Source organism: Brassica rapa, chromosome A09 (genome assembly GCF_000309985.2).
Source record: "Brassica rapa cultivar Chiifu-401-42 chromosome A09, CAAS_Brap_v3.01, whole genome shotgun sequence".
Taxonomy (NCBI): Eukaryota; Viridiplantae; Streptophyta; class Magnoliopsida; order Brassicales; family Brassicaceae; genus Brassica; species Brassica rapa.
The window spans coordinates 14,377,321-14,428,184 of record NC_024803.2 but is presented as its reverse complement, the minus strand read 5'-3'; the positions used below and the strand labels follow the sequence as shown (position 1 = coordinate 14,428,184).

The 50,864-nt window shown below is 34.5% G+C and overlaps 2 protein-coding genes and 2 long non-coding RNA genes across 7 annotated transcripts; 1 reads left to right on the top strand and 3 right to left on the bottom strand.

Moving 5' to 3' along the window:
• Window positions 1-22,935: 22,935 nt before the first annotated feature.
• LOC103839599 (cysteine-rich receptor-like protein kinase 40) lies at window positions 22,936-28,856 on the bottom strand. 2 transcript variants are annotated; one of them, XM_033280938.1, is made up of 7 exons: window positions 27,895-28,856; window positions 27,686-27,808; window positions 27,478-27,611; window positions 27,191-27,398; window positions 23,647-23,884; window positions 23,428-23,566; window positions 22,936-23,361 (listed from the first exon to the last, which is right to left on the bottom strand). In XM_033280938.1, the coding sequence occupies exons 1-7, from the start codon at window positions 28,718-28,720 to the stop codon at window positions 23,080-23,082; spliced, it is 1,950 nt and encodes a 649-aa protein (XP_033136829.1). In that variant the 5' UTR covers window positions 28,721-28,856; the 3' UTR covers window positions 22,936-23,079. The 2 variants fall into 2 exon arrangements, with proteins under 2 accessions (XP_033136829.1, XP_018510072.1); XM_018654556.2 differs by having other exon boundaries at window positions 27,478-27,566; window positions 27,895-28,841.
• A 7,541-nt stretch (window positions 28,857-36,397) lies between these two features.
• On the top strand, window positions 36,398-38,084 carry LOC103839598. The gene is made up of 4 exons (XR_004451794.1): window positions 36,398-36,850; window positions 36,960-37,094; window positions 37,199-37,281; window positions 37,741-38,084. It is a non-coding gene; the product is annotated as an uncharacterized LOC103839598 (long non-coding RNA).
• Window positions 38,085-39,489: 1,405 nt separating this feature from the next.
• LOC117128498 lies at window positions 39,490-40,147 on the bottom strand. The gene is made up of 2 exons (XR_004451807.1): window positions 40,110-40,147; window positions 39,490-39,810 (listed from the first exon to the last, which is right to left on the bottom strand). It is a non-coding gene; the product is annotated as an uncharacterized LOC117128498 (long non-coding RNA).
• A 5,327-nt stretch (window positions 40,148-45,474) lies between these two features.
• LOC103839596 (putative cysteine-rich receptor-like protein kinase 39) lies at window positions 45,475-48,882 on the bottom strand. 3 transcript variants are annotated; one of them, XM_009116100.3, is made up of 7 exons: window positions 47,321-48,882; window positions 47,188-47,224; window positions 46,975-47,097; window positions 46,762-46,895; window positions 46,468-46,675; window positions 46,145-46,382; window positions 45,475-46,058 (listed from the first exon to the last, which is right to left on the bottom strand). In XM_009116100.3, exons 1-7 carry the CDS (start codon window positions 48,008-48,010, stop codon window positions 45,587-45,589), a joined length of 1,902 nt encoding a protein of 633 aa, XP_009114348.2. In that variant the 5' UTR covers window positions 48,011-48,882; the 3' UTR covers window positions 45,475-45,586. The 3 variants fall into 3 exon arrangements, with proteins under 3 accessions (XP_009114348.2, XP_009114347.2, XP_009114346.2); XM_009116099.3 differs by having other exon boundaries at window positions 45,475-45,838; window positions 45,920-46,058; window positions 47,188-48,010; XM_009116098.3 differs by having other exon boundaries at window positions 47,188-48,880.
• Between the last annotated feature and the right edge of the window lie 1,982 nt (window positions 48,883-50,864).

Sequence of the window (50,864 nt, the reverse complement as noted above, 5' to 3'; positions counted from 1 at the left end):
ACTGAGAGACTTGAGAGGTTTTTGGTCCAGTCATCCATTTCTTTTGGGAAACCAATGGTGTCTGTGATCCAAGAGAGACCCTCATTTGTCATTAGATCGAAGGAGACCCCTTTGAGATGGGCCCAGATTTGAATTGATTCCAGCGAAGAGGTATCAGCTACATCACCGTCAGACCATTGAACAACATGGAACATTGCGGTATCAACATACCAAATACGCTTCTTCAAGACCTTTTCCCGAATAAAATCACTTGGGATACGCACTAACATCGACCTCGTGGCTTGAATCAGATGAATTTCCAGCCTGTTACCTTTGCCCCACAAATAATTTAGGACATTTTGGATGGTTTTGAAGGATGGGACTCTACCAAAGAATCGGCCAACTATGAAGCCCTTATGCAGGAGAGCTCCACGCTGGAAGACTTCATCTGGAATCGACACACGAGGAATTCCCTCAGGTGAAAGAGATGTTGAGGTAGTAGACATTCTCTTTAGAGATTTGTCAGTAGATTGTTTTGCTTTATCTGCCCAAGTTTGAGGAACAGAGTCACTGGAGGGTGAGGAGTAAGGGGCGGAAGAGGTGTGGGGTGGAGGGGCGGGAGAGGAGCTAGGTATGGAATCCAATAGGCTACACAGAGGGGAGGAGGTCGGGTTCACAAAGATAGGACACCGAGCAGACACAACTGGTACAGAGACCAAGTTAGGGTTTTGAGGAAGCGATTTGGGGGAAACAAGGTAGGAGGCTAGGAGCTCAGCAGCTGAGACACCAGAAGAACAGGAAGGGGACGGGGAGAGGTTTGGGACTCCCAAAACCCGCAAGTCAGACGGGATGGGTAGAACAGTAGGGGGTGGAGAAGACGATGGGAGGGGAATGGATCGAAGGAGCGGGGAAGGGAGGGAAGAGTTGGGAGGGTCCGGAGGGTGGGGAGGGGGGAGGTGGAGGATCCTGGCGGAGGCCGGAGGGCGCGTACCGGAAGCAAGCATGGAGAACCAGAGATTCGCCGAGAGAATCGCTAGAGGAGAGAGAAAAAAAGAAAAAAGAAAAGTTTTCCAATCACCTGTTTATATTATCTTCCAATAAAAGTTAAGTTAACCTTCACCCTTTAAAATCGCTGCATAAAGAGAATTTCTCAGATATTCAAAAGAGGGTTTGTGAGGTTAATGTTTGTTTAAAAAATGTGCTGGTGCAGGCAATGGTGTTTCCTTCTACTACTTTGTTCCAGGAAGAAAGAGACCTTCAGGAGAAATACAACTTCCTGCGTGGGATTGAAGAGTCTTTTTTCCACCAAAAGTCCTGAGTAAATTGGCTGCGCTTAGGCGATCACAACACTCCCTTCTACCAGCAAGTAGCAGTAGCCAGAGCTTCTCAAAATGCCATTAGATCAATTACTTTGCTAGATGGGACTGTTATCTCCGACCCTGATCTTATCAGCACAGTAGCTATCTCTCATTTCCAACAAATCCTGGCGCCTCAAGTCTTACCCCCTATCAACGTCTCGTACCTTTGGCTGCAAGAATTACACTCCCTCTCCTGCTCAGCACATGATCAATTCCTAATGTCTTCCCCTCCCTCTGCTGCGGAAATCACAAATGTTCTGAAAAAGCTAAATCAAAATAAATCTCCGGGGCCAGATGGTTTCTCTTCGGCGTTCTTCAAAGCTGCTTGGCCGATTCTAGGAGAGGAAGTTCTCTTGGCCATCTCTCATTTTTTCGTCTCCGGGTTCCTGCCAACATCAACTAATGCTATTATTCTTACATTGGTCCCAAAGAATCCTGGTGCGACGTACATAGCTGATTACAGGCCGATCTCGTGTTGTAATACCACTTACAAAACCATATCTAGGCTTCTAGTCAAAAGGATCAAACCTATCCTCCGGAGGCTCATCTTGCCAAATCAGACTGCGTTCGTTGAAGGGCGATTACTAATGGAGAATACTCTGCTTGCGGCTGAGGTCGTCCAAGGTTATCATAGGAAGGGTGGGGAGAAGAGAATAACCATCAAAGTGGATATAGCAAAGGCGTTTGATACTGTGCGGTGGGAGTTTCTTTTCGCATGTTTGCGAAGTTACCACGTTCCGGAACTATACATCTGTTGGCTTGAAGCCTGTGTGTGTACTCCATCCTTCTCGATTGCTTTCAATGGCTCCACTTATGGATATTTTAAGGGTAAAAGAGGACTGCGACAGGGAGATCCCCTATCCCCTTACCTCTTTGTATTGGTAATGAATTGTCTCTCTATTGCCTTGGACAAAGCGGCTGTGGAGGGAAAATTCAAGTACCATACTCGCTGTGGTAGATCAAAACTTACTCACCTCTCATTTGCAGATGATCTCCTCATATTTTCAGATGGCTCTCTTTCATCCGTCCAAGCCATCCTCGGTGTGCTTAAAGATTTTGAGGAACGATCAGGACTTGCAATAAGCGTTCAAAAATCATGTTTCTTTGCAGCGGGAATAAGCGAAGAGGAGATAGAAGCAATCAGCCAACAGACGGGTCTCTCAACAGGTGTTTTCCCTATTCGCTACTTGGGAGTCCCACTGCACACAAAAAAGATCTCTCGCATCCAGTGCGCTCCTCTCATCCAATCCATCAAAAACAAACTACGCTCCTGGACAGTAAGACGCCTTTCCTACGCTGGGAGGCTACTCCTAATCTCATCGGTTATAAATGGCATAACTAATTTCTGGACTAGCTCATTCATTATTCCAAAAAGTGTCATTAAGGAGATAGATTCTTTGTGTGCAAAATTCTTGTGGAAAGGCGACATCACTGCTCAAGCTTCCGCTAAGGTATCATGGGACTCTTGCTGTCAGGCTAAGGAACAAGGTGGTTTGGGTTTGAGGAACTTAGAGGCTTGGAATGCAGCATGTGCTATAAAAATGATTTGGCTAATATTCTTCGCCGAGGGCTCTATCTGGGCATCATGGTTTATTCAAGAGATGTTACAGGGGAATCTTCAACTCTTTGGGGTCATTAATACTAGGCAGAAGCACTCATGGCTGGTAAAAAATCTCCTCGAGCTTCGCCCTGTAGTCTTTTCGTGGTTCAGACAGCGGGTAGGCAATGGCGAAACCTGCTACTTCTGGTCAGGGAACTGGTCTCCGTTTGGGAAACTTTCAGATTTTCTTGAGACCTCGGGCTCTTTGAGATTTCCGATTCCCAAGGAGGCGACGCTAGCTGAATTCTGGGAGAATGGCGCATGGATACTCCCAAATGCCCGCTCAGACAAACAGGTTGAGGTCATTTCCTATCTCTCTACCTTGGTACTAAATGATAGCGTTGACACTCTTGAATGGTGGCCTGGAAATCGCCCTCATATTCGCTTCTCTACGGGAGATATTTATGACCTACTAAAGCCTAACTTACCAAGGGTCCCTTGGTATAAAGAAGTCTGGTTCTCAGGGGGGATCCCGAAGCACAAGTTCTTGACTTGGTTGATGATTAGAAACAGATGTCCTACAAGAGATAGACTGCTCACTTGGGGGCTACAAACTGATCCTCAATGCCTTTTCTGTAATTCCGCAGAGGAATCTATTGCCCACTGTTTTTTTGAGTGTAGTTTTACTTGGTCAATCTGGAAATTTATCGCAGAGAAATGCAGGTTCAGAACTACCAGACATTGGAATTCCATACTGGCTCAACTACAAACTACGACCCTAAACAAGCATCAAAGATCTCTTCTTCTTTTGGGTTGGCAGGCAACTCTCTATATCTTATGGTCGGAGCGAAACAACCGTCTCCACATAGCTCAGTTCTCTTCCTCAGATGGGATCCAAAAAAAGATCACTCTCACGGTGAAAAACAGAATCTCTAGCTTGAGATCTGATAGGCCAGCCTTCTCCTCTGCCTTAATGCAACTATGGTTCTCCTCTTAACTATGATCTGTTCCATGTGTCATGATTCAAGTTTGTTATCTTAAATATGTAATATCTAAGACCACTTGGTCTACTGAGTGAAACTCTGTAAACTTTTCTTTCTCATGCATTTTAATAGAAAATCTTTTGTCAAAAAAAAAAGTTAACTTAATAATAAGTGTTTAATAATTTAGGAGATAAATATAAAAAGTAAATCTAAATTAGAATATGAAATTTACTATTTAGATTAGTTTGAGTTTTCATATTGCACGTAGAAAAGATAATTGTTTTCATATAAATAGAGATCTAATGAAAAGTTGTTCCATAATATATAAAAAAGATGTTGAAAACTTTAGTTTAAAAAGTTTATAAAACAATAAAAAAAATGTTCTTATAATTCTTGAGTTTCTAGAGATTTGAACTAGTTGATCCCAATCCCATTCGGATCTACTTGTTTATCTCAACGCCATTGGAAATTTCCAAGTTGGCTGCTTGACTTGTTATTATCTACTTGTCTATATTGTTTGGAAGTGGAAGCGACGTTGACTGAAAGTGTTGAAATGTGGATGACACTGCATGCCACTTGAGAAATACAGACAACAACGAAATCTAAAAACAAAGGTTTTAGTGAGCAGACGTTAATTTATTTATCGATGAACAAATATGTGCTCATATTCACTTTATTATCAAATATTTATCCTTTTTCTTTAGGTGGTTTATCTCTGTTTCTCATATACGTATATATATTTAGAACTAGGGTCGGTCCGCCCTACGGGCGGGATATACTTTATTTGTGATATAGATTTTTATTTTTTGTATGATTTTGTGGTTTGTTTTTTAGATTTACATTTGCTAGTAATGTGTACAATAATAATTTTTTTCTTTTCAAAAATTTTAAATGATGAGGGATATTACGTTTATTTTACTTAACGTTGGATGTTTGTTTATTTTTCTAACTTGTTTATGTTTTTTTATTTGTTTTCAAATACATTCTCTAACAATATATTATTTTATTATTATCTTTCTTTTTTGTTATGTTTTTATAATGAGCACACATTTTTATATCATCTTCACATATGTCTAACTAAACTTTTTTATTTTTTTTATTGTTATTAGTCTTGTTAGAGATTATAAGTTTATATTAGCATGACATGATTGAAATGATATACATTTTCTTAAATGTTTGCTCAAGTTTTCTTATATATAGTAAGTATATTTGAGTTTTTATTGTTGTGGTTAGGTTTAATACTCAAAATATAAATTATTTTATATTGTTTTTCAACATTGTACGTGGGTTTTGTATTTTTTATTCTTATTAAAATATTTGTATATTTACGTATTAATATATTAACGTGATTATTTTTTGATAAAAAAAAATTAACGTGATCATTTATTTTAAACGAATAAACAAAACAATATAAACATAACTTAAATTTTGATGAAATTATAATAAATTACTTACAAATTTTTAGTTTGTTTTAAACTAAATATATCACTATATTTCACTTATTTCTGTCAGAAACTCTTATTACTTATTTTATTAATATTTTTAGAATTTATTATTTTGGAAACAAAAATGTTAAAAAAAGGCATATACCTTCTAACTGTTTTGAGTAATTGTCTAGATAATTTTTGATCAATTACAGTTTTCATAATCTTTTTATTTCCAAAAAAAATCTAGATTCATTTATTTGTGTTAAATTAAGTTAGAAGCTTCATAATTGTATTTGGATAGTTTCTTCCCTATATGTGTTACTTTTAGAAGATATATTTAGCTGCAGCCTTTATCTTTGGAAATTGATATAACAAAAAAAAACTATTTTGTGAACAACAGCTTTGAAAATCTGATAGCCAAGTAAATAATAGAAATCTCTTAAACTCAAAAACACAATCACCGCACACATTGTGGCAACCGAAAGCTTGTATTGGAATTGGATCAGAGAAGCCTTAAATGGGATACTCTTTAGAGAAAAGTGAAACATAAGAAAGCAATTCGCTAGGGCTTACAGAGCCACATGAAGTATCATTCTCCCATAGCAGAAGGACAAATCCGTTTTTGTCTAGACGCACCGGTGAATTATATGAATCATACAAAAGAGAGTGCACATGGCATAAAATTGTGACTACTCAATGTATATCTGCCAGTAATTGTTAATATCTAAATTTACCAACTCTCATAAGATAATATGGCTAGCAGATATAAAAAACTGCAATGATAGAACACATAGTTCCCACCATTAATCACTAAATCATACAGAAAAAGAAGAAGAAAATAACAGTATGAGAATGTAATATAGCTCATGATATACTGAGAAGTTTCCGGATATTATAAGTATTGTCGATGTCACCAAAATAAATGCAAGAGACATAAAGCATCTTCCCAGAACACATGATTCAAACTGCATTCCAACAGCTGGGGTATAAACATCTTCTCTCTAACGGTTTAACTAATTCGTTCATTAAACTCTCTTCTTTCTTGTCCTTCTTCTTCTTGTTAGCTTTTTCTTTGATCATTTTCACTAAATCCAACATTGATCTCATAGTCACTACCACAAGCCGGAGCTTCTCTAGTCCTACTTCGTTGAGTGGATCCCAAACAACGTCAAGTCTAGCGTGTGACATTCCACCAACAGGAATCAAAATGGCTTCTATATATTCCGTCTAGACAAATGAACAAATAAGAGTATCATTACCCGGAATCTGAGTGTTTGTGTTGGCAAGGCCAAGCATCTCGCTGTGATTTCGGAACCGGAAAGATTAAACTCCTATCAGAACAGATGGTTGGGGAAATCATCAAAAGCGGTTTAGTTACTGAAACGGATCAACATAGAGGAGTCCGACAGACCGTAATTCTGATTACACCGGTCACATCAAAACCGATTAGGGAATATATTGAACCTGCCTTCAGATTCAGCAGCAAGCCGGTTGACATTCACGGTGACCGGCATCATGGTGGCCTGAAAACATTTGATTTAGATAAAACAATCAATAAACAAATTAATAATCTGGAAAATTTGGTTAAATGATACAATGAACAAACAAATAAATGATCTGGATAACTTGGTAAAATGATTCAACACGACGGAAATGTCCAATAACGTAATCAAGAAAAAAAACAAAATTACAGAAAAATCAACAAACTGTTATAAATAGTCTTACTCAAAATATATCAGACAAAGATCTTAACAGGAAAATTGTTATTAAGGATTCGTAGAATCAGATTTAAAAAAAAAAAAATATGAACTGAATCAGAGTTTTAAAAGTAACCTGTGGTTAATCCCACTTCTCAAGAGAGAATCTTTTTTTCTTACCTTAGACTAAGCTCTATTGACTATATCGAAGGCAATGATTTGGATGAAATAAACCCCTTTTTAGTATCAAAGTCAGACATCAAGTTCTACAATGCTATGAAATTAAACTGGGTGGGCTAGTAACAGTAAATTACCTGAGCTAAGAACAGTGTTATTCAACTCCTGTCTTCATCCAGTTCATTGCCTCTGATCTGAATCCCAGAAACCCATAAAGCGAAAGGTTTGAAAACGAAGTATCAGCAAACAATCTGAGAGAAACCAAAAAAAAAAGGTCAAGCAAATACCTTTGATTCGGATCTTAGACTCGAGGAAACCCATCCAGAAATATCGCTGTATTACAACTGTTGCATCTCCCAAGAAGAGAAGAGAGAGAGAGGGAAAAACAGAACGCTTGATCGAAGATGTGGATAGAAAGACATCAAAATTCCAGGGATCTATCAGAGATCGAAGAAGAAAATTATTGTTGAAGAAGAACATGAAACCCTAAAATTCTAGCGGCGGGTGTCGCTGTATCTGAGCTGAATACTGGTTGTAAACAAAAGGCCCAATAAACCATACGCAATGTATAATTGAAACGTAGCAGCCCACATTAACCTTTAATGAAACTGTGCGTTTTGGTTAAAGATGACACGTGTCGCGTCTAGGATGCACGACTTTCCACGTGGCATCACAGGAGGGTTACCAACATCTTTATATATATATAGATAGATAGATTATGCCCAAATCGAATACAACAATAATTTAAATATTTCTTTTTTACTTTATATTTACTGATATTTAATTTACCAATTTGTTTTGCTTCATAAAAATAAGGATATCCAGTTTTTTCGGATATCCAAAATATTTATAGACATATGCAAATATTTACAGATATTTACAGAAATCTCATCTACTTTATTCAATACAAATAAATCTAAAAAAAACTATACAATTTTTTTTCAAAATAATATTTTTACATAATATAAAATAAAAAGTAAAAATTAGTGAAGCTATATTTTAAAAAACATTTGAAAAATTAATTTTAATTTTTATAAAAGATAACAATTTAGAAAATTGTAGCATTTATAAATATTTTATATTCATTTCTTAAATTAATACTTTTATAAGTAATTTTTAAACAATATTAATAAAATAATATGTTAAAATAATAATTATGTAAAATTATACATTTAAAATTCAATATTTAATTGTAAATATGCAGTAGAGCCTCTATAAATTAATTTTCGATAAAGAAATAATTTCTATAAATTAATAAATTTTTCCGGTTCCAGTTTGGACATGTTCAAAATTTGACATAAATCGATAAAATAATAAGATAATAATTTTTTAGAAGGGCAATTCTCATAAATAGACCATTTTCAAGTTTTGGTCACAAAAGTAGACCAAAAAGAGGAAAGTGACTAAAATGTTTCATTTAATAGGTAAAAAGACCCTAATACCCTAGATATATAAATAATAAAATAAAAATAAAAAATTAAAAGAAAAAAAAATTAAAAAAAAATAAATTTTCTTTTATAGTTTTAGATTATATGTTTTCGAATTCGAACTTTTTTATAATTTTTTTTTGAAATTTGTTTTTAATTTTTTTTTTCAAATTTTCTTTTTGTAATTCAAAAAAGCTTTTTGAAACTATTTTTCAAAATTTTTATTTTCAAAATTTAATATTTATTTTCTATTTTTCAAAATTTTAAACCTCAAACTCAAATCTCCACCCCTTAACTCTAAACCCTAAGGTTTGGATTAGTTAACCCTAGAGGTATAAGTGTATATTTACCTTTTTAATGAAATATTTTTGTCATTTTGATTCTTAGAGTCTATATTTGTGATAAAAAACGTTTTTAGTGCTATCCTAGGGTATTTCCCTTTCGTTTATGATTTTAAAATTAAAAAAAGTAATAATAAATAAAAAATACTATTAGTTGCAAAAAAAGAAAGAATTTTTAAAAAAATATTGTTAACGCCGTCAGCAAAACAATAAACCCTAAACCTTAAATCATAAACCTTAAACCCTTGGGTAAATCATAAACCCTTAGCTAAACCACAAACCCTTGGATAAATCTTAACTCTAAATCAAAAACAATAAATACTAAATGTTAAAACAATAAACCCTTAATCCTAACCCTTAAACCCTTGGATTTAGTATTTTTAAGATTTAGTGTTTAGTGTTTTTGATTTAGGATTTAGAATTTATCCAAGAGTTTATGGTTTATCCAAGGGTTTAGGGTTTATGATTTAGAGTTTAGTGTTTTGGTGAAGGTGTTAAAAATATTTTTTTAAAATTTTTTTTCTACAACTAGTAATAGTTTTTTTATTTATTCTTACTTTTAAAAAAATCATGATATAAATTGACAATATTGTTTTTTTTTAAAACATACTGGATATAAAAATAACTAATTCATATTGGTTGGTGAACCCTATGGGGTGAACCAAAGAATAATTCTTTTCGGAATGAAACAAATAACAAAGTGAATAAAAATTAACAGATAAAATACCTAACCCTATACATAAGGGGGCCTAGGATTCATTTTAACCGGAGGCAGACAACTAATTGAAAAATAAAGAAAATATCATGGGGTCACCGTCTTGTGACATTCACTGAGTTCGAAACTACGCTAGACACTAGTCAGACAAATATTTCAGATTTAGCAAATTACCAAAAAATTGGAAAGTAATTAGGATATACGCGGAGCCTGATTTTTAATACAACTAGAGTCTTGTCTGCGCTACGCGCGGATTGCATATCACAATATCATAAGTTGGATATTAAAAGAAATTTTGTTAAAATTTGAAATAGCTTTATATAATATTCGACCATAATCGTTGAATATTTGACTAAAAAAAGTAGATGATGATAAATTGAGGTGTCAGCTTTGTCATTTTTGATTTGATGATCTTTTCATTTTTCTTTTTTGGATCTTCTCTTGTCGTAAGTCGATGTTTTGAAGAATTTCTTTACCTGGAAATCTTGGTTTGTTTTTCTTTTAAAAGCTTCTGATTATACTGTTGTTGTGGAAGCACCGTAGTCTATTGGTTAAGGTTTAAAGGCTTCTACATCCAGGTCTGGGGTTCGAATCTCAGACTATGTAATTTATTGCAGATTACAGGAAATCTAGGTTTCAAGTTCCAGAGAGAGCGGTTTATTAAACAATTATACAGACTACAGAGGAAAGGCTTGCAAGGGATTCTCAACATGGTGCAAGTAAATCTGGCTAGGCGTGGATCTTCATAGGACGGTTCAGGTGATGCAGTTAGGCGTAGGTCTTCATAAGGCAGGTAGTATTGTCGGTTATCGAATCGTCTATGTAATCTTTCGTATATCATAATTGTAAGATCGTAATAAATCAGCGTTAAAAAAAAGATTATATTGTTGTTGAAGTAAAATATCGTTTATATTGTTGAATCGAGCAATAAATACAAAATGTCGTACATGGTAATTCAAATGTTGCTTTTGAGGTGTATTTATATTTGGGTTAATACTCTTAGGAAGACAACTTGGTTTTCTAATCATTGACACTTCGTAATTGTATAAAATTAGTCGCATGTTTTTCACATATAGAAAAGCGTACATATGTCGCAATACAGTAATGTTTTAGATGATCATGGAGATTGTGTTAACTTTTTCATGTTTTTCCGGGTGTAATTGTTCGGAAGCAAACTTATCACATTTACGGTAAATAAAATTTTGACATGTTAATTTTTTTATTAACCAATTCTCTTGTCAAATCGAGAACGCTATGTGTAATGTTAGGGCTGGGCAAAAAACCCGGATCCGAAGAACCGAACCGAACCCGATCCGAAAAAGTAGTACTAAACCTGAATAGAAATTGATTAAATATCCAAACGTGCTCAAAATTTTGGTATTTAAAGAACCGAAACCGAACCCGACCCGAACCAAAATATCTCGGGTACCAGAATGTAACCGAAATAGATTTATATACCAAAATATATTACTTATTTTTGGATTTAATATATATTAAAAACATCCAAAATATATAAAATACTTTTAAGTTGTCTAAATACTTGAAAATATGCATAAATAATCAGAAGTAAATGTCTAAAATAGCTAAAATATATTCAAAATACCAAAATGCTTGAAATATCTATTGATTTTCTATCCAAATATTCAAATAAAACTAATTTATATGTTAGTTTTAGGTATTTTAACATATATTATACAAACTTATATGTAATATATTATTCTGTTTTATAGATTTTGAGAAATTTTAAGCATATCATGAATATTAAAATTTTAAAAATAATTTAAATGGGTTATTCGAACCCGAACCGAACCCGCAAAGATCCAAACTGAACCCGAACCGAAATTTAGAAATACCCGAATGAGACTGAAATCTTTAAATTCGAAAATCCAAAATCCGATTAGATCCGAACCAAACCCGAATGAGTATCCGAACGCCCACCCCTATGTAATGTAATTAACAGGTTTTAAAAAACGTTTTATGTAAACAAAATTGTAGCCAGATCATAGCTTTTTTTTTTTGAACATATAGTCAGCTCATAGTTGCATCGGATTCCCGTAAAATGATCATGTCTAAGGGAGAGCTGAGGGTTCTTTGGCTTTAACAACTCGTCGTTTGCCATATTAACAACAAAAGAAGCTCGTCTGATTTCACTGAAGCTTCTGTTTGTCAATTCTCGAAGGCATCAAAATGATTACACGTACGTATGAACATAATTTATATAGACTATAAGCCCTAAGAAGTATTAAAAATAAATAAGCATGACTCAGCCAAAGGGATCATGAGAAGCATAAAGTCAGAAACTTTAATAGTTTGAGGAACAGAGAACCCTATAAACCAGCAAAAGAGATTTTACTTAAAACAGTTGCGGGATCATGGAAAAAATGTTACTAAAAGGGTAATCAGTGAAACCCAGCCATAAAACAGAAGCAGAAGAAAATGAAGCTTAATAAACCTGTTCTTAAAAAAAATAAAGGTAACACGTTTTACATAAATTATCCAGTCCTAAATCTTGACGATTCTTTGTTGGTGCAAAAGGAACTCCTTTCTCTTCTGCCAACCAATTTTTTTCCTTCTGAATTTGAACTACAACAGCATGAAGAACACACAACTTTGTCCTGACTTCTGAGTCTTTCAATATGCAATAGAAACAGCCAACTCGAGTGATATACAAAGAACTTGTTGTTGCACAAAAATCAGATTGCTGTTTCCGATGGAGTGACTGCATTGTGAACACTTGATGAAGACGATCAGATGCTTGTGTGGCATTATTGACAGCAGTGAGCGGATCGTTCATCGACAGTGTTTCTGGTACATCACCATAACTGATATGAGTGAACCTGAATCCTTCATCGAAAATGTTTCTGAGGGTTGGATAGAAAAAAATACAGAGAAACCTGAATTGTCCATAGGTTTACCAGCGGGAAATGCTGATTCATGCTCCTTGATCTCGACAACAACACAATCAGACATAAAAAAATGTCTTAGCCACGGCTGAAGCATACTCTAAGCAACATCTTACAACCTTCAAAAACATTCGTTTAGAACATAAAAAACATGATATTTCAATATGCAATAAAATAAGGATCTTTACTCACTTTGGTTGGATCAATGATTACTGCTAAAAATAGATCTTTGTATGTGTCAGCTGCATTGTTGTGGCAGTTTTTCTGGTTGCAGCTAGAGAGTACCTGTGAACCGGAGGAAAATAATATTAGCTTAGTTTCTATATTAAAACTCCAACTTGCAATATATATAATATGCTTTTACATTGTTTACCTTTTCGATGACAACACTACCATAAACACCAGCATTCTTAGCAGTTAAATTCAACAGGCAGCTCAATGCTTTCTTATCAACGCCAGCACCTGACGGATAAAATTATTGCAAAAACACTATTATAACCATGTGTTTTTCCTGCTGTAATTAGTAGTATAGACTAACCTTTTCTTTATCTTCTGCTAGAGTCCCTTTAATGGCATCCACTTTCGATGCAAATCTTAGCAGAATGCATCCACCTCCAACAACAATACCTTCTTCCGCAGTCCCTAATATATTAAAAGGTTCTATGAATTAGTGTCACCATACAAAATATATCAATATTATTTTCTTAGAGATTATGTTACTACCTTCGTATCACTAAGAGCATAGAAAGTGTTATGCAGCTGATCTTGTTTTAAACGCTACAATAAAAATATTGTACTGTTAAAACTTGATTACTCAGTTACTATCAAGGGCTCAAAGCACATTCAGTCAACTGTAAGAAAAAGATGTTTCATCGCCATTCTGTAACAGAAGAAGGGTAAAAATTAGATTAGATCAACAAAGTTTTAAATTATAAGGATTTCCAAAAACAAAAAAAAATCATAATAAAATAAATAATTTACGGAAAGTTTCTGTATCTCTTTGTCTAACATTAGCATCGTCGAAGAAATAAACAGACGGGTCTGGTTTATTCCGCTGTGTTCTTTTCCATATGGATGTGAATGAATTTTAGCAAATTTTGTGGAGTAGGAGGGATGCGAGAGAACCAGCTGACATATATCTATATACAGTGTTGTGAAGGTAGGGATGTTGAAGAGGTTGATTGCTTTCTATAGTTACTTTCATGAAGAAGTCCTCAATGAATCATAATGGTAGGCGTTACATTGGAGATCTTGAAGAGTATATCAGGTTAGGTTTTGGTTGGTCACAATGAGGGAGATGAAGAGAGTTAACGACGTAAGTGGAGTAGAAGTTAATATACACTTTTTGGCCACATAATGAGTTTAGGGAAGACCAACCCACAAAATTAATTGGGCTCGGATATATGTCGCAATAGTTTACTTTTGGGCTGGAGAATATGCTAGATGACATGTCACATTGATTGGTCCTGAATATTTTAGCTGAAGTCGACACTTTTAGAAGCCACAAAATTAGTTCCTTTTATATAGTGGGATTTGATGTATATATAATATGTTAAGCCAATAAATAAATATAAACAAACATACTTATATAACATTCATAGATAAATATAGTTTTCCAATACACAACTAATTTAAAACCACAAAAAACTTGCAATTCCTGGGATAAGCAAAAAAAAAAGATTGTCAAGATCTTAAGAACATACAAAAATAATAAAAGGATTACAAGTCTTCACCCTTTCTGTCATCCAAAATGAATTAATCAGCGTGGCGGGAAGATGTGTTAGATATAAAGCCTTCACCCTTTCTGTCATCCAAGGACTTAGTTCTTGTAGCATACACCTGCAATGACACATAAAAAGCAAATCAATTTGTCACATACCAAGACATACAACAACTAAGACCTAAAAAGACATCAAATTAGATATAAAGAGAAGAGAGAAGACGTAGAGTGTGATTGGTGGAGAAAGGTTGAACTGAGAGTAAATGAGAGGAACAAAATAAAGGGTACAGAAAAGTTATAAATTTGTGTTGCGCTGAGTTTTCTACATTTATTTAGAGTAAAACCTATCTCATATATAGTCAGAGGCGTGCTTACCATTATTTGAAAAAGGCTTCTGCATTAGGCCCTCAAAAAATGTATAATTTTTAGGGTCCCTAATTTCATAAAATTATTCTGTAGAGCTAAATATATAGATTTAGGTAGATTTTCACCATTTGACCAAAAAAAAAAGAAGGTAGATTTTCACCTGATTCTGAACTTGACTTTTGTTTTTGATGAATTCTTTTATTCTAATCAATTTCAATATGTGTTAAAATGCAAAAAAATAATAATTGAAGAACTGACAGGATCTAACTCACAGTTCTCATTTTCATTTTTTTTGTTATTTACTATAATCCAATTTTTTTCTTATCAAAAATTAGTTTTTTGTATTTTTATTTATACAGTATGATAGTTTGATGAAAGAGTTCATAGAAAAAAATAAATGATACGTTTTAACATATATATTTTTATCTATCATCATTTTTTAAACGACAAAATGTTGTATACTTTATTTACCATTATTTTATTCAATATCTTGTTAGTGTCACTTTTATTTTTATTATTTTATCATTTGTATTTAAATGATTATTTTTTCTCTTTCTAAAATACCAAATTATTATTTTAACTTTCTCTAAAAATAGCAGTTTTCTACTTATAATTTTAACCTATACTTTTAAATTACAAATTTAAAATTGTTTCTATCACAACTAAAATTTATATTTTCTAATACATATTGTAAAAAAAATATTTTTAAAATTTGGCTTGAGTTTCCAAAATTCCTCACACGGCACTGTATATAGTGTAACTTTATTATTTTAAATGTTTTTCTTTTTCTACTTGATTGGTGTGAAATGAACGTAAGGCGTTAATTTTTGTTACTCTACTTTTCTTGCGCTAAATATGTTATACAGTCAGACGCGTATACAAGGATACCCCTTGGCTTGGTTCCCTAGAACTCTAGAAGGCCAAGCACATGATAAACCGTAAACCTAGGAGAAGAAGAACCACTCTGTTTTAAGAAAACAGAGTAACAATACCCGAAACACAAATACACCAGTTTTTTTTTGGTAAAAGACACCAGTTAACAACAAACAAAGACTTACACAAAAATTTCAGCTCAAACAACAATTAAGAATTAACTATAGAAACTTTACTAACAACATAAGCTCAGTTCTTCATACAAACAAAACCTGACTAACAGCCTAAACGATTCTTCCTCCATCTTTCAAAACCATTAAAACACAAGGATAACAAAACGAAGAAGAGTAACATAATAGGATATATAACCTCGAATTCGAGAAAGAGAAGAAATTAGATTTGATAAAGTCGATTCCAACTCTCAATTCATGCTTGATTTCCTCTCAGATTTTTTTATTAGGGTTTCTAGTATCAAAGACAACCTCAAATCAAAGCATAAGCTAGTAATGTTTAAGTTTGTGCCTTCTTGGGCTTAAATTTAATCAAACAATTTTACTTATTATGCGCCACCGTTCGGGCAACTCGGGCATAACTCGGCTCCCCCGTTGACTCACCGAACTGCTCCTCTTCGCCAGGGCCAGATCTGAGAATTTGGGGATTTAAAATATTTTTTAAGAACTCTAAAAATTTTGAGGACCGGAATCAATGTTTAAGATCTTAAACCTATGCAAAAAATCTCTAAAAGTTTTTGTAACACCCGTCTCTTTAACACTCGAGCCCGGCGTGCTACTAATCAACAACTTATATCTCAAATCCGTAAAAAGGTCTGAAAGTCGACTTTCATATAAATACCGAAATAAATCCATAAATCCCATAGTCGAAATACTGAAATAATCGTCGAAATAATAGATATAAGTCTGAGAAATAAAATAAAGGAAAACGTCTAAAAGCACCAGCTGTCCGATCAATCTCCTAGTCGTCAGTCTCACTTGCATGGGGGCAAATGAGGGGTGAGTAACAGGTGAGTTACCCAGTGAGGTATGGGATACTAAACCCGAAGTCTATGGACCCGGACAGAGCACTCCGAATAAATATAATTTAATCCTAACACATTACAAACACGGTACCTAAAGTACCCAAAGATCACACAACAATCCTAGCGAGGTGCACACCCGCTGCCCACTAACAGGCCAAACACCACCGAAAATGTGCTCGGTTCATACACACACCGAACAAGTGCTCGGTAACACACGCCCGTAGACGATTTATCGACCTCCTGGGTTACGCGTCAACCGGTCGACTATAGCTGACCGTAACCTCCAAACAATCCGGCATACAGAAGTCCGTCTCTGTATCCATCTCAGGCAATCAAATAACTCCTAATAAAACAATCTATTTTTATTTACCAATTTTAAATGAAACAATCATTGTTGAATCCTCTAACACCCTAGTTCCGGTTTAAGCAAAGAACCTAAAAACTAAACAAGCAATAATAGACTCGATTTCACACAGACGGAAACACATTAGAAATAAATTATACTTATTCGAGGTCCTAAGCCGTGTAAGAGAAACTCGAGAAAAGAACCCTCACCTTAGCCACGTGGAAAAGTAGTAGCTATGAACTCCAACTGCTCAAACAGACTCCAAATCTGAAATCGGGGCGAAAAATCGAGTCAGAACGCCCTTCGTACGGTTAAAAACGGATAACCGGCGATTTGGTCAAAGAGTCAACCCGCTGGTCAAAGGTCAACCCGGTCAACTCTGACCCAAGCCGGTAAACCCTTGACCAATTGAAATCGAATTGAACCAATCGGTTTACCCAAACCAAAATCGATTTCAATAAGACCAAATCGGTTTTCCGTAACCAAAATTAAATCAATTTTAACCGCCGGTTTAACTTAACCAATTCAATTAATTTAAACCAGAAATCGATTTAATAAATAACCGGTTAACCTAAACCAAACCGAAATCAATTAACCTAACCGGTTGACCGGATCCGCGTTGACCCACCGAGTCGACTCGGCCGAGTTGCCGAGTCACCGGCCGAGTCACCGGCGGAGGTAAAAGGACGGCGGCTTACCGGAATCAACGGCGGCGACGGACAACGGCGGGTGGCAGTGGCGCGTGGGATACACGCGCGGAACGCCGCGGCACAAATGCTGCGCGTGACGGCGCGTCTGGGCGAATCTCCAGCTGATCTTCCTGCTCCGGACTCGTCTCGACGTCACGATCACGATGGTGGTCTTGAAATCACGAGACTCGAAACGGTTAGTGAGTTATGATCGATTGAATGAACGGCCGTTTTAAATACAAATCGGAAAGGGAGATTTCCGGTTACCTTCGGCTGGGATCAGCGGTGAACTGGTCGATCTCGGCTCTGGACGTGGTGGCGGCGGCGGTACGATCTCAGATGTGAGTGACGGCTCAATCTCTGTAAAGTTACAACGCTTAGGATTTCTGGGGAATAAAATAATGGCAATAATGGTTTATATATTGGACTCACCAAGGGTTTCCTGCAACACTAACGGGCTCTGACGGGCCGAAGTGACTGGGCTGGGATTTGGGTCGTTACAGTTTTGAAAGCCAAGACCAATGTTTCATTCGGCTGTTTCCAGATCCGGAGCTGCTCTTCGCCAGGTTTACGCTACGCCTAAGGGCGGCCAAATATCGAATAGGTTACACTCAAAATGTATAAATATTTTTATTATTTTTAAAATTAATCTTTTTTAATTTATATATGAAAAATATAGATAACTTTTTATAAATAATATGTTGTAGCATGAACGTGGCGAGGTAACGACAGAGTCCGGTGGTGGGTCATCTTCCTCTCTGTCTTCTTTAAAGTTATATTTTCTCCAACATCCTTTCTATCCATTTTTCTATATATATTGTGTATATTGAGTTGTATTTATTACCTTGAGTTAAATTACAACTGTTTGAGTTTTCAAAAGATAAAATAAGAATTATTTTGTTAACTACATTTAGTTTAGTTTTTGTCTTAAGTTTATAAATATATTTTCGTAAAATTTTATATAATTTTTATATGCTGTTTAGAAAATATAAAAAAAAAATTAAAGTAACATTAGTTTGGCCATGTTTAGTTTGGATCATTTGAAATTATAATTTTAATTTATATCCTTAAAATGATTATTTAATTTAAATTTATTTACTTAAGAATTTTGATTGGATTAGATGATCTGATATTAAAATCATTATATCATTTTAAAATATTTTGTTTCCTTTTATAATAATTTTAAAATTATATACCAAAAATATTTTCCTTTTTATATATGTATTAAAATTTTTGAAATAATATTTTTAAGACTCTTGGTTATTAAAAATACTTTTTCAAGCATAGTAATAAAATCAACATGCGTAATAATTTTAACTAAATAAATATATATTTCTATTTGATCGTTCTGAAAAATCAATACTATTAAAACAGAAGGCCATTTTTTGAGGTACCTTTTTGATTTAACAATATTTACAGATCCATGCCATTGAATTATTTTTAAGCTATGATTTTAATTATTGATAATAATCTACGGCAACTTTAATTCCAAAGCAACGTTTCATTCTTTTCCCTTCTACATCATTAATTTAAGCCTTTCTGCATCATATGTCATCGCATAATTGTGAACATTACTATTCATTTTATAATAATTGTACTGATTATACTGAAGTCTGTCCATCGATTTTCATTGCTTATAAAGTGTATGTTATTGTTTTACATATTTAATCTTACACCATCTGGCACATTCAACACTCACAATTCAACATTCCATTGATTTAGAATTTACATACTATTATATACCAGCATAGAGCTTAATATGTTCTACATTCAAAATTACTCCAAATTATGAGTTCGGAATCCTGTATGAACAGAATCGTACTTATATATTTGGAAGCTTCACAATTTTTTTATGTTTTGTATGAATAGATCATTTTCTTATGCAAAACTTAATATTACATCGTAACTTGGTTTATGGTCTATCATCTGTAAGATCATAACTCAACAACCTCTAATTTACAAAACTCTAAACCCTATATCGTTTTTATTAATATTTTCAGTAATCAGTATCTATTAAAAATAAATTATAAACCTACAAATATAGATAACTACCAAGATCTTTAATAACAATACATATTACACGGCAAATCAATTATATTTGCACATCTGTTTTAAAAACTATAAAAAAAATAAAGAAGAAATAAGTAGATTTTTCGAATAATTAAATATAGAATATACTCTTTCGTAAAATATCCAGCCAATGATTACAGTTGAAATATCTGCCACATATCAATAAAAGAAAATAGGAACTGTAAAATCGGAAATTTTATCATTAATATCGAATATACCACATCAGAAAAACGATATATTCTGTAACTTAAATTAGCTTCATTCCCGAGATATGTGATCTAGCCAATCATTATTGTTGAAATTTTTTTAAATATCAATAACAGTAAATATAAACCATAAAATAGGAAGTTTTATCATCGATATCAATAAAATCAGAAAATCTAATTTTCTATAACTTAAATTATATTGATTCGCAAGATATGTGATTTTTAAAAATATATTCAGTAACAGAAAATAGAAACTCACGCTTTAACCCTTCTTATATATACGCCGAAACCATGTCTTACAAAACTCAAAGCAACGTTTTTTTTTTTTTTTTTTTTTGTAACAACTCATAGCAACGTTCTTTAGAAAAAATAAAGCATAGAATGTCTTCCAAGCAAAAGACAGAACTTTCTTCATGACTTTTCTGTTGGAGCATGGAGGTTGCCATAACAATTAATAGGCGGTGATATTCAGAGTGGCATCTAGAAGTTTCTTCACTGCGTTTTTGTTGGAGAATGGAGGTTGCCATAACAATTGACAGGCGGTGGATATTCAGAGTGACATCTAGAAGAAGGTTTGAAAATTTTGACGTTGACAATAAAGACAAACCTCAGAATCAAACTACTCTCTCATTTCATATTAAGTGTCGTTGTAGAAAATTCTTTTGGTTACAAAATAAATATCGTTTTCGATTTTCAATGCAAAATTTATTAATTTTATACAGTGATTTATTTTTCTATTAGTTGAAATATGGTTAGATGTATAAGTAATTGTGTTTTTATATAGGTAATATACAAATTAACGGTTTTCTTAATCTGTGTGCACAAGGTCAAAATGACACTTAATATGAAACAGAGAAAGTAATTAGTAATGTAGTTTTCAGAGAAATTTCTCAGAATCTCTAATGTTGTTATTTGGCTATTGTTTTAAATAAGTATGAGTTAGGCTCTTTTCAAAAAAAAATTGAGTTGAATGTTTTTGCAAAAAATTTATATACTTCTTGGCTACTAATACGATTCATCAATCAAACTCCTAAATTATTATAATTTTTTTAGTTATAACTTACTTTATACTTGATTGCAAGAGGTTTTGTCCGTTTGCAAACGTAATGTTCATTGCTTTCATGCATCCTACAGAACATTTAAAACAATTCCATAAGAATAAAGTAGTTTCTAATATGACTTTGTTCCGTTCTCTTGCTCATATAGCCATTGCAGCCGTCTGTGGACATTTCTGTAAGTATGTAAAACCATTACAAATTAGAAACGATCTTTAAATTACTACATCTATACAATATAATACAATATAATACAATATAACAGATCCATAAGAATAAACACAATATTATATCAACAATCTGTAGCTCCATTATATCAAATACAATACTATATTAGACTTCATGAGGATTATCTTTGTATTATAAAATCCCGTAATGACTTTGCCCAATGTTCTTCCTCATATAAACATTGGAGTAGTTTATGGCCATTTTTATTTAGCCCTAAAACTTATCAGAATTAGAATCGTTCATAAAACAACATATTATACAAAGTATTTAATAGTAGACAAAAGAACCACTTGACTTATTATCTGATTTTTCTATATTTTAACCAATTTATTATTCCCTCAATATAAAGATCCTACAGAACATTTAAAAAAATTTCATTAAACAAACAAAATACTACATAAACAAAATCAGTTCAAGAAGATCAAACACAATGCTATTAAAATATTATTTGAGGCTTTAAAATGTAGTTTTTCAAAGAGATTGTGAGTCGTTTATAATTTAAAAAAAAATAGTATACTTACAATTTCTAATATTCTTCATGGTCAAGTTGATGATATGTTTAACTGAAAAAACAATTAAACCATTAATGGAGACAATTAATTTCGAATCAGATTAACCCATCGAAGAATCAAATACCAGATCGTGTCATACTCTTTTGTTAATGGAGACAATTAATTTCGAATCAGATTAACCAATCAAGGAATCAAATACCAGATCGTGTGTCAAACTCTTCTAATTCCTTGCATTGTTCATAAAAGAAAAATTTCGGACGAATATCTGAACCATTAATATTTTGTTACACCATCGGATAAGCTAACATTTAATAGCATTTTTAATAAATATAATTTCAAAAACTGTTTTTGATTTTTTGAAATCATTTTGGTAACCACAAAGGATTTTGGACATATGGTTGTAGCCACAAAATTTTCTATTGTTTCTTACTGATTTAACAGATGTGATAACAGAAATTATTTTGTAAAATAAATATTCAGATAAATATTTGTGTCAAATTAAACTAAATAGGAGTTCTTAAAAAATCAAATCGTAATGAAAACATTTTTAGATTTCTCAGATCTTTCCACTTATTCTTAAAGTACGGGAATAAACTCATTTTGAAATTGTAAGTTATGGGAATATTGTACGACATAACAAAATCGAGCATATGTTCTATAACTTTATTACTTTAGAGTCCAAGTATATATAATCTAATATTACATCATCTAACATATGAATAAAATAAATTTTATTATTTTTACATGAAAGTTAATTTTTATGATTCTCAACATAAGAAAAAAACTATTTCTCTAAAATTAAGTCCCAATTTTATAAAAAAAGTATTTTAACTCAACTACAATATGAGACAAGTGTTAAATCTGCTAATGTTAAACCAGTCATTATAGATATAAACATAATTCATATTGTGTTATTTTGAAAAAACCATAATGCATATTGTATTATTATATTATACGTTTTTTGATAATAACATAATGTTAAATCAATACTCATATAATTTTATTTAGACAAACAAAAGAACAATAAATATAGTAAATCAGTATTATTTTAATTAATTTTACTTTTTAAAAGTACATATTAAAATTTGGGACAAGATACCTAATATGAGACGTCTAAATAAATTAAAATCGATTATAAACGTCAAAACTTGAATAGAAAACTCAAACAAAAACTTCATACTAGCTTTGAAACCGAAAAACCCAAAAACTTATCCCGCGCTTTTAAAGCGCGGGTCAAAATCTAGTTAATCTTAAAGCGATACGTCAAAATTTACTTCTTATAAAATATTATAAAGATATTTCTTTTTATTGATATTTTATTTTATTGTTATTGTATTTAAGAAAACATTATAATACAATAAAAGAAACGAGAACTCATATAGAATATATTTGTTACACTTTAAAACAACATATAGATTAACAATTTATAACTCAACGAGAACTCAACTCCGAGAAGACAATGCTCATGGACATTGTACCATCTTCAGATTGAGAATAACTCTCTGTGAAAGCAGGAGCCTTAGGTGATGGAATGGTGATGGTCTCACTGCCAAGCCAAACCATTACAGAGCTCATGGTTGGTCTCTTTGTTGCATCCTCTTGAACACACAACAAACCAGTCTGGATCAACTTAATGATCTGGACACTCGGATTTTCTACCAATAAAGGATCAATTATAACCTCAGGCTTTCCTTCAGACCATCTCTTCCAAGCCTGAACCAAAAGAAAAGTTATATCCTTACTTTGTACAATGGATTGAAGATATGTGAAGAAACTTACAAAAGCTGCAATTCCTTCTCCTTCAAAGCTATTATTTCTTTGACCACTTATCATTTCAAGAAGCACAACACCGAAGCTATATACATCAGATTTAGCTGAGATTTGCCCATATTTCAGGTATTCAGGAGCCATATATCCACTACATATATGCAACTATAATAACGTTAATTGTTGGTGAGCATATTTATGTGTTTTCAAAGTTGATTGATATGCTTTTACCGGGTTCCAGCTATTCGTTTTGTTTCAGCTCGAGTCTCATCGGTGTCAAACAGCCTCGCTGTCCCAAAATCTGCAACTTTTGGGTTCATCTCTGCATCTAGCAGGATGTTGCCAGCCTTCAAGTCTCGGTGAATAATCTTGAGCTGAGAATCTTCATGGAGATAAACAAGACCTCGAGCAATGCCTTCTATAATTTTAAACCTCACTTCCCATGTAAGAAGCGAACGCTTCTCCTCATCTGCAGATTTGATGGAGATATTTTTTTTTGCTAATAGTTTCTAAAAACTATTTCTATAATATTATTTGAGAAATCACTTTCTTAGGTGTCGCGTTCACATTAATTCTTAGGGTGGTTGATTAATACGATACCCTAATAAAATAAAAAAATACATTTAAATATTATTCTTTACTTTTTAAAATTTTCCAAATAACAATATAAATAAAAAGGAAACATTTATAAAGTTTTAAAAATAATTTAAAAACGAAAAATATATGTATATATAATATGATTTCATAAAGAAAAAGGAAAGTTCACAAAATACTAATATTCCATTTAAAAGATATCTTTAAGTAACAAAAAATATACTTTTGAAGTAATAAAATACTTTTTTATCTACATCTTCTTAGATGAAAAATATATTTGTATATAATGTGATTTCATAAAAAAAAAAGTTCACACAAATGATCTTGATATTAGAAAAAGAAATACTTTTCTTTTAAAACATAAATTTACCCAATACAAATATATATTTTCAAAATAATTGATTTTTTTATATATATCTATATATTTTCTTAGATGATTACACAAAATAATTAAGTAACCTAAACGTATATAGGTTTTAATTGACAAATTGTTTTATTATTATTATTATTGAAATGTTTTTTTAATGTTTTTTCATATATTTAGTTTAATATAATATCTTACAATTACGGAAAAATAAATAATTTTTATTTACTTATATAATATAATTTATAAAATACAATCACGTTTTTACTGCATATTTTAAGAGATATTAAAAAACTAAAAATAAATTTTGGCAATAAACATATTAACATATGAACATATTAGCAACTAATCCAACTTATATCTAAAATCATAGATGTAACTACAATAAGAATGTATAATTTATTAGCAACTAACTCAACTTATATATAAAATCATAGATGTAAGTACAATAAGAATGTATAATTTTTTTATTTTGTTTATATAATAATGATTTATTTATTTTGTTTATATAATAATAATTTATTTATTTTATAAATTTAAATTATATGATGACTTAAAACATATTAACAAATGATAAATAAAATATTAACTCACTGTTACAATTTAGATCTTTTGTAAATTTATATATATGCATGAGACTTTAGTATATTACCATTATATTAATTTATGTAATTTGGAATCAGATATTTTAGTTTATTTTTTATTTTATTATAATCACAATATATCTTAAATTATACATAATCTTAATAAGATATACTTATGTATTTAAGACAACAACCAATCTAAAATGCAAATAAGAAAATTAATCAAAATTAATATATTTACAAAAAATAAATGTTATAGTTAAATTCAAATAAATAGACAGAATTCAATATATCCAAATGACAACTAAATGGGCTGTAAAAACAACAAAACCAATTAGATAAATATTTAATTAAAGTAATATGATATAATTAATATAAATTATACATACAAATTATAAATTAATTTAAAATTTAAAATTTAAAATTTAAAATAAATATCGATTAATTATTATAAGGTTTTATAAATATTTATGTCCGTGCATGAGCACGGGAAAATCACCTAGTATAAAATGAATTAAGCTGTCCTTTCCAAATCTTTTCTATAATCCAGAATATATATATATATATATATATTATAATTTTATATAACATATCACTTTCTCTTTTTTATAATTCATTTACTATTTTTACTGTTAGATATTTTCCACAATATATAGTTTTGCTGTATTTTATATTAAAAATTATATAAATTATAAATTACTCACTTCGTTCCTAAAAAATCCATATTCTAGAGAAAACTTTTGTTTCAAAAAGATATATATATATATATATATATATATATATATATATATATATATATTCCATTTCTAATGTAATCTTTGTCAACTAATAATGAGAAATTGTGAAATTCAAGAACATTAATTACATTTTAAAAAAATTTATTGGTTAAAAAATATAAGAAATATAAAATTACAAAAAACTATGCATTTATAGATAAGGTTAACTCCCTCCGTTTATAAAAGATTCATGTTTTAGAAAAAAAATTTGTTTTAAAAAAATATATTTTTTTATATTTTCAATGCACAAATTAATTGTAAAATATAAATTTCAAAAAATCATAATTGTGTTTATTAAAATTCTATTGGCTAAAAGTTGTGGAGAATAGCTAATTACGGAAAATAATGTATTGGTAATTAAAATTTGATATATTTTCTTAATAAGTGTGAAAATCTTAAAATATACAACTTTCTGAAACATAGGGAGGAATATTCCGACGAACTGAATTTTCCTCGGAATTCCGTCGGTATATTCCGAGGAAATTCCGAGGAAGCAAATTTTGTGTTTCCTCGGAATTGCCTCGGAAATTCCTCGGTATATTCCGAGGAATTCATTTTCCGTCGGAACGTCCGTCAGAATACCGCTGTTTTCTTGTAGTGAATATGTTTTATTAAAAAATATGAAAATTTTAAAACATAGATCTTTTAGGAACAGAAGGTGTAATACAAAAGGCTTTTTAAAAAGAGTTATTCTTGGGTTCACCCCCTAGGGTGAACCTCTAGGTTCACCAACAAATAGGATTTCATTATTTTAAATTCGATATCTTTTAAAAAAGGAAACAAAATATTCTCAAATTATATTATGTTTTTAAAATAAAAAAAAGTAAAAAAAAATAATAGTTACAGAAAAAAGAATTAAAAAATATATATATTTTTAACGTTGTCAACAAAACACTAAACCCTAAATCCTAATCCCTAAACCCTAAATCCTAAACCCTAAACCCTAAATCCTAAACCCTAAACCCTTGGGTAAACCCTAAACTCTTGGGTAAACTGTAAACCCTTGGATAAATCCTAAACTCTAAATAAAAAAACACTAAAACCCTACATCATAAACCCTTGAATGTTTTAGTGTATAGTGATTTTGATTTATAGTTTAGGATTTATCCTAGAGTTTAAGGTTTATCCAAGGGTTTAGGGTTTAAGATTAATGGTTTAGGGATTATGATTTAGGGTTTAAGGTTTAATGTTATGCGGACCACGTAAAATATTTTTTTATAATTACTACTATTTTTTTTTACCTTTTAATTTTAAAAACATAATATAATTTAACAATATTTTGTTTTCTTTTTTAAAAGATATCGAATATAAAATAAAACAATCCTATTGGTTGGTGAACCTAAAGGTTCACCCTAGGGGGTGGACCCAAGAATAATTCTTTTAAAAACTAAGGCTCTTGTATACGATAAATCTCCATTAGAATATTTCATAGAGATTATGGTCTTTTAAAAAATTACCGAAGATAAAGCGGTCAAGGCTTGAGTGGGGTACAAACTCGTAGACAAGAATCTCTTCATCTCCTTCGTTACAGAAACCAAGAAGCTTAACCAGATTCTTATGCTGGAGCCTTGTCAAGAGTGAAACCTCATTCTTAAACTCTATACCTCCTTCTGATCCTCTGGTTAATCTCTTCACAGCTATCTCTTTCCCGTTTGGTAATATACCCTGAAACCGTTTCTCAAGATTTGTTACTCATCCAAGACCAAGTTATCAATAATATTATTAGGAAAAATGTTATTACTACCTTATAGACCGTACCAAATCCACCTTGTCCAAGCTTACTTTCAGGCGAAAAGTTAGCCGTTGCCGATAAGATCATACCAAGATCATACCCTAACATAAATTGACCATTTGAATCAGAGTATTCTGCACGACAACCTAATACGGAAAGAAATAATTCTTCCTCTCTATATCAGAAAGGTTGACCGAAGCAAGAAACAAGGTGCACTTACCATTTATTCCGTTGTTTAATTTTCTCCTCCGAGCATTAAACTTGTAGAAACAAATAAATACCAAAAGATTAATGAAAGTAAGAACAACAATCATCGTGATAATTTCCCAATGCTTGCTTCTTCCTGCAAATTTTAATCCCTTATTAGTCTGAGAACCTCTTTTTTATAATTACAATTTTTTTAGCAATGCTGCAACTCATTTGTTTGACCTTTCTTATCTGATATATAGCACACCTTTTGCTGATCCTGCGGTCGAAGAACTCTTGTAACATTACCAAAAGCACCATGGAAAGGATATAGATCCCACCTGAAATAACAGCTCGGAAAAGTAGCCATGCCCCCTGTTCTTCCCCGAAACTGTTCTCTAAAGTATTTCAGACAAGCTTCCAAACATTGCTTGCAATCTTGGGAAGTTATGTCTGGCGTGCATTGCGTCAGCATGTAAACATACGGAAACGCTGTGAACTCGGCTTTTACGGCACTATAGTACTTATGTACCGAAGAAGTCTTAGCTTTTGTGGCATCCTCGAGGGTCTTATTAACCGTTGATTCCCATTGTAGCATGAAAAGGGTCTTATTTATAGATGGCCCGATACGATCTGGACTTATCCCTATACTAGGAGGACTAAGCTCGAGGTTCCCAAAAGAGTGGTTTGAGGAACGTACGAGACAAGAAACAACCTCTTCATCGTCACCGCCCCAAACGAACGAGTCCATGATGTTTGGACAATCCCTTTGTGTTTCCAGGGCCATTTTTGCGACACAATTGGAACAAGCGTTTGGCTCGTAGCCTCTTGCGCAGAGGCCAAGAGCATAAACTCTGTTGGGATACTGACCGAGTGAAGAGCTATAGAATCCGCCGTTAGTGACGACTTTATCAGAAAGAGTAGAGAAGAGATCGTGGCGATTCTGAGCGTAGCTGCTGTTGCTGGCTAAGCTTCCGTAACACTTGGCGCCATTAACAACTTCGAGGGTGTGAAGGACCAAAAAAAGAGAAAAAACGAGGATGATCATCAAAGATGGAAATTTCCCCATTTTTAATGTAAAGATAGCAAATGTTTTCTTTTCTTGTACTTCCTCGGAGGGTTAGAACATTGTTATAGTTGTACTATTCTGTTATGTTGAATTTGCGATGTATTTGTACTATTGGTTGCAAACAATACTTGCATTTATCCTCTTTGTTTGAACCATAAAATTCACCTCTCTTCTTATCACCAATCAAAGTACTTTGCAGCATTAATAAAAAAAATAACCAGAAAAAAAGAAAACACTGTTAACGTCCCAATTGTTCCAGCTTTTTCAGCTATTTTACTTCCATTTTTTAATTTTAATATTTTTATTAATTATATATGGTATTTTTGATTGGTGATAAGAGATAAGGTGAATCTGACAATTCACCATAGAAAGTAGCTGCAAGTATTTTCATTTTATTCGCTCTTTGAGACATATTTAAAACATATGTGTACTATTCTGATATGTTGAAATTTAAGTAGACTTTTTGGTACACTCTTTTTATGTCAATTACCAAATTGCTTGATTTTGTGTGGTAGTCTTTCTACCGTAAAGAAAACGTTCATGTTCTTTTTCTGTATCCACCATAAAGAAAACGTTCATGTTATTACATTTCTGCTAAAAATATTATCATGCTATATATAAAACGAGAAGTCAATTATGTGACTTTAGTTAGATGTAAGTCATATGTGAAGATAAAAAAATTATTATAATTTGAGTAGTTGATAATTTTTAATTTTCTTTTATTGTAATCAAGTTAAAAAGTAATCCTAAAACCAGTTAATATTAGTTACAAAACAATCTATATAATATAATAATATTACACATAATAATTTATAGTAACTAATTATAAAAATTATGAAAGTTTATATAATGCTCCATAATCTCTTTTTCTTCATTAATCATTTATTTATACTATATAAAATATATATTTTTAAACTAATTCATAAAAACAATATAATAGCCTTTCTCTTATAAATTAACGTTAAAATATCTTTATTTTCTTTAATAAGTCAAAATATATGTTTAAAAGACATTATAATAAATATCAATGCATTAATTAATTTTTGTTACACTTTATTGTTTGGTAGATATTCTTTAAACAAATCGGCTCATGCATCCTCGCATTTCAGAGAAATTATGATTTTAGTATTCATCATCTTAGCTACTAAAGCCAATTTAGAAATATAATCTCTATTACCAGTGTATAATGACAGATTCAAAAAATCTAATATTTCATAAAAAAATTTTAGCATCCAAATTAGGTTCTTCAACATTTTTAACCTCATCAGATATTGTTGCAATAGTTTTTAAAAATGCATTTGTAATCAAATCGTTAACCCTATCATGATATACCATTTTCTCTTTCTAGTGGTAACTATTTTCATTATGAAAATAAATTGATTCTTCAATATTACTAGCATCCTTAAAATTCTTATTACTACTACTAGTTTCAATCCCACCATAACCCTCAACATGGTGAAACCGAACATAGTACGTGGTGTAAGAAAATTAATTTACTAAATAGTTCCATAAAATTTCACTACATGCAAATTTTGTATTCTTACACTTCCGACAATGACATAACGTCTTATTGTTTTCCTGTGTGATTGGTGTAGCTGGTACATGAATATCTACAGACTGTTGAGAAATTTCTTTAATTTGTTACTTTCCCGTCAGAATCTTTGTGAATATACATCCAATCCGTAACTCGTAACTATTGTCATCGCCAAAAATGGTTTTGTTTGTCTTTCACGTTTTTAGATTCTTTTTATGTCTTTTATTCTCAAGAGAATGATATATATATAGGAAATTTCGTCATTGGTAGATAAGAATTTAAAAACTGTTTTACAACAAAAAAGAAGTCTTTTCTATCGTTATAACACAACAAGTTTACAAGAAAATTAGTTAGGTATAATCCACTACAAACACGTTTTCACCTACCATTCACATATATTCATACATATTCATCGTTAAACAATTGTAAAACGTTCCTTGTAAAACGGTTGTTATTTAAATTTTGAGTTACGATGAAAACTTCTCTTACGTCGTAGAGTCCTCTTAAAGTTACATGTGTTTTATGAGGAAATATTATCCTTGTAAATTTACTTTGAGTTAGCGATAAAGTCATTTTCCTCATAATATCGTTGTTACATCGTCATAAATTTACAACAACTTATGTTCCTAGTAAATGTAGGCCAGTGTTTTCTTGTAGTGTATTGTTTTGTATACTTGGGGAATTGGAAAAGGGGACCTTGTGTTGAAAGTATACACTGCAAGGTGGAGTTGTGAGGCGTGATCTGTTTATTTCAACAGTGGTACATGTTTGGTTTCGAGGCTGAGTTGGATAGACATATGGCTAGATGAATTTGGCTGCTAAGGTAGGATATGATATAATCTGCTTTTGTGATTAAGATTTTTAGATGTGGATTGCAATATTGTAGAGGGGGTGATTCTAAGTTTTAAATCATGTGAGCCACTGCTGTTTTTAAACCTCTTTCAGAGAGACTACCTGTTTGTTTTGCTTGAGGACAAGCAAAAGGGTAAGTCTGGGGGAAGTTGATAGACTATGAATTTGGCCCGTTTTCATCCATAGTTTATAGGTGATTTTACTAATAACTATTATATTATAGAGTCTATTTATTATATTTATAAGATCAGGAGTGTTTTAGAGATAAGTGATGATTTTAGAGCATTTTGGAGATATTTGGAGCAAGCACCCGAGATGACCATCGAGCTCGACCATCGGTCGATATTGGAGAGGAATAATTGATCGATACTCACATCTGTGTATCGATCGAGCGAAGCGTGCAGAAAGCCCGTTTGGTCACAGAAGACTTGAAGCCCAAGTCTTCACCTATTTACAAGATTGCTCCTGACGATTTTTAAGCTAATTATATAAGCTTTGCCGCCATGTTAGAGGCAAAGTGTGCTGTTCTAGTTTTACTATTTTCACAGCAAAGGTTTTTAGGATTTTGATAGATTGGAGAGAAGATCCAAAGTTAGAATTTGTGATTGGAACTCCATTGATATCTATTTACTATTCTAATAAAGTTTTTATACTTAACTACGGTTATGAATTTCTTAGCCATGTCTGAGTAGTTCCATTGTTAGATTTTAGGGTTTAAAAAGGTTAGGAGGGATTAGCCCCAACTATAGATTGCTGAGTTGTGATAATCATCTTTAGGATTGTTCATTATAGCATGTGTCTAGATTAGCTACCTAGAACCTGCCCTTGGATTTGATTGATAAAAGCGAGAGCTTTATTCTCATCCTGAAAACATTCTAATAGAACTATGTTTCTTGCTATGAGCAAGGCGAGAGCTGATCTAGTGAGCTTAGTAAGCTGTTATTCCATCCGCGCATAAAGCTTGACTAGAGCGCGTCGATCGATATCACACTTGAATAATCGATCGGCGTAGCAAAAGGTGTATCGATTGATATCCCTATAGGATTATCGATCGACACTTTCTATTGATCAAAATACGACAATTGAGATCAATAGATCTAGTTAATAGACAAGCCCAAACACTGCGAACGCTGATGGACTTATAGACTAAGTAGTTGAGCTTTACATTATCATGCATGCAACTCATTAGGCATCTGTAGGATTATAATCCCAAGTTTCCTGAATAAAAACCATAAGTCTAACTATTTCCTTTTTAAGTACTAAAACCTCAAACCAGCTATTGAACAAATACTTGTTCAATATAAAAATGGTAATTTATATTTAAAAACTCTAAAACCAATCTTGCTTAACAAATCATATTAGATTTCCTAGGTTCCCTAGCTCCCTGTGAATTCGATCCCTAAGTACTACAACTCGACCTCTTATTTGATAGAGCATAAATCACTCATTCGGGTAATTTGAGTGGTATCACTCGCCGTACGCAACTCGCCACACGCAACTCGCCGCTTGCCGTACGCCACTCCCGAGAAACCTTTTTATAAAGAAAGTAAGAATATGGAAAACTAAAACTTCGTATTTTTAAAGACTATTACAAGACAAACTCCTCGGAAGGGATGGATCAAACTCTCAAGCGGACGATTCCCGAACATCGGAACAACCAAACCAGCATCATCCAACCCGCCATCGGAGAAGTTGGATAAGTAGAGACCAACTCGCCGTTGGGCGAGTTGGACGAACCATATCCAACTCGCCCAACAGCAAGTTGGATGATCCAGATCCAACTCACCCTACGGTAAGTTGAATGATCCACATCCAACTCGACCAACGGCGAGTTGGATGAACCACTTCCAACTCGCGTTGGGCGAGTTGGATCGATCTTGTCGAAATTTTCGTTTGCCGAGTTGAATCAGTCCAGAACCATGCATTCTCGTCTCCGAAACTCCTCCTAGGTCTCGGTCAAACTGTCTCTTGTTTCGTCTTGATCGGAGTTACCATTGAAACTTTACGTAAAAAATGACAAAATTTTATTTTCTCGTATAAGTTCGGATCGATCATATAAAGACGATAACGGTTAAACTTAACACCATGGTTGTATCGACTATACAATTGATTTGGGTTATCTTGTAAAACCAGCGTCGTACTAAAGGTTATTCTTCCAAAAACAAATCGTCAAAACGTTTTCGTCGAAAAACGGCCCAAAAGGTCTACAACGCGGCAAAAGCCCACTTACGATTTTTAATGAAAAATTGGCCCAAATGAATATGACGGTTTATTGAATATTCGCGAGAAAGGATAAATGTCAAGTTTGAAGATAAATGTCAAGTTCGAAGATAAATGTCAAGTTTCAAGGGATAATCATGAAAATCGGGAATATTTCCACGAGAAGATAAACTCAGCCCAAGGGCAGAAAAGGAAAGCCCAAACCAACCTAGAGGAGTATATAAGGGATGCCAAGGCGAGATGCACAGACGATTCTCTTGAGATTCTAGAACTCTCTGCACTTAGAAACCTTAGGCTTTAATCTCAACAAGTTCGGTTTCTATGACTTGCACTCATACTAGAAAAACTCGCCCAGGAAGTTCGATTTCTTGTTCAATTTTTTCTAATTGAATTATGCTCGACTTGATCCTTGAAAGGGGTACGTAGGCAGCCTTTCATAAGGTCCAGTCCCAAATCTTAACTAAGTCTTTCGCCTTTTTCTTCTATTGCTAAGCGAGTTGCGGCCACATAGGTTTTTCTCGACATAGGTGGTATTGCTTGCAAACTTAGTCGTGTTTTATTGTTTGTGTTATACGATTTCCTTTGTAATCATGTATCCAGACAAGCCTGATGTGTGCTTTTGTCTCTGGAACGCTCATATGTAAATTCGAAATAAAGATATATTGTTTTCTAAATTTGTTTTGTTATCTTTTCATATTTTCAGCAATTATTTGGTCATTTGCCGTTGGCTCTCGCAGAGAATCCGGGACCTCAGGGAAAGTTAGGGTTTCCTGTCTTTCTTTAATTTATGAAAATCGACGGTATGAATTTTGGTTCCTACAAAAACAATATCGCATAAACCTTTTACAAAAAAAATAGTTTAGGGTTTAGAGTGAATTGTAGCTTTATATTCACTTAATAAATATAGTAATTTTAATGAGAGTGAATAGAGCGAGATAAAGTAAAAACTCTATAAATTAATATTATATAAATTAATAAATTTTATCAATTTTTAATTGAGTTGATCAAAATATGATACAAAGAAGTAAAATAAGATAATATTTATTTATAATTTTTATGTAAATATATAATTCTATTAAAATCAAAATCCATAAGCCGCCGATTTAAAACACACTATCCATGTCGGAACCTACAACCAACTTGTCTCGTGACTTAAGTCATGCAAGGATTCAGGACAAAGAGATTATTGTTGGAGGCGGGTTTCACGCTGCTTCACAGCCAGTCCGAGAATCCGACCCAAATTCATTAAGACCAGGTCCAATACTCATCAAGACCTAGTAGTGAAAGACAATTTCTTTTACACATTGAATATGGAAACACAAACCTTATCTAAATAGTAAACTTTATATTATATTTATAATATTTTTTGTTTAACTTGCTCCACAAGTCTTAGAATTATCTTACATTTACCCTCTTAATTTTGACTTGAAATGGGGAGATCAATTTCTTAAACTCCAATAAGCTCTTCATTTGCTTGAACTTGATAATGGCTTGTAAGGATGTCGTCCTTATGCTCAACACCGGCACATGCTCCACTTAGATGTGCTCATTCTCCACACTAATAAATAAATGATATCTTGAAAGTATGTGCTTACTTCTTTCATGGAAAACCAGATTCTTAGTTAGAGCAATGGTCAATTTGTTGTCGATTCTAAGTATGACTCTCTCGCCTTCTTCACTTAGTATCTCATACAAAAATTCCTTAAGCCATATAGCTTGTTTCATGACTACATTTTTTTGCCACCATGAACTCTGCTTTGCATGATGACAATGCGACTGTCGGCTGCTTCTGCAATGTCCAAGTGATCAATGATGAACTAAAATAGAATGCATGTCCTATTGACTTAGTCCAATATTTCATCTGTCATTTGTTGATACGAATCGAACGTCGATCGATGCTATTGAGTTAACGTCAATTGATATTTCCTTAGGCAAGCATTAGCGAGTTGATCGATAGGTTCACTAGTCTTAACTAAATCAGCTATCGCTTGTTTCTAGCAATCCTAACTCAAGAGAATCTATTCTGGTGCAGAACCTCCGGTCGTAGTTGTCCATAATTCTAAAATCAGGGATCTAGTTAGCTAATCTAGAACACAAGGATTAAAAAAAAATTTACTTGCAAGATATCTATCACCTTAGAAATTCTATAGTTTTGGCTAATCCTACATAACACTAATAAAACTTACATATAACAAGTGAATTATTCAGATATGATCAAGCAAGACAAGATAATAATATTAAACTGCATAAATAGAATAAAGTAGAAAAACTGGAGTTCCAGTACAAAGATCTGAAAGAACCTTGGATCTTCTCTCCAAACTACTAAAAAGCCTTAACTGTTTGCTGTGAAAATATGAAAATATGAAAAAACGTGTTGCCTAAGACAATGGTAGAACACATAAATATTAGGTTAAAGTCGACCAGGAGTATTTCTGTAATTGTGTGGGACTTGGACTATAAGTCGGCTGGGGACCAAGTCGGGCCTTGCGCGCTTCATTGTCGATCGACGGCATGTGATGTTTGTCGATCGATGTCGTCGATCGATGTTTGACTCTGAATGTCGACTCTGACTGGTTCGATGAACAGCTACGAGTTTCTTCTATCTTTATCTCCAAAATGCTCTAAAATCACCACATTGCTCCAAAATATACATAAACTGTAAATACTCTAAAAAGACTCGAAGACATAAGATCCGTGTTCACATGGTCAGAAATTGTTGTCGTAACATTGGCTAGTGCCTCCTCAATGAGCTCAAGATTGGAAGTTGTAAATAGATCTCTAAAATACTTAGTAGTGATGGCTACCAGTTTTTCTTCATCCTCTACTAGATTCCCATCAAAATCCAAAAGAGTCGTGATCTTATTTTTGGTCTTCGCTGTTTCGTAATGACGTGAAAGAACTTTATGTTCAAATCCAGTTATGCTTTGTTAAGGTATTAAAATGAGAAGTAGTAAAAAAATAGTATTAAAATGCTTAGTGAAATCTAATTGATATATTTTTGGGGAATTTTTCCTACTTAGATTGAAAGATAACTATAAGAAAACAGAGCCACATGTTACTTGTTGATACATGAAACGATGCTGGCTGGTAGAGATGTCAAATGGGCCTCATGTCCATGGGTGAACCATGTCCAAACCCATTTGGACTAACCAAATTAGACCCATAAATAAAGCTGTCCAATTGGGTCGATGTCCAATAAATCCCGAATTCGATGGGCTTAACCATCTGGACATGGGCGGCCCAATGATCTAAAAAAACTAGGGTTTTCATTTGGGGAAAAATTCAGATCGTGATTCTCTCTCTCTCAAACCGTCTCTCTCTCTCAGTCTCGATTCTCTCTCTCTCGATTCAGCGAACTCGGCGACGATCCTCCTCTCTCGGCTCTCGATCCGCCTCTCCCGACTCTCTATCCGCCTCTCCCGACTCTCGATCCGCCTCTCCCGACTCTCGATCCGCCTCTCTCGACTCTCTATCCGTCAACTTCTGAAAAGGGTTTGCGTTTAGGGTTCTTCGTTTCGCTTCAGGTATGTTCTCCTCACTCACTTTTGCTTGTTTACATATCTTTTTTGTTACGATTTTGATGGGTTTGCGATTTGATTGCTTTCAGTTTGATGGGTTTGCGATTCCACAGAGTCTCGGGCCTTTCGGCTCTCTTAGTCTTCTAGATCAAAGAAGCTCTCTCGTCCCGCCTCTCACTCGCGTCTGAATCGTCTCCGATCGAAGAACCATATACATCTCCCGTCTCCGGCTCAAGCTCTCGTCTCTCAGGTAAATTGAAACACTCTTCTTCAGATGGGTTTGTTTGCTTGTTTTGCGAGATGGGTTTGTGTTGATGGGTTTTTGTGTTGATGGGTTTCTCTTATTGTGTACAGCTTGAGTCTCACTCTCCTGGATCGAAGAACATTCGACCCTTTCACTCTCAGTGTCTCGAGTCTCTTACTTTCTCGCCTCTCAGGTAAATCAGTCACTCTCCTAGTTTGTTTGATTGTCTAGTTGATGGGTCTGAGATGGGTTTAGACTTTGAAAAGTAAACTTCTCTTGCTTTCATTGTTTAGACTTTGAGATGGGTTTCTGGTTCATGGCTCGTTTGACTGTTTGCGATATTGCTTTGAGTTTGTTTCTGGTTCATCCGTTCATGGCTCGTTTGATGTTCTTGTTTCTGGTTCATGGCTCGTTTCTAGTAAACTTTAGATGGGTTTGTTTGCGAGATGGGTTTTTTCTTTCGTAGCTTGTTTATGTCTTACTGGCTACTGCTCAACTCTATAGATGATTTGTTCTAGTTTGGTATCTTGTAAGCTTGATGGGTTTGTGTATCTGATATTGCTTTGAGTAGTTATAATCTGGTGGGTTTACTTGTTTATGGTTTGCGAGATGTATATGGGTTTCTCTGATGTTTTTCTTTGATTGCTTTCAGATGGATACATTGAGTTTGAACAATGATGATGACTACATGAGTGACAATGGGGATTCAGAACAGGAAATGGACGAGAACAATCCTGTGGTGGACGAGTCTCTGATGAGTACAGCCGAGGTGAAAGGTAAACACAAGCGTAGACACTCTAAGTGCTGGAACTTTTTTACTATAGAAGGAGATAGGATGCCTGATGGAAAATTTAAATGCGTCTGCAACTACTGTAACCACTTCTACATCATAGACTTACATAGAAGTGGAACCACTACTCTGCTTCGCCACTCAAGAACCTGCTCTAAAACCCCTAATAATACATGTCCTAAGATCAATCAGCTGGTGTTTCGAGAAATGATTGCTGTGGCTATTGTCGAGCATGATCTATGTTGGGGTCAAACTCGGTCACGACGGAATCAATGTCTGAAAGTCCGTAAAAATCAGCATAAACGTTTTTACGAAAAGTAATCTTCGTAAAGATATCTTTAAGAAGAGCCTTGCGGTAAAATCTCGTCCAAATCTCAATCGAACCACTAAATACCAATTGTCCGAAGGCAACGGACATGTATCCAAATCGGCCGCGGACAAGCTCGAGTATGGAAATCAGACCGCGGACAAGCCAAGCTCAATCGATACACGGCGACCAAGCATGCACGCAGCTCAGTCGCTACGTAGCGACCGAGCGTCTGTCCCGCTTGGTCGCTACGTAGCGACCGAGCGGCGACCGAGCTCAAGCCGAGCTCGGTCGCTACGTAGCGACCGAGCGTCCGTCCCGCTCGGTCGCTACGTAGCGACCGAGCTCGAGCCAAGATCGGTCGCTACGTAGCGACCGAGCGTCCGTCCCGCTCGGTCGCTACGTAGTGACCGAGCTCGAGCCAAGCTCGGTCGCTACGTAGCGACTGAGCTCAAGCCAAGCTCGGTCGCTACGTAGCGACCGAGCGTCCGTTCCGCTCGGTCGCTACGTAACAACTGAGCGTGCATTCTGTTCGGTCGTTACGTAGCGACCGAACTCTTCCGAAACGTCGATACGACACCAGTTCATGCATTCTCGTCTATCCTACGATGCTATCTCCCGAAGACCGTAGCGAACTCAGTTCATGTCTTCCGACCATTCTAAAGACATCAATCAAACTTTGCGGTAAAAACCGCGGAAAGTTCCTTCTTTACCGAAAGAAGTCGTAATAAACGTTTCGAGTCGTAAGACGGCCCAAAGGGACCTAAGACACGACTCGAAGCCCAACTTACGATTTCTTAACCAAAAGCCCATAAACCGTATGACGGTTTACGCTTGGCGCGCAAGGAATGATAAATGTCAAGATTCAGCGGATAAATACGAAATTTTGAGGATAATTACGAAGATCAGAAAAAATAGAATATCTCCATTTTATGCTATGACGGCTTAAGGGCAGAAGAGTAAAAGCGTAAACCGACCTTGGAGCTAGTATATAAGGAGTCCTAGGCGAGAGGCATGTGGGATGATCTTTTAGACTCAGAATTCTCTGCACTTAGAAACTTTAGGCTTTATTCTCGACAAGTTCGGTTTCTATGACTGGCACTCAATTACTAGACGAACTCGCCCAGGCAGTTCGATCTCTTGTCCAGCTCTATCAATTGAACTATGTTCGGCTTGATCCTCGAAAGGGGTACGTAGGCAGCCTTTAACAAGGTTCAGTCCGAAATCAATCGAAAACCTTTTTGTATCTTTTTCGTCTTTTGTTATCGAGCTGCGACTCAACTAAGTTTGAGCTTTTAGGCCGCTAGAACTAGGTAACTCGCTGACAGCCTTTGCGGCCAAAGCTCTTATGAGCTTTTGTAATGATCGCAATGCTCTTACGCAGACTCGAAATAAGATCTACTGTTTTCTCTAAACTCGTTTGTTATCTTTTCACGATTTCCGCATATATTTGGTCACTTGTCATTGGCTCTCGCAGAGATCCGGGACCTCTGGGAAAATAGGGTTTTCTTAGTTTCCTAATTTAAACGTAAATCGACAGTGCGAATTTTGGTTCCCACAGTTTGGCGCTAGAAGCAGGGGGTACGGATTACTCTAACTCATAGCCGCAAAACGCTTGATCAAAACTATGTCTGGAGATACGAAAGAAAAAATCGCAGTTTGCAACAACGCTGGTAGGACAACCCCAGCCGCCACTGCGCCTATGGCCAACGCTTACGCCAATGCCATAGTGCCTAAAAGAAAATCGAAAAAACCTAGCCGCGATTTTTCGCCAACAGGAAGTGCAATGAAACGAACTCGCGATTTCTCTTTCTGGACATAAAGGGAAACGATAAATCTTATCAAACCCCGTAAGTTTGGCTCATTACCGAACAACAGAAATCTCAATGCATAAGGGTTTTACCAAAACACGTTTTCCGAAAACATTTCGGAAAAGTAAAACTTTTTCTCCCAAAAAACCGCTGAAAAACCCCTAGGTTAATCGCGGAAAAAGGAAACGCAACAAATCGATTACACAGCTCGGTCGCTACGTAGCGACCGAGCACGCACACTGCTCTGCTCGGTCGCTTCGTAGCGACCGAGCACGCACTGCTCGGTCACTTCGCTACGTAGCGACCGAGCACGCACTGCTCGGTCACTTCGCTACGTAGCGACCGAGCACGCACTGCTCGGTCGCTACGTAGAGACCGAGCACGCACACCGCTTGGTCGCTACGTCGCTACGTAGCGACCGAGCAGTGTGCATGCTCGGTCGCTACGTAGCGACCGAGCTCAAGCCAACTCTCCACTCGATACGTAGCGACCGGTAAGGTCTTAGAAAGGTCCTCGTTTGGGTTCTCTTGTGAATCTTCATCGCAACGCTTTTCGTTTCGTCTCAATCGGAGTTTCCGTTGAGATTTTACGATGAAAACAAGTAGGACTCTTCTTGGCTTGCTTCCACTCGCTACGTAGCGACCTGTCAGACCGTCAGTCGCTATGTAGCGAACTGTAAGGCCTCAGAAAGGTCCTTATTTGGGTTCTCTTTTGAATCTTCATCGAAACGCTTTTCGTTTCGTCTCAATCGGAGTTTCCGTTGAGATTTTACGACGAAAACAAGTAAGACTCTTCTTGGCTTGCTTCCACTCGCTACGTAGCGACCTGTCAGGCCGTCAATCGCTACATAGCGACCTGTAAGGCCTCAGAAAGGTCCTCCTTTGGGTTCTCTTATGAATCCTCATCGAAACGCTTTTCGTTTCATCTCAATCGGAGTTTCCGTTGAGATTTTACGACGAAAACAAGTAGGACTCTTCCTGGCTTGCTTTCACTCGCTACGTAGCGACCTGTCAGACCCCCAGCTCGCTACATTGCGATCTTTCAGGCTTCAAAAAGCTCCTCCTTTGTGTTCTCTTTTGAATCCTGATCAAAACACTTTTCGTTTCGTCTCAATCGGAGTTTCCGTCGAGATTTTACGACAAAAACAAATAAGACTCGTCTAAACTCCTTCGCTTGCTCCTACTCGCCCTTACCTCCAGCTTTGTATTCTCCTTCAAATCTCGATCGAAACGTCTCTTGTTTCTATCGGAGTTAGCATTGAAACTTTACTATAAAAAAAAACGGCAAAGACTTGTTTTCTCGCATGGATTCAGATTAATCGTATAAAACGGCAACGGTTAACTTAATATCTTAGCCGCCTTAACTATACGATTACGTTGAACCTTTTTACAAAAATCGACGTCTTATCTAAGGAGAAGATAACAGTCAAGTTCGGAAGATAAATGTCAAGTTTCAAAGGATAAACACCAATATCGGAAATGGCGAACATACACGAGAAGAGGAAAGGAAATTGAGCAAGCAAAACTGAGAAGAGACAAAACAGCATCTTCGAGAGAACTAAGGTATTTCCGACTTGCAATTTTTGAAATCAGACTTGGAATTTTCGTAGGAAATTACTTTGAGGCTGCCATAGAACTTTAGGGAACGTAAAACCTAGGCGGATAGTCTAGCGAACTAAGTTTTAAAGCGATTTTTCCTGTTTCGATATATTGTTCCATAATTGTTCATCAAGATCTTGCAAACCGATCTAAACTCTCCGAAAGTCGAGAAACAATCGCCACGCATATCAAGCTCGCTTCCTAAAGAGAGAAAAAACTAGAGACATAAACGTCGTCTATAAATCATCCCGAATTATCAATCATTCCAAACCTCAGAAGAAGAAACGTACACAACCCTTCAAAGTATCGGTTCAACCGTTTTCTTTCGTAAAAAAAAATGGGGGGGGGGGGTAGGTACGTATACTATACTCATATACTCCCAAACTTCAAAAACTTCTGCAAATCGTCAAGAATAGGCAAACGACAATCTTAATATTCGTCTAAACGCTAGCAACATATCCAGACGATCATGAACATAATCTCAAAAACTATACATCATTTCTTGTCGCAATCATGCGTACGGAAAACTTGTACCAATATCAAACTGAAACTCGACGATTAGCCGAAGTATTGAAGCCTTTTCCGGCTTCAGAAAGCCAGTTTCGTTTTAAAAATTTCTACGAGAAATCTTCACCCACCAAAGCATTTCTTTCAGTTTCCATTGTACCAAGTAAGTCACGGAAAAGCATCAAAAACATTTGCGACGAAGATAACTCGAGAATAGATGTATCATCGTGCACATTAAAAGGAGCACTTTCCTCCCGATGGTTAGCTAGATCCACCTCTGGTCGACCAATTCGTTTGAGAAACGAATGTGTCATGAGAATCCTCTCAAAAAACCTATGAAAAACGTTCTGCGACTAGATCTTATTGAAATAAACTTCGGTAACACTCCATGAGTAACTCCAAGCAACTTTCGCCTAAGATCAAAATCGCAGCAGAAACATTTCTCGTAAAACCTGCGGAAACAACGCTACTTTGACATACGTATACATATCACTGATTTACAACCTTCATAAAACCGGTTATATGATATGATAAATTATCGTATAGCCCAGCGTCGGAAAGCATATGATAAATTCTTCGTAACGAAACTAAGTTCAAACAATCAAACGGTTAACAGAAAATCTAAACTTTTCAAAAATTGACCAAGTTCAATACGCTCCTCCAAGCCCGCAACATTTTAACCATAATACGCGGTATGTAAGGAAAAATTCGTAACAAAGCTTCTAGAGCTATACGAAACATCCTAAAAAATGCACGAAATAGATCTCGGAAGGCCAACACTTCACAAAACACTATGAAGGAAAACGCTTGTTCCCATGGACAAATTTACACGACACCTCAGTCATAATTCCTCGATCGCAAATCAAATTATTAGCATCCAAACAAGAACAACAATTTTTGCTGCGAACATCCGTAGTCAAACAAGAACGTTTCTCAAACACAGGGCTAAGACTAAACCCTTGCAACATCGCGAAACATCTTCAAGCACGAAACGCGGCATACGAAAGAATAACAAATCTTCAGCATCGCGAGACGTCGCAGACGCCTGAAAATTGGTTCTTCGATGAAATTTCCTTCCTCGATAAAAACATTTTCTTGGAAGACCAGACAGCCATACACACTAACACCTTCTCAAAACATATTCTTCGCGAAGACTCAAAATGGTAATTTTTACCATTAAGTTTGTTGCTGATCACAACAAACTCTCAACGTCCTAAACAGACTTAGCCATCTCGTAGAAGATGACTCTCTTACATCCGACACAAGTATAATAGCGCTATAAAAGAAATCCGAAATTTTGGTCCAGCACTTCCGGTCTCCGGAGAGATGCTCGATTTCAACCATACAAGTCGTATAAGCCGAGAAACTATCACGGACTTTAAATCGGTATGGAATCAGAATGAAACTGAAACGGGATACGTAAGTCGAATTAGTCATCGCACCCTCTAAAACCAAGAGTAAACCTAGGTCTTGCCCTAAACCCAGCGCACTGGTCTCTAACATCTCTAGGCATAGTATCAAACACCCTGATACGAGATCCCAAAATTTGTCTCTTTGCCAATATTCGAGAATCTTCAGAAATCCCGCAAGTTTACACACTGCGGAAAACTCTCGAAACAGATTATGGATATGGCAATTCACACAGAGTTAGATTACGAGATGACAACTCGTAGTCTTCCCTCTACACCCATACAAAATGCCATCGGCAGCAACACGCCTTATAACCGCTACATAAAAACTAGACCATAAAGGTCCCACTGGAAAACTAGTCATAAGAACCTTAACTCCAAGACGAACTACGAACGGCTTGATCCCTTCAACAAGGGTACGTAGGCAGCCGTCATAAGGCGCAGCCCCAATCTTATCGCGTTTTCTACTTTAGGAGAGCGAGAAGATCACTTACCTCAGAATTCTCTGCACTTAGAAACTTTAGGCTTTATTCTCGACAAGTTCGGTTTCTATGACTGGCACTCAATTACTAGACGAACTCGCCCAGGCAGTTCGATCTCTTGTCCAGCTCTATCAATTGAACTACGTTCGGCTTGATCCTTGAAAGGGGTACGTAGGCAGCCTTTAACAAGGTTCAGTCTGAAATCAATCGAAAACCTTTTTGTATCTTTTTCGTCTTTTGTTATCGAGCTGCGACTCAACTAGGTTTGAGCTTTTAGGCTGCTAGAACTAGGTAACTCGCTGACAGCCTTTGCGACCAAAGCTCTTATGATCTTTTGTAATGACCACAATGCTCTTACGCAGACTCGAAATAAGATCTATTGTTTTCTCTAAACTCGTTTGTTATCTTTTCACGATTTCCGCATATATTTGGTCACTTGTCATTGGCTCTCGCAGAGATCCGGGACCTCTGGGAAAATAGGGTTTTCTTAGTTTCCTAATTTAAACGTAAATCGACAGTGCGAATTTCGGTTCCCACAATCTACCTTACTCCTTTGTTGAGTACAGAAGAGTTCGAGAAGCTTTGCATTATGCCAACCCGACCATAGAGTTTTGGTGTCGAAACACGGCGGTTTCAGATGTTTTTAAGATCTTTGAGAGGGAGAAAATGAAGCTCAGGTAGGTGTTGAGTGAAGTTCCGGGTAGGATCTGTCTAACGACGGATCTATGGAGAGCGATCACAATCGAAGGCTATCTCTGTCTTACTGCCCACTACGTCGACGTTGAGTGGAACCTTAGAGCTAAGATCCTCTCCTTTTGTGCTTTCCCTCCAACCTTAGAACAATTAAAGGTATAATCACTTAGAAATTCTAGAATCATTAGGAGAGGAAGACTCGACACAATTGTAAAAGACGTTCTGTTGTTTGCTTGATGGTAAGGTTGGGGTCTCTTGTGCAGGTTAATCTCGTGCTGATGGAGTGAGAGGAAAGACTGAAGTTTAATTATGTGTGTATGAACCTAATCTAATGTATGTATGAACCTAATCTATGCTTTGGAGTTTGAATAATGTATGAACCTAATCTATGTATGTATGAACCTTATTTAGGCCTTTAGATGATGTATGAACTTTATCTATATTTTTAAATTCCATGAAATGTAGTGAAATTATGTTGTATATAAATTTTTGTATTTTAACACTGTTTTTCTAATTGGGCCTCGCGGAATGCCCATTTGGAATGGTCCAATTTGGTTTGGACAGTTTGGACTTGGTCCAATTTTGACTTAAAAATAATAATGTCCAATAAACTAGCTTTTCCATTTGGACATGCCCATTGGACATGGACAGCCCATTTGACATCTCTACTGGCTGACCATGATCTACCCGACCATGATCTTATCACTGCATTGTTTTCTTTTCGGCTACTGCCGATGCAATCTTTTCTCTCTTGAGGTTTCTAGAACTTAGGATTGTATCGTTCATACCTTTTGCTACTTTTCTGAATTCAATACAATTAGAACATTTAGTGTACCTTAAAAACATCATAAAGATTAACAATTTGTAACTCAATGACAACTCAATTCTGTTAAAACATTGCTCATTGACATTGTGTACCATCTTCATATATGGAATGAATACTTGTGAAAGCAGGAGCCGTAGGTAAAGGAATGGTGATGTTCTCACTGCCAAGCCAAACTATTACAGTGCTCATGGTTGGTCTCTTTGTTGGATTCTGTTGAACACACAACAGACCAGTCTGGATAAACTTAATGATCTCATTACACGGCTTCTCTACCAATAAAGGATCAATCATGATCTCAGGCCTTCCTTCCACCCATCTCTTCCATGCCTGAACCAAAATAAAAGATATATTCTTATTTAAGGAGACGAGAGAAAGGACCAAGAAGACTGATATGAGAAATGTTTTTACAAAAGCTGCAATTCCTTCTCCCACAAAGCTATTATTTCTTCGACCACTTATCATCTCAAGAAGCACAACACCAAAGCTATATACGTCAGATTTAGCTGATATTTGCCCATAGTTTAGGTATTCAGGAGCCATATATCCACTGCATATATGCAACTAACAACGTTAATTGACGCTGAGAATATTTATGTGTCTTCAAAGTTGATTGATATAATGATAAGTTTTTACCGGGTTCCAGCTATTCGTTTTGTTTCAGCTCGAGTCTCATCGGTGTCAAACAGTCTCGCTGTCCCAAAATCTGCAACTTTAGGGTTCATCTCTGCATCTAAAAGGATGTTGCTTGCCTTCAAGTCTCGGTGAATAATCTTCAGCTGAGAATCTTCATGGAGATAAACAAGACCTCGTGCAATGCCTTCTATAATTTTGAACCTCACTTCCCATGTAAGAAACTGACGCTTCTCTTCATCTGCAGATTTGAAAAAAAAAAAACATTTTTATTGCTAAGAGTTTTTGGGAACTAAAAAATTGCAGCTGTCTGTCTAAAGTCCTACCGAAGATAAAACGGTCAAGACTTGAGTTAGGGACAAACTCGTAGACAAGAATCTCTTCATCTCCTTCATTACAGAAACCAAGAATCTTAACCAGATTCTTATGCTGGAGTCTTGTCAAGAGTGAAACTTCATTCTTAAACTCTATATCTCCTTCTGAACCTCTGGATAATCTCTTCGCTGCTATCTCTTTCCCGTTAAGTAGTTTCCCCTGAAACCGGTACTTTCTCAAGATTTGTTACTCATCCAAGACCAATATCTCAATATTATTATTAGGAACAAAAATGTTATTACTACCTTATAGACCGTACCAAATCCACCTTGGCCAAGCTTATTTTCAGGCGAAAAGTCAACGGTTGCCATTAATATCGTACCAAGATCAAGCCGTAACATAAATTGACCATCCGAGTCAGAGTATTCTGCACTACAACCTAAAACGAAAAGAAATATGTCTTACTCATACTGTCCTACATTAAAGGTTGACTGAAGCAAGAAACACGATGCACTTACCATTGATTCCCTTGTTTATTTGTATCCTTCGAGCATTGACTTTGTAGAAACCAATAAATACCAAAACATTAATGAAAGTAAGAACCACAGTTATCGTGATAATTCCCCTATGCATTCCTCTTCCTGAAATTTTTAAACCCTAGTTATTAGTCTGAGAACCTCTTTAAGTCTTTATCATACAAAATTTGAAATGCTCTAACTCATTTGTTATACCTTTCTTATCTGGTATAGAGCACTCCTTTTCCTGAGCCTGAGGTCGAGGAAGTGCAGGAACTTTTATAACATTAGCAAAAGCATTAAGGAAAGGAAATAGATCCCACCTGAAAAAACAGCTTGGAACACTAACCATGCCTCCTCGTCTTCCCCGAAACTGTTCTCTAAAGTACGTCAAGCAATCTTCCAAACATTTCTTGCAGTCTTGGGAATTTATGTCAGGTGTGCATTGCATCAGCATGGAAACATTGGGAAACTCAGTGAACTCGGCCTGTACGGTACTATAGTACTTATGTACGGAGGAAGTATCAGCTTTTGTGGCAGTCTCGAGGATCTTGTTAACCGTGTATTCCCACTGTTGCATGAAAAGGGTTATGTTTATAGATGGCCTGATTTCTGGACGTATCTCTGTAACAGAAGGTTCAAGCTCGAGTTTCCCAAAAGCCTGGTTTGAGGAACGTACAAGACAAGAAACACTGTCTTCATCGTCACTGCCCCAAACAAATGAATCCGTGATGTCTGGACAACTTGTTGCTGTGTCCTGAACCAAGCTTTCAACACAATTAGAACAAGCTGTTGGCTTGTAGTCTCTTGCGCAGAGGCCAAGAACGTAAACCCTGTTGGGATATTGGCCCAATAAACCGCTGTAGAATCCGCCGTGATTGACGACGTTATCAGCAAGAGTAAAGAAGACACTGCGGCGATTCTCAGCGTAGATGCTGTTGCTGTTGGAGCTTCCGTAACATCCGGCGCCATTAACAACTTCGACGACCAAGAGAATAGAAGAAGTGAGGATGATCATCAAAGCAGGGAAACTCCCCATATTTTTTTGTGTAAGATAGCAAATGTTTTTTTTAAAGCAGGGCTCTTTCTTTATTTCATGGTAGGGCTGAGAAAACGTGTATTGTTTGAGTTTCAAATATGAAAAAATGAGTTTATTAAAACAGAACGGATATATCTTATGTGGACATCAAAGCATCTAAAGTGTTTCGGGGATATCAAACATCGAAACTTATCTAATATTTTTGTTTTAAATAAAGTTCTTTTCTCTAAATAAATGTGAAAATTGACAGAAAGATTAATTAAATACTAGATTTTGATCCACACTTAGAAAGCGCCGACATATTTTTGAAATTAAATAAATTTTTTATATATAATTTATATATAAGATAATATATAGGTTTGGACACATTTACCCGGATGCACTGAATCGTACCAAACTAAAAAAAAAACTAAAATTAAGCTAAATTTTATAAATAAACGAGCATATCATATTTTTTGGAACCGGAACATATAAACCAAACTAAGGACCAAATGAGTGTTTAAATTTTTAAAATACAAATTATATACCTATTAAACATAACTAAACCTTTAAAAAATATACTGTTAACGGAATTATATGTAGTAATGATCATGTCATGTGTAAACATGTTTGAATAATCTGTCATGTATTCATGGAATTTATTGTTAGAGTAATTATATAATAAATTATGGGAGAATAATAAATGAGTTCATTTCAATTATGTAAAGTATTTATATAGTTAGAGAAATATAAGACAATACCAAATAAATAGTTAAGTCTAATGAAATATTCTAACAATTTTGTTTAAGTAGATTTTTTAGGACTCCTCTTTTAATAGTATAAACTATATTCTAACCCGCACAGGTTCATTTATAGATATAAAATTTTATATTATTTTATATATAATATATTGCTGTCATTTTAAAAATAACTTAATAGATGATATATAGTTCTAAATATTAAAATTTAACATATGTTAACAATTTTATTTTTTGTAAAAATTATTACTTAATTTATGAATATTAATCATTTTAAAAGGTGAATGATATTTTAGTCACTTTAAATGGTGAATGATATTTTATTTATTTATCTTAATGAAAGTATTTTTCAAAATATATTGGTTTACCAATTCAACATAATTTTAATATGTTTGCACAAAAAACATAATTTTAATATGTAATTCAATAGTTACTTCTATTTTAATATAATGTAGAATATACTTATAAAATTTATAAAATTAGCATATAATTTCATTTTTTGTATATAATAAAAATTTAATTAAAATTAATTTATAATAATATTATACTACCAATTTCGAAATTAATCAGTGCATTAATTAAAAGAATATTTAAATTTTTAAAAAGATTTTGGTAGATTTTTTTTCACAACAGATTTTGTTATTCCTAAAACTAAAATTTAAATTTATAGTTAAAATTGATTTGTTATTAATATATTTATTATTATTTAGAAATGTTATACATTAAATAAACTAATATAAAGAATAAAAATTATTTAAATATATAGACCTAGATTTCTAGTATGACTATTTTGTAATAGATAAAAATGGTACTTCTCTAACGAAGAAAGATTAAAAATTTGTGTTGTTATGCCGTGTTTGACGTATTTTAAACGGATGCGTTTCTAATATGCTTTTTTGTGAACTATACTATTCTGATATTTTGAAATTTAAATAAACCTTTCGGTCAACTCTTTTTATGTCAATTGCCAAATTGCTGGATTTTGTGTGGTCGTCGTCTTTCTCGATATTTTTCTCTATCCACCGTAAAGAAAACGCTCATGTATTTTAATTTTCTGCAAAAATAATTTTAATAGGGCAAAAAAACAGCCGACCAAATCAAGAATTTTCAAATTTAAGTAGAAAAAGCTCTGACTTAGCCATCTATACTACTAGGGGCACAGCCCCCGCGCATACACGGAGTCGGATACTTTGGTGCTGTGTCGTGTAATTGTGTGTTAGGAATTTTTGTCGAATGTGTGTTCTTCAGTTTTCTGTGTTTTCTAATGTTTGGAGAAGATAGGTCAACCAATTGGTTGTGGTGTTGGTCATTAGTGATCTTTCGCAGATATACGAATGGATCTGTTGAAGGAAGACCTGGGTATTAGGTGGATATTAAAATAACCACCAATTTTTTATGTTTGGATATTTCACATGTATGCTTGCATAATGAATTGATATAACGTTAATGTATTTAGCGTGTGCATGGAATAAATGTTAAGTTTATGAGTCTTTGTACGTACGTAGTTGTTAATATGTTTTTGGAGATATCTATATATATAAAACCCTCGATAGTAATTTATTTTAAAATAATCTTACTTAATCCTGTTCTTTTTTAAAAAAAAATCCGTTAGAAATAATGGTAATAAATTCATGGTTTTTAATATTGCCAAACATAATTAATAATTAATTAAACATAAGATTTGTAATAAAAAGAATTGCAGTAAGATTAGAGTGTAAATTGTAATTATAATAGAATTGCTTTAAAAAATAGTTGCTATGTTGTTTAGAAAAGTTTTAGCTGGGCTTTGTTCAACATTAGATGTTGGTGAGTTAGAAGGCCTGGAAAAAAGATAACCCGAAAATAGTATTGGTTTATTGATTGTTTGTAAAATAAAACTGGTTTAATTGAAAAGAACCGGTCCGGACACATCATAGGAGAATGTTACGGAGAACAGCGACCATGCCAAACAAACGAAACAGAGACCAAAGATTCATTCTCTGCAAAGAGACATCGGAGTGTTGGGATCGGGGATGTTCAATTTCAATCTGTGTTGTAAATTGATTTGATTGATTGACAAGAGATTGGCTTACCTGAGGTCCATCTGATTCCGCCGTTGTCATTGATCCTCGTCTGCC

Coding starts and splice junctions, on each gene's coding strand:
- LOC103839599 (XM_033280938.1), bottom strand. CDS start 28,720: ATGGGGAAATTTCCATCTTTGATGATCATCCTCGTTTTTTCTCTTTTT. Junction 23,885..27,190: donor CCTTGACCGCTTTATCTTCG/GTAATTTTTTAA, acceptor TCAAATCTGCAG/ATGAGGAGAAGCGTTCGCTT. Junction 23,567..23,646: donor AAACGAATAGCTGGAACCCG/GTAAAAGCATAT, acceptor GCATATATGTAG/TGGATATATGGCTCCTGAAT.
- LOC103839596 (XM_009116098.3), bottom strand. CDS start 48,010: ATGGGGAGTTTCCCTGCTTTGATGATCATCCTCACTTCTTCTATTCTC. Junction 46,896..46,974: donor AATAAACAAGGGAATCAATG/GTAAGTGCATCG, acceptor TTTTCGTTTTAG/GTTGTAGTGCAGAATACTCT. Junction 46,059..46,144: donor AAACGAATAGCTGGAACCCG/GTAAAAACTTAT, acceptor GCATATATGCAG/TGGATATATGGCTCCTGAAT.